General features: G+C 50.3%; 2 protein-coding genes across 3 annotated transcripts; one reads left to right on the top strand and one right to left on the bottom strand.

Annotated features, from left to right (window-relative positions):
* Positions 1-15,886: 15,886 nt before the first annotated feature.
* On the top strand, positions 15,887-42,298 carry VASH1 (vasohibin 1). 2 transcript variants are annotated; one of them, XR_013959432.1, is made up of 8 exons: positions 15,887-17,524; positions 23,529-23,617; positions 24,779-24,835; positions 26,335-26,409; positions 29,050-29,431; positions 31,144-31,256; positions 32,161-32,332; positions 42,193-42,298. XR_013959432.1 is itself a non-coding variant. In XM_080648240.1 (8 exons), exons 2-8 carry the CDS (start codon positions 17,228-17,230, stop codon positions 32,231-32,233), a joined length of 1,086 nt encoding a protein of 361 aa, XP_080504366.1. In that variant the 5' UTR covers positions 16,594-16,711; positions 17,219-17,227; the 3' UTR covers positions 32,234-33,981. The 2 variants fall into 2 exon arrangements, 1 of the variants encoding a protein (XP_080504366.1); XM_080648240.1 differs by lacking the exon at positions 42,193-42,298 and having other exon boundaries at positions 16,594-16,711; positions 17,219-17,524; positions 32,161-33,981.
* ANGEL1 (angel homolog 1) lies at positions 39,556-61,850 on the bottom strand. The gene is made up of 10 exons (XM_080648229.1): positions 61,702-61,850; positions 57,863-58,438; positions 56,715-56,941; positions 56,217-56,286; positions 54,626-55,059; positions 52,301-52,427; positions 51,891-52,001; positions 43,097-43,172; positions 42,434-42,597; positions 39,556-41,682 (listed from the first exon to the last, which is right to left on the bottom strand). Exons 1-10 carry the CDS (start codon positions 61,775-61,777, stop codon positions 41,522-41,524), a joined length of 2,022 nt encoding a protein of 673 aa, XP_080504355.1. The 5' UTR covers positions 61,778-61,850; the 3' UTR covers positions 39,556-41,521.
* Between the last annotated feature and the right edge of the window lie 8,587 nt (positions 61,851-70,437).

The following is a 70,437-nucleotide window of genomic DNA, read 5'->3' as shown; positions in this document are numbered from 1 at the left end:
CACCAGATGCCCAGCCCAGGGTCCCAGAGCTGGGAAAAGAAGTCCCTGCAGGCAGTGAGAACTACAGGCTGTAAAAACCAGTGTGGATTGGGACTCAGTAACACAGAGGCTGCTGGAGACCCAGCTGTTCCTCTTAAGAGGCTGGCACCACAAAATGAACTTACAAGGCCCCACTTCCTCTGAGCTCCAGCACCAGGGCGAGGCTCTGGGGAGCACAGACACATACGATGAGGAACTGGATTGTTTGGCATCAGAGCAGGAACTCGGGGTCAGCTTTCTCCCAGATGGAGGTGCTTGCAGAGATCATTGTTCCTATGCTGGGACTTCCCTGGCCACAGGGCTGACTGGCAGCATTTCTGTTTGCTCCACCTTGTGATTTATTAAGACCCCACCTCCTCCAATTTACAACTCCACGCAAGCTGTGTGCAGCAGCTTTTACATATGAATGGCCTGTCCTTGCTCAGGCTAAAATCTCTCAAACGAGCTGCAGCTGGGTCAGGGATCCCCAAACCTATCAATAAAAGGCCAAGACCTGGCACCAGCACCAGCCTGCCTTCCTTCACAGCTGGGCCTTGTCTGGGCACTTCCAAACCCAATACAAAGAGGAGGAATCTTCAGATCTCTCTGTAGCTCCTGCTCAGTGGCCCCAGGCAGTGGTTGACTTTGTACCCCCCTGGAGACCCAAGAGCCAGTGTACCCAATGGTCAGTGTCAGACCATACCAGATTACAAGTCTATACATCCATAAGCGGCACACTCAAGGGGCAGACTCAGTGAGCACCAAAGCCCCACTGAAGCAAGTCCTGCTCCACAGGTGGTCCTCACAGCAGCTCTCCCACAGTAGTCACAGCTGGTCCTCACAGCCAATTGGCCTGGAGGACAATTCCTCCCAGTGACACCAATAGCAATCAAGTCTCAACTATAACAAGGCTGTGCTCACTGCCCACAAAGGGGTGCACCTAGAGCTCCCAGCTCAGGTGACTGAGGAGGCTGAGCCACTGGCCCTGTAGAACACCTACTACACAAGGCTATTCTACCAACTCAAGGAGACATAGCAGCTCTACCCTATACATAGAAACAAACACAGGGAAGCAGCCAAAATGCAGAAACAAGGAAACATGTCATAAATGAAAGAAATGGAAGAAAGCAAACTACTGGATATAGAGTTCAAAACCATGGTTATAAGGTTACTCAAGAATCTTCTAGAAACTTTAAAAAAAAAAATGAAAAAGGACCAGTCAGAAATTAAGCATACACTGACTGAAATAAAGAATAATATACAGGGATTCAAAAGTAGAGTAGAGGATTCTGAGAATCAAATCAACCATTTGAAATATGAAGAAGTGAAAAACACCCAACCAGAAGAGCAAAAAGAAAAAAGAATTAAAAAATATGAAGATAGTGTAAGGAGCGTCTGGGACAACTTCAAGCGTACCAACCTTCACATTATGGGGGTGCTAAAAGAACAGAGAGAGCAAGATACTGAAAACCTGCCCTAACTGGTTTGGCTCAGTGGAAAGAGTGTCGGCCTGTGGACTGAAGAGTCCCAGGTTCGATTCCAGTCAAGGGCACATGCCTGGGTTTCGGGCTTGATCTCCAGTAGGGGACGTGCAGAAGGCAGCCAATCAATGATTCTCTCTCATCATTGATGTTTCTATCTCTCTTTCCCTCTTCCTTCCTCTCTGAAATCAATAAAGATATATATTTTTTAAAAAAAGATACTGAAAACCTATTTGAAGAAATAATGACAGAAAACTTCCCCTAACTGGTGAAAGAAATAGACTTACAAATCCAGGAAGCATAGAGAGTCCTAAACAAGAGGAACCCAAAGAGGACCACTCCAAGACATGTCATAATTAAAATGCCAAGGGTTAAAGACAAAGAGAGAATCTTAAAAGCAGCAAGAGAAAAGCAGTTAGTTACCTATAAGGGAATGCCCATACGACTATCAGCTGATTTCTCAACAAAAACTATGCAGGCCAGAAGGGAGTGGCAAGAAATATTCGAAGTGATGAGTAGCAAAGACCTACAACCAAGATTACTCTACCCAGCAAAGCTATCATTTAGAATTGAAGGTCAGATAAAGAGCTTCTTTACCTGACAAGAAAAGCTAAAGGAGTTCATCACCACCAAACCAGTATTATATAAAATGTTGAAGGGTGTTCTTTAAGAAGAGGAAGAAGAAGAAAAAGAAAAAGATAAAAAATATGAACAACAAAATGGCAACAAATACATACCTATCAACAATTGAATCTAAAAATCAAAATAAAGGAATAAGAAATATAATAAACAGAATAAGTTGGTGAATAAAATAGAATCAGAGGCATGGAAATGGAACAGATTGATGATTCTCAAAGGGAAGGGGGTGGGGGGCGGGAAGAGATTAAACAAATGGATATGCATATATCCATTACCTATGGACACAGACAATATGGTGGCGAAGGCCTGGGCTGGACGGGAACCAGGTGGAGGGGGCAATGGGAGGAAAAAAGAGGGACATCTGTAATAATCTCAATAATAAAGATTAAAAAAGAAAGAAACCTTTTACTATCAAAGAAGAAAATCCACCCACACACAAAAAAAAATTATAAAACTCTGAGCAAAGCCCTGGATGGCGTGGCTCAGTGCTTAGAGCATCAGTCTGAACACCGGAGGGTCTAGGGTTCAATTCCTGGTCAAGGGCACCTACCTGGGTTGCAGGTTTGATCCCTGCCCCCAGTTGGGGCACTTGTGGGAGGCAACAGATTGATGTGTCTCTCATATCAATGTTTCTCTCTCCTCTCTCTCTCTCTCTCTCTCCTGCCCCTCCCTTCTCTTCCACTCTCTCTAAAATTCAATGGAAAATAATATCCTTTCTCCGCAGTTGAGTAATTAAAAAAAAAAAAAACACCTCTGAGAAAATACGATCCTATATAATAAAGAGGTAATATGCAAACTGACCATCACTCCAACACACAAGATGGCCGCCCCCATGTGGACACAAGATAGCCACCACAAGATGGCTGGCAGGGGAGGGCAGTTGTGGGCAATCAGGCCAGCAAGGGAGGGCATTGGGGGCTATCAGGCCTGCAGGGGAGGGCAGTTAGGGGTGACAGAGCCAGCAGAGGAGGGCAGTTGGGGGGGACCCAGGACTGCAGGGGAGGGCAGTTGGGGGCGACCAGGCCAGCAGGGGAGGACAGTTAGGGGTGACCAGGCCAGCAGGGGAGGACAGTTAGGGGTGACCAGGTCGGCAGGGGAGGGCAGTTAGAGGCAATCAGGCCAGCAGGGGAGCAGTTAGGCGTTGATCAGGCTGGCAGTGGAGTGGTTAGGGGGTGATCAGGCTGGCAGGCAGAAGCGGTTAGGGGCAATCAGGCAGGCAGGCAGGCAGGCAGGCAGGCGAGTGGTTGGGAGCCAGCAGTCCTGGATTGTGAGGGGGATGTCTGCCCGTTTAGGCCCAATTCCACAGGGATCCCTCAAGGGGTCCCAGATTGGAGAGGGTGCAGGCTGGGCTGAGGGACACACACCCACCCCCATGCATGAATTTCATGCACCGGGCATCTAGTATTTTTATAAAAACTACATATATGCATGTGTGTTGTGTACACGGGATACAGGGGGAACAGGACGATTCACAACAAAATGTTAAAAGTGGTTATTTCTGCCAGGGTTGCATTATGACTTTTTGTAGGCAATAGGCACTTTGCCTTCATGGATCCTTTCCTCCATGAAAAAGAAAAATAGTTGAAAACTATATTTTATGATGGCATTGGTATAAAGATGGATACAAGGGAGGCTAGGTGCACTGTTATATGTTCATTACTATGATAGTCATTTTCCCTTCTTATTTTAAGATGAATTAAAATTAAAACATTGTGGGCCCTAGGCTCAGTACCTCCTGGGCCTATTCGGAAAGTCGGCCCTGGTTTCTAAATAATGAGATTATTTATGTTTATTTCCTTCTTTTGGCCCATCTGCATTTTCTACATTTTCGATACCAAAGATTTATGTTTTTATCATAATGAAAAACTATTTGAACAAATAAAATGGTGAACATAAATTAACAGCCCGTTTTATGCAATGCCAACACACACAACTGACAGCCAAGGCAGACTCTGGGGCAACACCCTCCGGGGACTTTAAAGCACCCCATTGGGTACAGCTTGGCACCCACATGGTGCTGATCTGGCCCATCAGATGACTCCGTGCTTTAACCAACCAACCAGACAAAACCTCTGGTTTTCAGAACCAAGAAGCTCTCCGGCTGACCAAAGAGAATGGTCCCACGCCCTGTCCCTCACCTACAAACATGTACACCATCCACCCACAATGGCCTTATTTCTCCAGGAGTGAAGATGGTTTGCCAGATGCCAACACACTCTTGGACCCAGTCCAACAGGCATTTAGACAGGAAGGACGGATTCTTAATTATGGAGCGGCACTAACCAGCCCTTCCAGGGTCACTCATGGCACCTATGCACCGTAGCTGGTCATCTTTGCCTCCCTGTGAAGTTTGTCAACACTTAATAGGTTTGATTTCACAAAGTCAGCCTTTCCAGTACGGATTTGTAACGTGTACCTTCCCTTATTTATCGCGTGTTCCATAAATATCGGTAAGTATCTACTCTGTGCCAGGCACTGTTCTACGAGCAGGAGACACAGTGGTGAACAAGACAGACACAGCCCCCGTTCCCATGTCGCCGGAAGGAGAGACACAGAACAGGTGCAGCATGCTCTGAAAAGGGAGAAGCAATGGGTGCACTGAGTGTGTGGGGCAAGGGGACTGCACCCAGTCAAAGAACTCAAGGACCCGGTCTCCCCAAGCAATGAAAGTTTAAACCCAGACTGGAAGGTAAGTAGGAGTGGGCCAAGCAGGAAGGGGAGGAAGAAGAACGCACCAGGCAGAAGAATGTGCCAATGCCCAGAATCTGTGCCTAGAGTCTGTGAATCGCTAAGAACTGAAGATGTCCCAGAGGGCTGGGGAGTAAGGTACGGCTGGAAAGGCAGAGAGGAGCCAGAATGTGAAGGGCTGTGCGTCCAGTTAAGGAGCTGGGACTACTGCCCTGCCTCCCAGGGGAAGCCATCACAGAGTCTTAAGCACAGGGCTGCTTTGCTCCTGGGTGAATGGAATGCCTTGAACTCCACTCGTGGCCCTTCAGTCACTGGTGATGGTTGTTGTGCAGCATAAACCCCCTGGGAAGGCTTACTGCAGCCTGGTGTAGACAACTGAAAAAAAGATGCACAGCAGAGATGTGCAGGGGATCTCTCTGCTTCCTAGACCCTCCGTCCCAGCCTTCAGAACCATACAAACAAGTAAAACTTAGACTCAAATGGGGCGAAGGAGAGTACCGCGCTGTCCTCCGTGCTGCAGATTTATAACACGTCTTGATTCTTCTGGCATACATCTCCCAGCTTTCTTTTTCTTCTTCCACGTTATCCTCACTCTTCCTGGCTCTTTGAACTTCCACATGAAGTTTAGAATCAGCTTGTCAATTTCCACAAAATAAAATCTGCTAGTATTTTGACTTGGATGGCATTAAATCCAAAGATTAATGTGAAGAAAAATGACACCTTTGCAGTATTGAATCTTCAACTCTATGAATGTCGGCTAGCCCTCCATTTATTTAGGTTTTCTTTCATTTCTTTCAATAATGATATGCTATTTTCAGTAAAGAGGTCTTGCATGTGTTTTGTTAAATGTGTTCCAAGATATGTGATGTTTTTGGTGATTATAATAGGCAAATACTAAAGATATTAATTAAATGGAATAACACCTTGGGAAAGTACTTTAAAACATGTAAAACTTGGCACAAATTTGAGATATTCTTTCCAACACCACTGAACACATCATTTTGGAAAGCCAGTCTGATATTCTTAAGGCATTTTTCCCAGTAGCTATTAAAGAACCAAGATGCTGAAGCTATACAACCAGGACGGCCAAAAAGTGACATCAGAGGTCGAGAAGAGAATTACTGACCTGGAATAAACCCTAAGGAAAAGCAAGTTCTCACTCTGAGTTTGAATTTTACCCAGCAGCACCAGATGGCCTGGGGGGTGGAGGGGGGGAGGATGGATCCCAAAAAGGACACCATGTAATCAAAACTCAGGGATTTGCTATACTTGATACAAGGTCTCATTCAACCCATAAGTTCCTGAATCTGTTGCTAAAAATTAGCCTAGACCCATGGTCCACAAACTGCAGCTTGCGAGCCACATGCGGCTCTTTGGCCCCTTGAGTGTGGCTCTTCCACAAAATACCACAGCCTGGGCGAGTCTATTTTGAAGAAATGGCATTAGAAGAAGTTTAAGTTTAAAAAATTTGGCTCTCAAAAGAAATTTCAATCGTTGTACTGTTGATATTTGGCTCTGTTGACTAATGAGTTTGCCGACCACTGGCCTAGACCAGCCCTCAGGGGGAGCTGAGGCCTCCCCTCCGTTCTCTGCCCTCCTCCCACCTTCACAGGAATTCTCATCTGCAGAACAGGCCAAGTAAGGCCAGACCTGGCTTCCTCCTGGGAACAGTCCCCGGCAATACTGAGGCGAGTCTGACCCAGTGTCTCACACCACCTTCTCTGAGCCCAGCCTCCCAGGCAGCCTCCTCCACCTGCCAAGCCCTGCCAGCCACAGACCCAGCCCTGGGTCTCACCTCCTTCCTCTTCCCCTCAGGCTGGATGAGAAAATGGCCAAGAATGATCATTATTCATTGAATCAACAAATGTTTTAGGCACCTGAGATACAGCAATGAACTGCACAGGAAAAGTCCCTTCCTTCCTGTAGCTACACTGTTGGGAGGAGGGGTGAGCATGCCCCTGGGGAAAGCCAACAGGACCATCAGTTACAAACCAAAATGATTTCAGGGCCTGGCCGGCGTGGCTCCATGGTTGAGCATTGACCTATGAACCAGAAGGTCATGGTTCAATTCTCAGTCAGGGCCCATGCCCAGATTGTGGGCTTGATCCCCAGTAGGGGGTGTGCAGGAGGTAGCCAATCAATGATTCTCCCTCATCATTGATGTTTCTTTCTCTCTCTCCCTCTCCCTTCCTCTCTGAAATCAATAAAAATGTATTTTAAAAAGCCCGGGGTCTTAGTTTGGTCCTCCACCCCAAAAGTGGATGCTAGGAGGATTTGAGAGTCAGGTGCCTATTGAAGAAGTGATCCCAGGAAGCCGAGGTGAGCAAGCGGGGAAGTGACAGGAGGAGGAAAGCCAGCTTGTTAGTGAGAGGGTTACCACGATGGGCAACTGAGGTTCAGTCCTTGGGGGACGCTCAAGCGATGGCACCCAAGGTGCCTCAACAGTTTCCCACTGAAGGGCAAGGAAGCTCAGGGGTTCCCCCACCAAGCCCCACCCTCACTAGTGGAGGGTCGCTCCTCGAGTCTGCACTCCCTGGCACCTCAGGCAGAGAGTGGCAGTAACCTATGAGCATGTACGGGAACTGTCTGCAGGAGCCCTCAGGGATGGATTATGGGGATGTGGGTGCCACTGGCAGCATCTGCTACTCCCAACCATCTTGTCCCTGTTATAGGCCCAGCACTAATGGGGTTTCAGGTGCATAGCAGGCACTCGATAATACTGGTTGAGTGATTGGATGTTTTCTCACCTGGAGAGGTCTTTACAGCTATTTCAGAGACAGCAGAAGACTTAGAAATAGAGGGTTCAAAGCACACCAGGCTGTGTGACTAGAGAAAGTCCCTTCTCCTTCCCCATCTCTGTCTGCACAGTCACAGAACAGGGACTGGCACACCTGCCTTGCCAGCCTCACGGACTGTGATGGGGAGTCAGTGGGAGACACGTCGGGAAAGTGCTTCGAGACACCAGGACATGCCAGACTATTTTCTTGTGGAAAGAGCCGGGGATATGAAATGAGATCTGAAAAAGCCGATTCTTGGTCAAGTAAATTCCCCGAGTCCGTTTCCTCACTTGTAGAACAAACACGTGACTCACGTGTGACAATCAGGCCACAGCATGTCTCCGGATGCTGTTCCGGGGCTCCAGAGGCCAGATGATGCACGTCGTGTGTGCTGGTCCTTCCCGAACTCTATCAAAACGACAGCGAAGGGATGTGCGTTTTTAAAGGGGGATCGTAAACCCACGATGACAAAGCAACAGGAGAGGAAATGAGAGCAGCAACATGCTGGAAGCCAGCAAATAGAGGGCCGATGGACACATGGCTTAGTTAGAAGAGAAAGTTAAATATGAAAACAGCCAAGAAGAAATGCAGCTTGCCCCAAACATTAGCCACCAGACAGACACCTCTAGAAGTGAGGGTGAAGGTGGGGCAAAGAACAGGAAAGTCCTTTTAAGAGATTAGAGTCCTAAATCCCCCCGACCCCGCCCCTGCCCCCAACTCCCTGGCAGAAACTCTGGGGGCGGGGCCCAGGAATCTGGGTTTTACAAGCCCTCCCCATGACCGAGGGACTCTCTGCGACTTATCTGATTCCATTGGCTTGCACACTATGGTTGTCTTTCTATGGACTCGGCTATTTTACATCCTTGTAAGGTTACAAGTTTACTTGTAGAAAAACTGACGATAATGCTATTTTTTATTGTCCATAAAAATGCAAGTGAATTTTGCCCAGTAGAGATGCATTGGTTTTCAGGAAAGACAACCTCATTCCAGTTCGTTATCCTATAACCGTGGTCAGCAAACTGCAGCTCGCGAGCCACGTGCGGCTCTTTGGCCCCTTGAGTGTGGCTCTTCCACAAAATACCACGGCCTGGGCGAGTCTATTTTGAAGAAGTGGCGTTAGAAGAAGTTTAAGTTTAAAAAATTTGGCTCTCAAAAGAAATTTCAATCGTTGTAGTGTTGATATTTGGCTCTGTTGACTAATGAGTTTGCCGACCACTGTCCTATAGGCTATTTACATCCACTGGCAAATTCATTCCAGGATGGCCAATGATATATGTCTATTCAGATTTTCCCCTTAACTGGTTTTAACAACTCCCTGTTCCCCTCAGTAATTAAGAAGCTAAACAAATGCAATCTTTAATATAAATTCATTTATCTATATGAATGGAAGCCATACTTTACCTTTTTGAAAAGTATACTTTAGCACAGTGATTCTCACAATCAAGTCCTCCACCAGCGGCAGCATCACCTGGGGACGGGTTAGAGATGCAAATCCTCAGACCCCACCCAGACCAGCAGAATCAGCATCTCTGGGGGCGGGGCCCAGCCCGGGGCCCAGCCCGGGGCCCAGCCCTTCGCCCTTCGCGCTGTGGGGAACCCCCAGGTTCCGCTGCACACTCAGGTTTGAGAAGCACGCGTTAGCACATCCATCACAGGTGATCACCGATGCTGCCTTATTCCTGGCTTGGGTTGAAACTTGGAACCTGACCATCGATGTGGTCTCTGTCACAGCCTGTCTGTGACAGATGAGAACAAGCCAGGCCACCCTCTCTCGTTGCCAGAGACAGCCTGGCTGTCCCATCACCCACTCCCCGTCTCTCCCTGCAGCGTGAAAGGATGGAACAAGGGTCCTTTGTGAGCCAGACAGAACATGAATGTCAAGACACCCTTGAGGGGGTTCATCTAGGGCCTGTTGGCACCTGCTGGCCTGGCTCCGTGGCAACCAGAACCCCCAAGCTTCAGAACTACTGGTCCCAAAGGGGCCATGACCCCAGAGAGAAGTGAGGACAGAGAAAAGCCGATCTCAGCACCCAGCCCCAAATGCTGTGTTTAGTTATTCTCTGCCTCCTGCAATCATAGAGTGTTATTCCATTGCAGGCAGATGCAAACTAACAAGCCCATCGTGGGCTGATCTGGAGCACACATGGCACCCATTTGCCCTGCAGCCTGACTGGAAGCTCTGCCCTGTTCACAGGAAGCCCTCCCTGACAGCGAAACAGCTTCATACCTGCCCTTCACCGGGGAGGATCCAGCAGAAAGGCTCCCCTCCCTCCGCACCACTGATAGGATGGGCAGGGCATGGTAGCCGCTCCTCACTCCCACAGCCTAACACCCCTGCCAACCGGCGGCCCGTCGCTCTCCTGGGCCTCATCACAGGGATACCTAACGCCCAGTGGGCAGCACAATGGGGGAGGGCGCCCTTGGGAGACAGCAGAGCACGGTGATTAAGAGAGGAGATTCAGCAAATCTTGCCTCTACCACTTAGCAGAGGAGTGAACTCGGGTGTGTTGCCTCCCTTCTTCCAGCCCCCATCTCCCCAGTAGAATGGGGGTGACAACACCTTCCTCTGGGAGTGCTGTGAGGACCAAATGAGTTGATGATTATAACTATAGCCCTAAACACAGAGCCATCCCCCAGTAAGTACTGGGTGGGCGTTGGTGGCTTGGTGGTGGTGGCTGATGATGAAGCAGATCCCCCAAAAGCCCCTGGAAGGATGAAAACAGGTATCAAGTGCAGGCTGAGCTGAGAGGCCAGGAAGGAGCTGGTCACAGAGGAACTGTGCAACCCACGAGAAGCACCCCCCAGGCACCGCAGTCCCGTGGCAACTTCCCGGGCTGTCATTGACCTTGTACGGGGACACAGCAAGCCTCTGTGCCAGTGGAAAGCCCGGATTGGAAAAATCTAAGTGGAAGCTCTTTGTCAAGTGGAAAAACACTAAACAAATGAATTCCTTCCTCCTTTCTTTAGTTACCAAAATCCTTGTCTTGTCTCTAAGATCCTCAGAGGCCCAGGTGGAAGACTGCTTCTCACCTAAAACCAGTGGTTCCCAATTAAGAGTGATTGGCCCAGAGGGGGACTTACTACTGGCGGCTAGTGGGTAGAGGCCCTGGATGCTGCTGAACATCCTACAGTGCACAGGACAGCCCCCCTCAACAAAGCATTGTACAACCCCGAATATCAACCGTGCTCAAAGCCAAACATTGTTGCCTGGATTACAACAATCTCTACCTCCTGTATGCACTTCAGACACCTTGTCTGAGCCTGTGTTGGGGCACTGGCCTGACCCTGCCAGGTGTTGTAGTTAGCTGGTGGCCTCCTGGCACAGCAGAAAGGGCACGGGCTCTGAATCCTGGTTCAGCCCCTCACTGTCTAGGACCCAGAAACAGTCATTTAGCTTCTCTGAGATATTTCCCGCATCTGAAAAGGGGAAATTAGAATCCCTATTTACAAGGTTATGGTAAGGATTGCATAAAATAATCTATACAGAACACCTGGCACATGGTGAGTGCTCAATAAGTTATAGAGGCCTATCACTAGAGGCAGCCCAGAAGGCCATAATGCCTTGCATATCTTTGCATCTCATCTGCAGCATCCTAGGCTATGCCATGCACATAGTAGCCTCTCAGAAGTTGTTGTTGAACTACAGTGAAGTCTTCTCTGGAAGCCACGGCTTGGGAAATAAGCCCAGCCCACCGCATGATCTATCGTCCTGCAATTTTAAATGGTTTTGACCTCGTCCTCAGGATGAACCGATATCTCAGAACAGCCTCAGTCTCTCCCTATCTCCACGTCTCGGGCCCTTCTGGTGAGTAGGGAGGTTGAGACTTGCCTTTTGGTTATTTCTGGGCCTGCCAGAGCCTTGGCCACTGCCTGAGAGCCACTAAAGCAGCCTGGCCATTTCTTGCTGACCGACTTGATAATCCACCACTAGCCAAACACCTGCTACTGTGCATGGAGCAAATAGTCAATGGAAAAGCCAGCTTCCTAATAGGAGGGACATAGACCTGCTGAATGTCGCACAGACAAGCTGATCCGATCCAACTCCATTGCTGCTCTCCGAGGCTGGGTCTCCTATTTCTGTGCGAGGTGGCCCCCTGAGAATGGCAGGCGAAAGATAGCTCCCTGCCTGTTAAAGTCCTCTGGCATGGACACAATGAGTCCTGCCCTTTCTCAGCCCGCCCAGGCCAGGCCAGGCTTCCCAGGAAGTATCAGGTGGGAGCTCAGATTGCAAAGATACATGGCGACACAGACATCCTGCCAGCCCACAGGAGTCCAGCCAAGAAGAGATAATGCTTATACTGAGCATGCACCATAATTGCTAGGTGTCTAAGAGCTAACTTCTCCAGGCACAAGGCTGCTCTGAGCTGCTTCCTCCAAATCCTTGATAAAAGGAATCCAGGCACAGCCATTAACAAAAAGGAGAACTCTGCTCCAAAACCCCTCCCCTGTCGGACCCCTGAGGCCCCCTTCCCTCTTGGCCCCCAGCACTTTCACTCAGCACAGTGTCCAGGTCATATCCGCTCGGGGCTTCCCCTGGCACTTACCTTCACAGAGCTTTCTTTCCTGTGCCATCCAGAGCACAACACCGCTGCCTGGCAGCTGCCCTGCACGCCCTGCTAAGGGCTAGGCACAGGGTGGTGGGGAGGAAAGGACACAGACGCTGCAGTTGGAACCCCAGCTGTGCCAACTTGGGCGATTAGAGTCCCTAACCCCTCTGCATGTCGGTGTGTTCATCTGTAAAGTGGTGTCAGCCAAACTTGTCTTCTAAGAGTGTTGTGGCACTTAAACAAAACTGTATGTGAAGTGCCTGGCCTGCTCAGAAAGGGCTCTATTTTTATAGGCATTTCACCCACTTGGCTGAAGAGTGGGGTTTCAGGCCTGAAACACACAGTTTGAGAAAGAAGCAATTTAAACCAGCAGTTCTTTTGGCACTTTATTCTTAGTGGATTGGATTCCCTTTGGATTCAGGAAGAATAGACGTGTTCTCCCCTAAGAATTATGCCTCCATTCACACAGGTGCTGAATCCACGGAGAACACTGATTATGTCACAAGAACCCCAAAGCAGAGGTTAGACCCACCTGGATTCAAATTTGAGGTTATCTGAGGCAAATCACTTCACGGGTCCGACCAGATTGTGGTGGTTTTCAAGCCTGGCTACATAGTAGCATTACCTGGGAGCTTTCCAACCCATGGGTGTGCAAGCCCCACCCCAAACCAATTTCACAGGAATCTCTCCTGGGTGGGGCCTGGGTGTCAGTACTTTTAAGATGATTCTACTGTGAGATGCACTGGACAGAAGTTCTCCAACATCCCTCCCAGGCACCCTGGTGCCTACAACAGTGTATGATTCAGAGTATATACTTATTATATGAGTTAAATAAATGAATAAAGATTCTGACTCACCTCTTTTGCTATTTCCACCTTCACAGTGTCTGAAGCAAGAGAAGAAAGAATTGAATTCTAAGTAAGAGTCCCAGAGCAGTGCCGACCAATAGAAATTCCTGCAATGGTTGAAATGCTCTATAATCTATGCTGTCAATACAGTAGCCACAGCCGTGTGTGGCTCTTGAGTACTTGAAATGTGGATAGTGTGATTGGGGAACTGAATTTTTAATTTTATTTCGTGTTGATTCCAGTTAAGTAGCCACATATAACTCTGGCTGCCCCATTGGACAGTGCCAACACAGTGTCTACCTTTTACAAACGCATCTCTATCTGTATACCCCCATGCCCCTCTTTTACTAACTGTGCCCATTTGCATTTAAAAAAGCCCCCTGCCCCCACTGGAGAGTAGTCTTTGGAGGGCAGCTTATGAAGTTGCTTTGCCCTTCTCCAGCCAAGGGGTGGGCCCAGGACCCAAGCTAAGTCAACCAGACTCTCCTCTCTGGGAACCTGATTCTAGCTTCAGTCTTGTAAGACTAGAAAATGAGTTGGAGCAGATTAATACCAATGTTGATACCCTGAGACACTGTGTTAGCTTCCAGAACATTAGTCTTAGTCCAGACTTGAAGATAACAACCGTGACAGATGCTGAGCTAGGCATCATTAGCATCACCATCCCTGTCATCGTCAAAGTCACTTGTACCTAGCAGCTCTGATGTGCTAGCTCCTGAACTAGGTGCTTAAGTTGCCAAGCTTCCTGTGCATCATTTCTTCACCTGTAAAATGGGAATTAACTTCTCCTAATTTCTTCCAGGGTTCTTGTGAAGACAGGCAATGATCCTAAGAGCTTTGAGCCAACAAGGAGTTACCCAAGTATCTGTTAGAGGTGTTGTTCTGGGTATAAGGGTGGGAGAATCATGGAAGAGTATGATGCAGGACCTAGTATCTGGACTCAGTTCACAAGCTGTATGACACCAGGCAAGACTCTAGTCTTCTCTGGGCTTTCGGCATAAATGAGATTGAGTTAGACACACCCCTTCCCAGTTTCACCTTGTCTGACACTTATCCACTCCCTTTCTATGCAGACAGCTTTCTAGCTTAGACCATGCTAGCCTTGTATGCAACTCATTTCTTCTTTCACCAGTAAACCACCTGACCAGGGAGTTGCCCTGGGCAAGTACTCCCATAGCTTCGTGTACTAAGTCTCTGTCAAAGCACTTTACTGGAATCATGTTTAACCATCTCCTCCACTAGCAGACCATAAGCCCTCGTAGGACAAAGACCATATCCCTCTTGTTCACGGCTGTGTTCCCGGGGCTAGTACAGAGCCAGTGTCTGAAGAAGTGAAGACTTCCGTTCAAATTATTAGTTGTGTGATCTAAGGAAAATCACTCTGAGACTCAGTTTCCCCATCTATACAATTAGCATGTTGCAGTCAGTGGTCCCTAGTGGTTTTTACATGCATGGAGTCTTCTTGCCTCAATGAGCTGAAGAGGACCCCCTGCCTTGCCTGGCTGGTGGGGCCCAGGCGTTGAGTATGGACCTATGAACCAGGGGGTCACAGTTTGGTTCCATATGTGCAGGTTGTGGGCTCCATCCCCAGTAGGGAGCGGTCAGGAATTCTCTCTCATCGTTGTTGTTTCTATCTCTCCTTCTCCATTCCTCTCTAAAATCAATTATAAAAAAAAAAAATTAAAATCCCCCCTTAAGTAGCTTTCTTGAAGTCCTGTGACCCTTCACTGATCACCCTTGATTTCTGACCCTGGAGGCAGCAAGAGGTTGCTTTGGGAGCTTCCCAGACCTATGAAGTTCAAACACCACGAACAACTTTAAGAAACAGATGGGGAACCACTGAGGACCTCAGATTCTCCAAGGCCTTGTCTGTCCCAGCCCAAGCGTGGAAACTTCTGCTTATCAGAGAAGAGGATGGTGAGATGTGCCACCACCGCAGACCCAGGAAGCCGAATCTGCCTGCAGGAGCCCAGGAGTCCACATTTACCCCATGAGCCTGTTCTACACATTTACTCCTGGTGGGAGAGCAGGGAGGAGTTTTGAAGCAGTCTGGCTGCTTCAATTTAGTGAAGTTCCTGTGCCTTTTCCGAGTTACAGCTGTGAGGAGGGAGTGGGGGTATTGGGGCTCTGCATTCCTGAGCCCAATCAACAAATGGGCGCTACTACACCTTCTTCTGGGACGGCTGACCATCCTCAACCCTTCCCATGGGTTGCGGTCCCAGGATCCTAGGGCGCAGCTTGCTTCCTGCGGGGGGAGGGGGAGCGGGTACCCAGAGCCCTGTCCAGGGAGGTGGGCTAAAAGAGAAAGAACCCTGGGCACCACGTTCCCGCGTGTGCAGGTTTTGGGGTGGAACAGTGATTTTAACCCTTTCGCTTCCAGGGAGTGACCCTATCCCCCAGATATCCACCTTTTAGGAACGCGCGCTCCATTAGGGCTTCACGCTCACCCAGTGTGACGGCCTCGGCTGACTGAGAAACTGAGGCCCCCAGAGGGAAGTGACCTGTTAGATGTCCCGCAGGAAAACAGACGCTGAGTCCGGTCTAGAACCCCGGTCTTCCAGGCCATGCTCTGGCTTCTACCCCAGGACTGAGGGTCCCTGCGAGGTGCCCCCCTTAGGAAATTCCCGACCGCGGACCTTCCAAGCCCGGAATCGCCCGGGAGTCTGCATAGTTTGGCATATTGTAAACTTCTTCCACAGCTCCGCACCAGCTTCGCGGCGCCGGGAGAGAGGGGTGCCGGGGGAGACAACGCTCACCCCCGTCCTAGAGGCAACTTGGAGCGGGAGGCACAGGACCCGCGGAACGCACTGGCCCTTTAAGGGGGGGACAGAGCGCATGCGCGGCGCGGTCCGGAGCCCAGCCGGGTGGGCGGTGGGAGGGTTGGGGATGAGGCGGGCGACAGCTGGGCCCCGGGGCGGTGGGGACCACAGCGGGCCCGGCTTTGCCTTGCTGCCGAGCCGCGACCTGTGCATGCACCCCGCGCTCTGCGGACTGCTCTCCGGGGACTAGCGCAGCTCGCGCTCGCCCAAGCTTTACCACTCGCATCCAGCTCCACTCGCCGGCCGGGGCTGCGCGAGCCTGCGGACTTGCCCTCCCCGCCCCGCTGATCCTTTCTCCACCTCCTTAGCCGGGGCCGCAGGAGCCCGAGCGAGCGACCCGCCCCGAAGCATCCTTGGCCCGCCCTGGCCGCGCCACCGCCCATGCTGCAGCCAGTCCGGGGCGGCGACCCAGCAGCCGGAGCCTGCAGCGCGGTGACTTCAGCTTGGCCCCTGCGCGCCGCACGGGGCAAAGCCGCTGAACCCCGGGCCCCGGAAAGGGATCCGCGCCCCGCGATGGCTGGGCTGGCGCCGCGCCGCGCAAGGTGCCCGCTTTCCTCCTGCTGAGACGTGCCCGGCTGCGGATCCGCCGAGCCTCGGCTTGCCCCGCCCCGCCCTTCCCCCTTCTGGGGGCTCCGTTGCAGCGTCCAGGGAGTGAGGGGACAGGGCAGAGACAAAGCCCACTTTGTGCGGGGAGTTGGCTGCGGGCGTGGAATGTGCGCGTCGGCGCGTGCCCCCTCCCCGCACCCCGCCAGCTGCGAGTCTTGGCTCCCGGACTGGTCACGGTGAAGAAATCGCGCCCCCTCGCCGCCCCCGGCCGGGGGCTTGGGGGTCTGGGCTCAGAGCTGATGCGGCCTGAAGTCGCCTCGGTACCCCTCAGCACAGGAGCGCGCGCAGGTGTGAGCGTGCGATATTTTGCGGAGGACTTTGTTCTCTCCAAAACTAGAACCTGGGGGGCCCAGTCAGCGTGGGCATCCGTGCCTTGACCCTCTCAGTGGCCGCAGGTGTGAGCTGTCGGGCCTCAGTTTCCCCCCGACTGTTCTTTCTGCAAGCCCAGACTGATGCCAGTCATTGTTCTCCCTGTCAAATGGGGGTGCTTTCTGAAGGCTGCCAAGTTGGGGTGTTCCCTCTTTATCCCGTTTTCTCAAAGAGTACAAGGCCTCTAAGGATGACCCCGGACCACTAACCCCTTCTGTCCCCCACTGCACGTTGAGGCACTGATTTTTTTATTATTTTCTTATTGAGTAGTATTTTATTGTACCGGAGCCACGCCCTGGTTTCTTAAAGGCGCCTGTACTCTGTTTGGCCATGTGTTATCTCTGCAGCTGGTGTGTGGGAGGCCTCCTGTGAGCCACCAATTTTTCCTTGCTTTCTGAAACGTCCTTCCTTCCCGCCCCTGTCAAGGATTTGGGGATGCCAGGAGGAAAGAAGGTGATCGGGGGCGGTGCTGCCCCTGTCACTGCCTCTGCTGCCTCCCCTGGGGCCAGGCGTTTGGAAACCAGCGAAGGGGCATCAGCCCAGAGAGATGATGAGCCAGAGGAGGAAGGGGAAGAGGACCTGCGAGATGGAGGTGTCCCCTTCTATGTCAACCGGGGTGGACTGCCTGTGGACGAGGCCACCTGGGAAAGGATGTGGAAGCACGTGGCCAAGATCCATCCCGATGGAGAAAAGGTGGCCCAGCGGATCCGTGGGGCCATGGACCTGCCCAAGGTGAGGGGTTTGTGTGTGTTGGGGGCAGGGTGGGGGATCTGGGTTTTCGTGACCTTGAGGTTGAGAGAGCAAAGCCACACTTTGCTTGGTGGGGTAGGGGGCTGTCATGGTAAGATTAAAAATACAGGCAGGTTGTGCCTTCCAGAACTTTCTCCCAGCTGCAATTGAGGTGGTTCTGTGAGGCCCACAGCCCCATTTCCTGGAGGCCCTCCTCTGTCTTTTTTTAAATGCCCATGCTTTATGGGCAGGGCAGCAGATTAACAGGTACACTAATGTGGATTGATATCTTATTTGCTAAACCAGAGAACTGTGGGCAGAGAGAGAATGAATGACTAAGGAGGATACAGGGCTTTACATATTGAAAAAATGTTTTCATGTGTTATCTCACTGAATTCCCCAATAGTCTCGTGAAGTAAGTGCAGGTTGAGGCCCATTTTCCAGATGGGAAATATGAAAACTCAAGTCGGAACTCCGGGTCCCATAGGCAGTAAGTGGTAGAACTGGGTCTTCGGGTGCCAGGTCATCTACTCTGCTGGACACTAGATGGGGACAGTTAGTTGTGCCCTGGCTGCTGTGGCTTGGTTGGGTGTCATCCCATCCACCAATAGGTTGCCAGTTCGATTCCAAGTCAGGGCACATGCTGGGGTTGTGGGCTTGATCCCTGGTGGGGGTCTTGCAGGAGGCATCCGATCGATGTTTCACTCTCAAATCAATGTTTTTCTCTCCTTCTCCTTCTTCTCTCTATACAAAGCAATAATTTAAAAAAAAAAAAAAAACTTGAAAAAAAGAAAAAAAGAACCAGCTGGAGTGGCTCAGTGGTTGAGTGTTGACCTATGAACCAGGAGGTCACAGTTCAATTCCCAGTCAGGGCACATGCCCAGTTGCTGGCTCAGTTGCCAGTAGGGGCCTAGCAGGAGGCAGCCAATCAATGATTCTCTCATTATTGATGTTTCTATCTCTCTCTCCCTCTCCCTTCCTCTCTGAAAGAAATAAAAATACATATTTTTTTAAAAAAGAGGGCCTATGGAGAGGCGTAAAGTTAAATAAATTTTCTGTGCACGGCTGGAAGTCCTCCATGACGGCTGTCTTCACTTGTGTCACCCACAAAGGCTGAGGCTGTGTCTCATTCCTCTTTGTTTTTCCAAGGTTTCCTGTGTGCCTGGCACAGAACAGGCCTTTATATGTGTTTGCTCAATGAAAGGGTGCTTGAGACTTTGCGTGCTGTACAGTGGAAACACATGCCTGATTTTTCTCTCTAACATCTATGGTCAAGTTAACTAAAGAAGCAGAGGCTTGAAATCCCCAAAGAAAAGCTCTTGGGACAGAGGTCAGAACCCAGAGGTTAGCCCTGATGGCTCAGGTGAGAAGGAAGGGGCTGGGCAGAGTGGCAGTTCAAGTGGATGAGAGACAAGTGTCCTGTTTTGTTTTTACCATGTTACGGGTAGAACCATGAGAAGTTGCCTTCTGGGAAAAGGGAATTCAGAGGTTGGAGTTTGAGCAACTGCCTGATGTTTCCTGAGTAAATAAAATGTGGATTGATTTTGAAGGGCTACACAGTTGCCCTCTTACTAACTTAGCATTTATTTAGCTAATCCACTGTGAGTAGACATTTTGTCCTATAATGTATTCTTAAAATCAACACTGTGGCAAACATTTTAAAATGTAAACGTGGGGGTCCGTCTCTGGTTATCTCCTTGAGAAAAATTCCTAGAAGAGAAAGTATTGAGTCAAAGGATATGACCATTGGGTCCAGGTTGCTCACCTATCTATCTGACCTTAAACAGGTCCCTTGAGCCTATCTGAGCCACAGTTTTCTCATCTGTCACCTGGGGTTGATTGTGGTGAAGATTAAATGAGAGGCTGTACTAAAACATCTGCCAAACTAAAGCCTCAAACCAATACTGGTTATTGGGTGTTCATTTCCTTTTCCATGTCCTTCATCACTCAGAACATATGAGCTAATGAGGCCAGAGCCACATGCTTCTCCCACATGAACAAGTTGGTGTTTAGCCAACAGCTCTCCAGCCATCTTGTTTATGTCTAAGCCGTGTTATAGAAGAATGTGAATGGTTCTGGAGACTAAAAAAGAAAAAAATCAATGAGTGCATTAGAAACTGGTCTATCATCCTCAACCGTCATGTATAGGAAAGATATCAATGAAGGACTGAAGCTGTTGTTGGTGGAGGAGTGTGTGTCCTGGCCAATAGGAGTATGGTAGTGTCACGGGGATTTTATGAGAAGATTGGGAAAATCCAAAACTTCCCCTCCTCAAACCACAGGAAAAAGTGTTGCAGATAGAAAACCCACCCAAGTCTGTGTGGGGTTCCTCCTTGGCCTTGGCCCAGAGTAGAAAGCAGCCCTGGAGTCTGGGAGGCATCCATGGTTGGGTCCCACCGTGCCAGCAGAGTGGACTGACCACTGGACTGGCCCCTCCTGACTGGTCACGTCCTTGGAGCTGGCATTCTCTGCAGAGGTCACACCGTGGTGGGCCCAAGAGATGTTTTGTTGGGACAGCACAATGTTTTAGAATACCCTTGAGCTAAAATTTAAAATTGGGAGATTTCACATGAAGATCCAGATTTGGGGCATCTTTTCAGAAGATCTGGGCACAGAGAATCTGCAGTCACACATGGCAGTGGCAGCTGGAGCTGAGGGGTGGTCCCCCTACCCCCATTGGCCACAGTCTCCACCACTCACTCCCAGCCTGCCTTCCCCATTTGTTACCCGCATGGTCCCTGCAGGTTGTTGAGTCTGAGATTTCTGCCATCCCTGCCGTGTAGTGTGACAAAGAGAGAGAGCTCTGCTCTCAGAGGCAGGACATGTTAAAATCCTGGCTCTCCCACTATGCCTTTTGTGAGGAAGGTCTGCAGGCTCCTGTGCCTCCGTTTTCTCAGCTATAAAATGGGGATAATAGCAATATCCATTTCCGGGAGGAACTGATGACGTAAAGGCATGTGAAACAGGTGAACACATCATTCATACCCAGCAAATGGAGCAAGGACTGAGGGTGCAGACACCCTACAGGCGCTGTAGAGAAACACCCTTTAAAAGGATGGTACCAGTATGTTAAAAGGCAGCCGTTTCTAAAAGGATCCCAGAGCCAGGGACAGTTTGTGCTCCTTCATATGAATCTCACCTTGATGTTCTAGGCTGCCACCACCTCTAAAAGCTCAGTGGCCACTCATCCCAGAGCCAGCTGCTGAAGGCCTTCTGACTGTGGCTCTGGCCACGGGGATCCTACAGAATACAAGTCTGGACGTCGAGCCAGCATGTGCTGACCAGTGGTTGGCACACACACTGGAGTAACAGTGACAGTCAGCAGGGACTGAGCTTTGCCGTGTGCCTGAGCCTGTTCTAAGGCCTTGACATGAGCATCCTGGTTAGGTATCATGGTTCTATTATGGTGCCCCTTTTACAGATGAGGCATCTGAGGCACAGACTCATTAGGGAGCTTGATGCCAGACAGTGAATGGCAGGGCTGGGATTAGACGGCAATAGTCCCATTCTGGAACCACTCTGCAACCTCTAGGCTTCTCCTGCTTCTTGCCCACACACTCAGCTGCCCTCCCTCCCCGAGCCTCCCTATTGTGCTGTACTGAAATGGACTTCACTGGGGGAATGACTGAACAGAGCTCAGGATTTAGGGGTTCCTGCAGCAAGGCTAACCCTTGGCCTTGGTAGTGGAGGAGGAGTTGTATGGGAAGCCAAGCTCACTCACCCCCACTGCACCCCAATCCTCAACAGTGAGAAGCATTTCATGGCTCCTGGTTTGGGAGGTGGGGAGGGGTGTCAGGGAAGATCCCGGCTACCAGTCCTAAAGTGGGCCTGGTCGATGGGACGTACAGAAACTTGCTCATTTGTTTCTGAGCGGGTGAGTACATGCTTGGGTGACCATTCAGAAGAAAGGTGTTGCACTGTCTGCGGTGATTGCCTGCGTCAGCCTGGGTCCCGGAGCTGGCCCAGCGCCTTCCCGCCGAGCCTCAGGGGGGTGGCCTCCGAGGCCCTGCTGGGAGCCCAGGTCCTTCGCTCTTTCAGAGTCATTTCCTTCTCCCGGAGCAGCCAGGGCCTGGGTGCTCTGTCCGGATGGCCCGGGATGTCTTCCTGGGTGCTGCTGCCCTGGCCCAGGGCTGGGTGAGCTTGGGCACAGGACCCTTGGGCTGCAGCTCCCTCCTTGGTTGGAGCGTCTCAGGGGGGTGCGCTTATAGTCTGTAGCCACGGCTTCTGGAAATCATGGGGTGCCCTCACTGGAGACATGCAGGTGGCCTCTCAGGGACCTTCCACCTGAGGAGGCTGGGTGCTATGCGGTATAGTAAAGTGTGAAGTGATTCCTCTCCCACCCCATCCCCTATCCTGACCCAGGGGAACATTGGCACAGGGTGGTCAGGCAGGAAGAGGGAACCCCTCACTCCCCTGGCAACTGTAAGTGGGGGCGCAGGTTCAGGCAGCTGAGTGATGTGAAAGGGGAAATAGCTTCTTCCAGACAGAGGTGTCAGCCTGGGGGCTGCCCAGCCTGGGAGGAAGGGCCCAGCGAGCTGGGGAGAGGAAGTTCATGCAGGGCTGTCACTACCCGGCCTTCCCTCCTGCATCCGGGCCCTTTGGAGTGAGCAGGTGTCTGCCACAGGCTGTCCTGGGACCCCTGGCCACCAGGGGTGCAGTGACCATTGCGTGTCACTCCCCTCTGTGTCAGAGACCCAGCGACGACGTTATTTAAAAGGCTGTGCCTTGTGGGCTCAGCACCTTCCTACAGGGAGAGCCTCCCCACCCAGCCCCGTTTTACCCCTCCCCTTCACACACCCATGCCCGCCAGACTGGCTCTCAACAGTCCCAGCCGCTGGCTCTATGAAGAGAAGCTTGGTGGGGACCTGGGACATGAGGGTGGGGCCTCTCTATGTGAGGAAACCTCAGGCCACCCCACAGCTGGCAGTAGCCAAGGGGGAGCCCAGAGGAGTGGGACTTGCTCCTAGAAATCTGGTTCTTCTGCCCAAAGAAGCCTGTTCTGCGGCCCCAGAGGACCCAGCTGGTGCTCCTCAGCCCCCTCGGCCTCGCTAACTTGTTGCAGCCAAACTGCCAGGATTTGGGCTCCGAGGACCCACACCCGCATGGTGGCCCTTTCCCTGGAGACAGTCTGGTTGCTGAGGGGACGGCCTCAGGGGTCTGCAGCTCTGCCCTAACTCCTCGCAGCCCAAGCCTTGCAGTGTCCAGCCATCAGGAGGCGCCTGCTGACGCCCCGTCTCTCCCCTTCTGGGCTGAGCACTGGAAAGTCCCTCCTGGTGGGAGGACTACCTGGTGGCCTGGTCACCGGGCTGCTTCCGGGTGTGGCGCCGGCAGGAAGGGAGGTTTTGAAGGGAAACCAGGGCTCCTTGGCCTCCATGAAACCCCTCCAAAGTGGTTAGACCGTGGCAAGTAGAGCCCCAGCAAGACCTGTCGCAACGTGTCCCTCTGCCTGCCACCACTGACTCGGTCCAGCCCGGGTAGGAGCTGGAGGCCTGGTCAATGTGCCATGACAGGGGTGGGTAGCACCTTCTGCCAGGGGTTGGGGGTGTTCATCCCTCGCTGGAGTGCTCCCCCAGCCCAGGGCAGGCCCTGAGAGGATGGGACACCTGGTAAACCGGCTTTGATCCAGCACTTGAACCAGAACGAGTCCCACATCCAAATGAACTTAACCGCAAAACTGACATTCTTGTTTAGAGTCGATGACTATTTAAAATTCAAAACAATCGGTGAGTCAACCTGTGTTTTTCTAAAATGATTAGAGAAAACAAAATTGGAACGTCAACAGAAGCTCCAAATTAGGAATGCTATTAAGCGCCGGGAGGGAGAGGAGTGGCCATGGGGGAGGTCTGGCTGGAGCCTCCATAAAGGGTTGCCAAGGAGAGAGGCTCAGGGTAGGAGGGAAGCGGGGAGGCCCCCTTGGCATTGGCTTTTCTGGGGGGCAATCTGGGTTTCCGGGGGCTGGAAGCTTTGGGGAGCCTTCCTCTGTGACCAGGGCTCTTTCTGTCTCCAGATTCCCATACCGACTGTGCCTACGTTCCCACCCTCCACGCCGGTCCCGGAGCGCCTGGAAGCCGTGCAGCGCTACATCAGGGAGCTGCAGTATCCTCCCAGTCCAGGGCCGGCTGCTGGTCCAGAGGCTGAGCAGGGCTTGTTTTCAGACTAGGCTGGAGAGGTATCCGCAGAGCAGCGTCGGGCCACGGCCCAGGCCGCAGCTCACAGGGCATCTCGCGCCCCTGGAGTTGGGCAAGCCCAGCCTGTGCAAGCAACCCAGGGACCAGATGAGGGCCAGACCCACTCTCGCTACCCGCTTCCTTCTCCGTGTGATGGGGCAAATGTCTCCTGGGCTACCTGCTGGCCATGGCCCCGTCTAGGTCCACTAGCCCAGACCTCCTCTGCTGTCCATCCAGCCCAGCAGAAGGAGGGAGGGGAACTTTAAACGCTAGTAGTTTTAAAGGCAGTGGGGGTCGGGGTGTGGGGACAGGTGGAAGAGGAAAAGGATTTTATGCTCCAGGAGGTGACATCCACATCTTGGCATGTTCTCCCAGTTCTGTGCCTGTTTCTTCCCTGGCAGGGGGCCAGCTGCCCAGCAATGAAGAGCTGGACCCCCTGAGCCCAGACCCCACGGGTCCCCTGCTCTGGGCCCCTCTTGCTCTCTGCCTTGTATGTCCTGGGTCCTCTCCCCCAGCCCCTCTGGCTGCAGGGAAGGCAGAAATGGAAGGACCAGGCCCCAAGCAGGAGAAAGCCAGGCTGGTTACTGAGAATCAGATCCAGCTCTTCCTTTGTCAATGGGGAAATTTCATCCTTGACCGGGAGGATGGCCCAGGAGCAGCACCCAGCAATTTAGCCATGCTGAACCCCCCCCCCCCGCCCCCGCCACACACACACACACACACACACCAGTCTTTTCCTGTTGGTTCATGCTGCTTCAGGCTGTCTGAGCCCAGCCACTTTCCCAGCCCTGGCTGGCCTGGCTGCCTGCTCCTCGGCTCCCTTCCCGGGAGGAGAAGCCAGAGGAGAGCGAGGTGGAAACCACCGAGAATAGAGAGGACAGAGGGGGCCGTGAGGAGAAGGAGGAGCACATGTGCTGTGCTCTTCCAGATGATTAGCATCCCCCCACGTTCCTCTCAAGAAATACTTTATGGGGTCCTGACACAGCCTGCACCCCTGGGAATGCTGGGCCCCAGGGTCTGACGGATGGGTGGGGGAGGTGGGACATGCCTCTGCCAGACCAGGCCGGAAAGCCCTTAACCAGCACCACAGGTACAATCACACAGGGACCCAGTTCTTTGAAATCAAGAAGAGCAGACCCCTCACAGGGTAAGTGTGGGCGCACGCTGTCCCTCCGCCTTGGCGGACAGTGCTCCTCGGCGGGTTGGAGCGCCTCGGGGCCTTTGGGTGGAAGCTTGTGAGGCAGGCAGGGCCTCTCCCAGGGAGCAGGCCACAGAGGCATGGCCCCCTGCACCCCATCTCCTTCACCGCACACCGCAGGGGCCCCAGGATTCCATGAAGAGGAACTGGGGCCGAGATGAACACCAGGCTCCCATGCTGAGCTGGGGGTGATGGGCAGCCCCCCTGCTTGCCTTGGGAATGACAGGGTGGTCCCAGGTAGAAGCCTTATTGTTTTCTTTTTAATGAGGTGAGCCTAGTAGGAGAGAGCTCCCCCCATCGCAGGGAACCTGTGGTCACCCCATTTGCCTCATTGGACTCTTCTGGTCATTTAGTACAAGGCCCTGTGTCTGAGCAACAGGGGCCCCTCCTCATCTCTCACTTCCTAACCCACCACCCAGCGTGTAGACCCCTGGTTGGCGTGGCCCTGTGGGAGCCCCAGGACAGAGGAAAGAGAGGAGTGAGTGCCACCTTCTCACTGGGCCTGGGGGGCTGTCCATGGGCTTAAAACCCTGTGTTTTAAAAATTGATGTGGATTTTACATCTCGTTCCACCCATAGCCTGTCCATGTCCGCTTTCCAGTGAAAAATGCTTTAAGTGGGTTATTAGCTAAATTCCTTAATGACCCCCTGGTGGAATGTAGCCTCCCTCACCCTAAAATCTTTGCTCTTGTCCTGTGACTGCGGAGTGACAGGCCTAACTCCAGCCTCGTAGGTGGAGGAGTCCAGCACCATCCTGGGCGAAAAAGCCAGCGGCCAGGCTGCATTCTTAGACCTGGAGGCAGCATTCAGGGCGGAAGGAGGAACCAGGCCTCAGGAACAGGCTGTCTTAAAGTGGCCTGAATTCCAAGTTCAGGACGGGCTGGGGAGTCACCAGGCTAACCGCCTGAGATGCCATGTCCAGGACTCGGGCAGCTGGCCAGCTGTGTGGGAGCAGTTGCAATCAATTACAAGCTCTTTAGAGACACCAGGGTTGGGTCAGGAGCGTCCACTGTGCTCCAGAAGGGACAGGATCAATGCCAAGGTTTCCAGCATCCATGGCACGCTTTCCCACGGGCCCCACACCACGACTGCAGAGGGCCTCCCACCCCCAACCCCTCCAGTGGCTGTCAAAGAGCTGTCTGTGACTGCGTGCTCTCCATTCATGCTCCCGCCTCCAGAGGTCAGGAGCCTGTGGTGGGAGGAGGAAGTGAAAGGAGGGAAGGGAAGGGACCTCCTTCCTTATCTTTAGCTGGCTGCCTCTTCTTTTACCCTCTCTGGCTCAGGATGGACCTGGGGGAGGGAAGGGAGGTGCTGGGCCTGAGCTGAGGCAGCTTGGATGGGAGAAGGGTCTCTGTTCTAGCATTTCTAATCCCCCTGCCCCCTCCGGACACTCCCCCACTGGAAAGGGCTAGAGGCTCTGTCCTCATGGCTCTGCCTCCCTGCCCCCAGGCTGATGGACCTGGCCAAGGAAATGACCAAAGAGGCTCTGCCAATCAAATGCCTGGAAGCCGTGATCCTGGGAATGTATCCTTCCTCAGCCCTGGGAGGGGGCAGGCACACTCTGGGCCCCAGCTTCCTCCTCTGGAAGGGGAGGGCTAATGGGCCCCAGGGCCCTCACAACTCGCTGTCCCAGCACTTGAACTTGGCTCCAAAGGGAAGGGGCTTGAGGGGGTCTCGGTCCCCCATGCCTCAGTGGCTAACTTCCCAGGCTTACTGGGAAGCTCTCTTTTGAGTCACGTGGATACTGTGACCCTGTTCTCTGACCCCTAGATGAGGGCACATTGTCTCACAAAGGCTACTGTGCCATTTCCAAGGACCAAACAGTCTGGGAAAAGCAGGCTGAATGCCAACAGGTTGGCATTTCCAGGGCATGGTGATTTGTGAAGATGATGGGTGGGATCTTTGGAACAGAACTTCCTGCCTTTAAAAAAGAAAGCAAGTAGGGTTTCTCAGTCATTCCTCCCAAAGGGCAGAGATGGGACCTATAGCTTGGCCCCAAGGTGGGCAGATAAGCCTCCAGTTAGGGCAGGGTGGGGAGGCAGGTGCATAGGGCCAGTTCTCTGACCTGATTGGTTCATACAGGAGCCTTGCCCTTTTCTGTCGTTTTCTTTTATTATAGAAAAATTTAAGCCAGTATGAACATAGAACAATATTATAAATGCCATGTGCCCAGCACTCAGTTTTACCAATTCAGGGCCAATCTCGATTCATCTCTGTGTATCCCTCACATCCCCCCCTTTCCCATAGTACCACAGGCTTTTAAATATTCTGCCTGCCCCTCTGGTGCAGGCCCCTGGCTCCGTGTGCAAAGAGGATGAGGGGAGGGTGCCTACAGAATAAGGAGTCCACTCGCTGGAATAGGTCAGGGAGAAGATGGTCCGAGGGCAGGAGCACAGCCTCTCCGAGCAGGACTGCAGCCAAGGGGCCCACCCTCCCCCATAGCATAGCTGCCTTAGGTTATACAGAGACCGTGGGTCCTTCTGGGCGATCGGTCCCCACTCCCAGAGCCTGACGTGCATTGCCCTGTCTGAAGGGTCCTTTGCAGGGACGAGGGTGAGGCCACTACCAGTGCCTCCTTCCTGACCCCATATTGCTTCTCCTTCAGGGGTCACACACTAAAGTGGGGCTCCCACCCACATTGAGGGTGTCTCCCTCCCCTCCCCCGACACATAGAAGCAGGTCCACGCAGGGTCACGCCATCTCAGAGGCCTTTCCTGGGTTACCTAGTGGCTCCTGGGCAGGAAGAAAACAGGACAGCCCCCATCTGGGGGGAGGGCCTCCCTACACTGGCCCCACAGCCACTTCCTTGGTCGCTGCACACATGCTGGCCACGGGACTGAGTCTGTCCCTGCGCCTCACCCTCTGCACTGAGCCTGTGCCTTGCTCATCTCCGTGTCCTCAGTCACTTGCAAGGAGCCGCTCAGAAGTATGGTAATGACTGAGGACACTGACTTCGGGGTCCTGAATCCTAGTTCTCACCTACTTCTGTGTGACCCCGAGCAAGTTCCTTAACATGCGCAGCTTCTGTGCAGTGGGGGACCATGGCCGTGCCTGTCTCACAGGTTGCTAGGACAACTGAATGAGTGGGTACATGTAGGACACTTGGCACAGGGTCTGTACGCAGTATCTACCCTAAGTTTTTATCTCACTCATCTTCTACCCGTTCGTTCAAGAAGAGTTTTATTGAGTGACTATTAACATGCCTGCCTCCACGCTGAGTCCCAGAGATACAGCAAAGAACCTGACAGCAGGTCCCCGTTCTCAGAAGTTTATAACCCAGAAAAAAGCAAGTAAACAAATAAAATAGTTACAGATTGTGGTGAGTGTGCCGTGGGGAAAGGGAAGAGTCGAGCAGGCTTGCTTAGAAAGGGAGGTCAGTGATGATGGCCAGGCCTAAGGCGTGAGAAGGAGCCAGCCCAGGGCGGGCCGGAGCAGCCCTCCGGCAAAAGCTAGTGCAGAAGGTCCTCTGGTGGAAAACCCAGGTGGACGGGGAGGCTGAGCAAGTGGGGTGAGCGAGGAGGAGGTTGGAGTGGGCCGCGGGGCCAGGCAGCATGGGCCTCCGCCTCCTGGGCTGTGGGAACAGGCTTGGTTTTATTTGCAGGGCGATGGGCGGTAAGTGTGTATGGGGAGGAGCAGTGGGAGCGAAAGAGAACAGGATTGTCTGCATCTGTGAGGAAATGTATGCATGAGAGAGAAAAACCACGTGAGAACGCATCTGGGAGAAAATGCAGGGGTGAGGGGAAGTGTGTGTGTGACTGATGGAAGGAAGGAGAGAGGGCGAAGGGGGGGGGGGCAGTGGGTGCAGCCAGCAGGCCTCTCTCATGCCTCCTTAAGCCGCAAGGACTTTGGAGAGCCCTGCGGTTTGGAGCGAAGGACTCACTATTAGCTGTTATTTTGTGAATGGTGCTTGACATCGTAGCAGCAGCCGCTAGTCACTGAGAGCCCTGCCCCTTAGAGATTCCATTTAGTGAGCACCTACTGTATGCCTGGCACAAGGCTAGACAAGAAGATATGGAGGTGAGCAAGGCATGGTGTCAGGAACGGGGGGCGGGGGACCTCACCCAGACTGTCCCTGGGGGCGGAGCGTGCAGCCCCAGTCCTGCCCCCCCGTGTTGGCCCTGTGCCTCACCCGGACTGGTTCCTTAGCTGAGCTGACATGGCCAGTTACCTCACCAACAGCATGCCCACCCTGGAACGCTTCCCCATCAGCTTCAAGAGCTACTTCTCAGGGAACTACTTCCGCCACATTGTGCTGGGGGTGAACTTCGGGGGCCGCTACGGGGCCCTGGGCATGAGCCGGCGCGAGGACCTGATGTACAAGCCCCCCGCCTTCCGCACGCTCAGCGACCTAGTGCTGGACTACGAGGCTGCCTACGGCCGCTGCTGGCACGTGCTGAAGAAGGTGAAGCTGGGCCACTGCGTGTCCCACGACCCGCACAGCGTGGAGCAGATCGAGTGGAAGCACTCGGTCCTGGACGTGGACAGGCTGGGCCGCGAGGACTTCCGCAAGGAGCTGGAGCGGCACGCCCGCGACATGCGGCTCAAGGTCAGTGTGGGCGCCCGCCCTGCCCCCGCCAAAGGCCCTCTTTCCCCGGGGTGGAGATAAAGGGGCTGCAGCTTCCTGGAGGGACACTCCTACAGGGAATGCCATCACCCCCTCACCCACCCCACTGCCACCCCAATGGAGGTGGGAGGAGCTGGTGGGTGGGAAGTTTCAAGAGTGTCTTTGCTCAGAGGTCACTATTGTTGAGACAATCCCTAAGGCGGGCAGGCCAGGGAAGGCTCCGGAAGGAGGCAGCCAGTGAGCTGGGTTTGGGGAGAGGGAAGGCCTTGACACTTTTGGGCGGGGGGAGGGGGGTACACTCCAGGAGGAGGATAAAGATCTCTGAGTAAAGATCCACTGGTGGGAAGTCAGGGCCTGTCTGGAGGGACTGGTGGGTTGGGTACAAGTGGCCTCCATCACCCCCATGCATCCTACCTCTTTTTTTTTCTTTTTAAAAAAAATATATTTTTATTAATTTCAGAGAGGAATGAAGAGGGAGAGAGAAGCATCAATGATGAGAGAGAATCATTGATCAGCTGCCTCCTGCATGCTTCCTATTGGAAATTGAGCCCTCAACCCGGGCATGTGCCCTGACTGGGAATCGAACCATGACCTCCTAGTTCATAGGTCGACACTCAACCACTGAGCCGTCCTGACTCTTGACCCCTCACACACACCCGCCCTCCAGTAAAGGACTAGGAGGAAGTCAGAAAAAGAAGGAAGTCAGACCATGGGAAGACAGTGAGACAGTAGTTCCTTCTGCTCTCCCACCCCAATGAGCAGGAGGGGGAGGGGCTGCTGCCCCGAGCAGGGGGGCTGAGCTGTTGAGGAGTTTGCACCCGAGCTTGACAGTGGACAGAATCTTGGCCTCTCCCTCAGTCCCCCTGGACTGAGGGTGCCTCCCCTGGGGCCTGCCAGGCCTTCCTGGGGTTCAGCCCCTCCCCATTGCTGTGCTGTGATCTGCCCCTCCCGGCAGCCTGGTGCCAAAACCATGACCTCAGTACTTTCACATCCACTGATGCTCCCCACAGCCTGCCCTGCCAGCCCGAGGCCATGACCTTCTGGGTGACAGCACCTTCCCCAAGGGAGCAGTTTGGACTTGAGTTGAAACCAATGGTTACCTAGTCTTTAGTGCTGTGATTGTCAATCTGTTCGGTGCTGAGGAGTCCCCATAGTGTTTGCCTCTCTCCAGCACCCCCACAGTGCACCCCATGTTTTCAGAATTCAGATCAAGCTGATTGTACTGCATAAAGGATAATTCATTTGCTTTCCTCAATTGTTTCTTAATAGCTACCAGTCTGAGCTTCTGATTGGCTAGAGATAACCAGTGTCACCCTTGGGGCTGGTAGGATCCCAGCCCAAAACTCAGACATGGGCCGCTTCCCCAGCTGGCACGTCTGCCTTGCATGGGTAAATGGCCCTTTTCTCGTTGGTATCTTATCACGAAAGCTCAGTGACATCCCCGCACATCCACACTATCTTAGGGGTAACTGGGATTGAACAGCCCTGCTGAGGACCCCCTGCCCTGGCAGCTTTAGTGCCCGGATCAGGTTTGGAAAGACCGAGAGGCTGGGCAAAGTGGTGACTTGAGCTTCCTGGGCCCACCCAGTGCAGCCTTGGGGCATGTGGCTCCCACAGAGCAGGCCAGGCCAGGCTCTGCGGCAGTCCTGGAGGGCAGCCCTGGAACGAGTCTCTGTTTCTTCCTCCCCACCAAGATTGGCAAAGGGACCGGCCCTCCGTCCCCGACCAAGGACCGGAAGAAGGACGTGTCCTCCCCACAGCGGGGCCAGTCCAGCCCCCACCGCAGGAACAGCCGCAGCGAAAGGCGGTGAGTGACAGGGGCCGGAAAAAGGCTCTCTCCTTCCCTCTCATCTTCTGGATCCCACTTTTTTTCACCCCACTTTTCTCATTCCCACTGTTCTCTTTTGCCCCCTCTGAAGAGAGGTGATTTGGGTGGTGGGTTTGTGTGTTTATGTGTTGACACCACCCAGCAGCGATGTAGTCCCATTTCCCCAGAGAAAGCAGCACTCACTGGCCCACTGGTTACCCTGGCCCCTGGCGAGAGGTCTGAGGCCAGCGTCTGTGGGAGGGAGAAGAGGAGGCCTGGGCCCTGCCAGACAGAGGTTCTCCCAGAATACTGCTGGGAAAGGTGTGAACATCAGATAGCAGCGGCTTTGGACAGAACTTTTGCCCCTGGGAGTCTGTGGTTTTTGCCTCTATCTAGATGGCAGAAATATCCCATTAAAATGCCAGGTACCACCTCTGATTTGTCTCCTACCTGTCAGTCTGGCTCTTGCTTTCAATACCCTTGTCATTCAGGAGCCACCTGTCTGGTATGATTTAGGGGCACCAAGCAGGCTTCCAATATCCAGCATCTTTCGCTTCCATCTAGAGAACTGGGTCCCCTCACAGAGGTTTACACATGAGGCAGTGTCTGAGAACTGGGTCCCCTCACAGAGGTTTACACATGAAGCTTTTACAGCCAACTGTGGCTGGATTAGCTGACCTCTGGCAAAGGGCAGGAGCCTGTAAGGGACCGCAGGGTCCACACTCTGGACAGCAGCGGCCGGGATTCCAGAAGCACACTCCCACGTGGACTCTACTGCTGCATTTGAGCACCGTGAAGAATGGAGCGGGGAGGTCCCAGGGGCAGCCTCCACTTGCTCCCTCCTCCCCCATGTCCCTGATGGACCACTCACCCTTCTCCTCCCTCTGCTCTCTCCTCCCTGCAGGCCTTCGGGTGAGAAGAAGCCTTCCGAGCCCAAAGCCATGCCAGACCTCAATGGGTACCAGATCCGGGTGTGAAGTGGGTGGCAGCACCCAGCCTCGCCCACTGCGGGGGGCCAGGATCGCCTGCCAGAACCAGCCTGGCTCCTGGGGCAGGCAGGGCTGGTGATGGGGCAGGTGAGCCTCGGCAGGAAGAGTGTGTTCCAGCTCAGACACCCAGGCTGCTGCCCCTCCCATGGGGCCAAGCTCCCAACTTTGGGCCGAGAGGCAGTTAGTGTTGTACTTGGAGTTTTTAACTTGACACTACAGTTTACGGTATTTGGGAAAAACTAAAAATGTGATGGACCTGCCGACGGCTGGCAGGCCTGTGCTTGGGAGAACTAATTGCCATGCGGCTGAGTGAGGGGGCGTTGCTGGCTCTGCTGGTTCCCCTGCCCCTGGCGACTCTGGGATGTGGGTCCATCCCACATACGGGAAATCTCCCAGCCCACAAGGCCTGTGGCAGGACGGCAGAGGGTGGAGGTATTTCTCCACGTCCGCCTGCCCTGGCGGCATCTTGACACAGGGAAAAGGAAGCAGGGTAGGAAACATCCTGGGAGAGGTCTGTGCCCATCTCAGGAGCTTGACCCAGGTGACATCTCCCCAAGGGCGCGAGTCCACAGCCCAGGAGAGCCTTCGTGACCTTGCAGCCCTGCAGACAGACGGTGCTCTGAGGACTGACACTGACCACTGGCACGCCCCCTGCTGGGGGGCTGAGGGAGAGCCCACGAGAGAACCACTGGGGGAAGAGTTCCCGAGCCCCTACCCCCTCTTGCTCAGCCCAGATCTGCCTCTTTCTGAAGCTGGGCTCCCTGCAGAGGTCTGGGCAGTGCCGGGGGCCCAGATTTGCACTGGGCTCAGCATGACTGTGGGGACTGAACAGAGCTGGCGGGCCCAGGAGCTGTGGCTGGGGACATACACTCAGGCCTGGGTCTGTCCCCTTTCCTCCCCCCTCCCATTACCTCAGCCCTTGTGGGGAAATGAAGACCTGGTCCGAATGCTTGTGCCCCAGGTCCACCTCCCCTCATCTAGCAGCCTATTTAGGTTTGGGGGGTCCCAGTGATGATCAGGCCTGTTGTCAGGGAAGAACCTGAACAGCCAGAGTTTGCACAGCCCTCCCATCTGGCATGAGAGAACTGGTGGGCAGGTGAGAGGTAGTAGAAAGAGGTTGGTAGGGTTGGGGGAAGGTTCTAGAGTTTCAAGCAACAAGGAGGTGGAGGGCAAGGGTGCAGTGTGGCCCCAGAGGAGGGGCAGAGTCTGAGAACTGGGGGGAGTGTACGTGAGAAAAGGATATGGGGGAGAATTTAGTCAGGCTGCCTTGGGGAGCAGTGAGTTCCCTATCGCTGGAGGGGTTTAGGCAATGACTAGATGGCTACTAGTACTTGTCAGAAAGCGGTTGAGAGGACTCAGGTTATGGAAGGCTAGCTGGATGGGAGGACCATTAAGGTCAATTTTAACTGAGAGGCTCTGATTCAGCCAGGGGCAGCTGTCATGAGGCTGCAGAGGGGCTGGAAGCTTGGAAAAGGGAGGATCAGAACTAGATTTGTAAACTCAGATAACCTCGCAGGGCCAGGCAGGTGATGAAAAGGAGGACTGCAGGGCTGGGTGGGGACCGTGGCAAACTAAAGAGGGCATAGGCCCCATTAAAGCAGCCACTGCTGCTCGGTTGTTCTCAGAGTGCAGGCCCTGCATTGCCTGATTTTCTGAGATTTTCAGAGGCCAGAACTCTGAATTTTTATGTGAAATATTCTGATTTTTGAATGTTGGCAATCAGTTCAGGAAATTTTAAAAACCAACATGAAAGAGAATGCCTATTTGTAATCTCTGAAGCGGAGAGCTTGTGCTGGGAGGAAGTGCACGGACATGCTTTGAGGAGGGAAATGGAAAGTGCTAGGCTTCCCAGGGCTGGCCAGGCCAGGGCAGGGGCCTCGCTGCTGAGGCTCCCGGAGTGGGCAGCGTCCCGTGTCCCTCACTCTCCCTGCAGACCAGACACACCAGAGACTCCATGGTTGCTGCGTCACCAGAGGAGGTGGAGTGGAGTGGAGTGAGTAGCAAGAGTGCAGTTCTCAACTGCTCCAGAGATGGATGGGACTCGGGAAGCAAAGAAAGAAGGGAGGGAGACAGGGTTTCTTTGCTAATGGGAGTGTGCATCAGGAGTGGCACTAGGGGCTGGCAGCTCTTCAAACCAGCAGCTCTTAGCCCAGAGCCAGGCCCAGCAGGGAGGCCGGCTGGTCAGTCCCTGGGGACGTACTTAACCTGCCCCCTGGGCTACACCTCAGCCAGAGCAAGCAAGGGCCACTGTGACCTGGCTCACCGTCCCACCCAACTTTCAGGGAGTGGGGTGGTGGTCCTCATGTTGACACATTCACCTGAGACGGGGATGGCTCTCTTGGGAGGCATGAGGCTGAAAACGAGGCCATTTCCGGGTCTGTATGTGAATGCCTCGTGCAGGCCGCTCAGCAGAGAAGTGGCCCCACCTGCCCCAGTGGACCACAGGGTTTGAGACACACAAGAGGCAGCTGGGAGCTGGAAGCTGGAAGCTTGGGTCAGGAAAACGGGGAAGCTGCTTCCAGAACAGAAGCCTGGAAGGATGTTCCACTACAGAGCCCTCTGGGAAGAAGGAAGCAGAATGAAGGCCCTACCCCGATTGCTGTCTGTGAGGGAGCAAGCTGATCATTCTAGTTAATAATCCCCAGCACTCCCCCTCCTGGCTGAGACCTGGGGCCTGTGGAGACCACCACGGATACAGGGGATGTGGATGCAGTGGTGCTTTTTAATTTATTTTTAACTCCTCTTTCTCATATGTAGCAATCCCTCCTCCCTCCGGGCGTGTTTACACAGGCTCTGCTTCCTGGGGCTGGCCTGGCTGCAGTTTCTGGGGAGGCAGAGGCAGGGACTTTGAGGCCTTAGTCACCATCCTCAGTATCACCTCATCTCACTTCCTGTGAGGACCAGCAGCCTGGCTCCCCCTGACTCAGGACTGCCTTCCAGCTCTCAGTATGGGCTCCTCTGCCCCTGGGGTGTGGGCTGCTGGATGAAGGTGGGTCAGGTGGGGTGGGGGGTTATTGCTCCCCAAGCCTGGCTCCTTGTGCTTGGTGCCAGGAAACGGGGTTTAGAGAGCCTGCCCACCCCCCTGCCAGCCCTCTCCCTCCCATGGCCTCAACACATAGTCACCCTCACCCATCACACCGGCCACCCCATCCTTCGCAGGCCTGGCTAAGTGGGGAGTGCAGTAGCCCCAGCCCCGGTACAATGGTGAAGCCGAGGGCCAGGGGTCTGAGGAGCAGAGCCCAGAGGAGCCGTGTCCGCTTCTGGCCCTGTCATCTCACACCCACCCCTCCCAGCTGGGCCTGACTTCCTGGCTCTGGGATGGGTCTGATTCTGGTCAGTCGCCTTCCCAGAGGCCTGTGTGCGCCTGGGCCTCTTGTCTGGGCTGTTTTCTGGCTTAGCCACAGCATCCCCAGCCCACCCTCTGGCCTCAGAGCGCAGGGAGGCGAGAGCTGGGCTGGCCTGTTGATTGCATTGTGAGCTCCACGGTGTTCACATCCCCACTTCCCTTGTTCCCACCAGTGAAACAGGGAGGTCCTCTGAGGAGTGTGGGGAGGAGTGTGGGATTGGAGCGGGGAGGGCTGCCCAGGCCAGGCAGGGCTGCCGTGGTGCTAGCTGCAGGTCCATCAGTATTGACCCTCTCACCCCATCTTGGTGCTTCAGTGTCCCAAGTTCCACTTTTTCTTCAAATCTGACGAGAGAGGGAACCGGGTATGCATGGCCCCAGGCCTGGAGATGGCGGCCGACCTTTTCCCTGGAGTTTGTGTTGGGCTGTGTGCTGTACTAGTTTTGTCCTTCCTCTTCTCATATCAGTATTGCGCCTCCCCTTCCACTTTTACACTTTGTCTCATTCCTCTTCTCACCCTCCCCAAATGAATAAAGTCTCCCCAGCTCCGGCTGCATGGGCTGGCTGGGAACCAGGGCCTGCAAGCCTTGTCTCCTTTCCCCTGGGAGCCGGGGCCGGAGCCCACTGGGCCACCGTCAGCCTCGGTGTCTCCGGGAAGAACCTGACCGGAGGTGAGGGGAGCCCCAAACCAGCCAACAGGAAGCCCCACAGCCCCTGCCGCCAGGATGAAACTTCAGGGTTCCTAGTCTGCCCCCCTCAGCCTGCTGAAGCCACAGGGCTCTTGTAAATCCTAACTGGGGAGACCTTTCCTGCTGGCTGTAAGTGCACCCCTTGTCCTTCGCACAGCCAGCCTGGTCCCCGCAGGGAGGCTGGAGTCTGCTCCCAGGATACGCTACATTCCAGAGCCCTGCTCTTCCTCTCCTCATCCCCAGCAGTCAGTCCCTCCAGAAGAGAGGAAGGGTGAATGTCCTCCTGGAAGATGAGGTTATTTCAGGAAACCATAGCAACAGGGACCTGAAGTCCCTTCTCATCAGTTACTAGTGCAGAATCTATGGCGGTTAAAGCCACAGCTTTGGAAAACACGTCTGGGTCCATCCGTCACCCGTTCCGCTGCATCATCCCTCCAGCTCTGGGCCTCTTCCCACACTTTAAGATAAGCCCAAACAGTTGCAAGCAGCTTGTGCAGAAATGTATTTCAGACCCGGAAGCATTTTTCACCTTTAACGCTTCCTCCTCTCTTCCTGCTCTCCTTTCATTCAGCTTGAGAGTAAAACCTAGACTTATAAGAGGTGGAATGCTTCCTACTTCTTATCCCAGCAAATCCCCGCGAAGTCCTAACTGGAAGTGTAGTTGAGCACAGCAAGCTCCCTCACTTGCAGCGTGTGCTGGTGAGGCATGGCAGCTGGGAAGAGGAGAGGCCGTCCATTGGAAGCCACAAGTGTCTCAGACGCCACACCATTAAATAGGCGCAGTTTTGTTACTTTCAGGCTCATATAAATCAGGTTAATACCAAAAAGCACCTTTCAATAAAGGTAACAGAACTTGGGACTAACTAGGACCAACACCTTTACCCAAAGGCAATGTTGTCATTTACACATTCAATCCAGCTAAAATACCTTTAAGTAAGGGTCTCTGGATGGGCTCCAACGAGATGGACTCACAGCGGGCCCGGGGTGCTCTCCTGCAAATGAAAGCTGGGTAGGGGCTGGGGCAAGCATCTCGAGTCGAGAGGCTTGTGCTAGACACGCTTGGCTGCTTAGAGCTGATGCAGAGGTAAATGTCGTGGCTCCAGGAGGGTCAGAACCCAACCTGCCGGGGTTCCGCATGGCCTGCCGCCCTGCTGCTGTCAGGCTCCCAGCAGGTGCCTGCTGACTTTCAGCACATGATTGGGGTGGGCCTTTGGATGGAGGTAGCACTTCTCAGAGCCCTGAACATGAGGCTGAAGCTCTGCCACCCTATCTGCCAGGACCTGACATCTTGACCAATGTGTCGAGGGCAGGGATGATGATAGGCAGTGGTAGTCAGACCAAAGAGTGGCCCAGGTGCAGGCTGCCTGACAATCCTTAGTGTTTGCCAAGAGGGTGAGGGGACGTGCTGCTGGGCCTGGCAGGTGGTAGAGATGGGCCACCTCAGGTCAGCGGGAGGGACAGCTCTCTGAGGCCAGCCCACTTAGGAATGTGTCCTCTCAAACCTGCAGCCAGAAAGGACTTAGTCGTAGGAAAGACAGCACCTCCAAGAATTTAAGTGTAGGCTCCCTTCCTCCCCACAGTGGGGTGAGGCCTCAGGCCTGAGGAGGACAGAAACTGATTAGGGTTGGGGCAGAGGCAGAGTTCCCTTCAAAACACCAAGTTTACCTTCTGCCAACCCAGGTGAGATTGGCACCTCATCAGGCTGACCTCGCCTGGAGCAGTTTTGTTCTGCACATTTGCTCAGGAGGGGAAAGAGACAGGAGGTGCACCAGGATGAGCCTAGAAGTGCAGGGCTATAGGTCTGCTCTCTGCCCCTGGGTCCCTCCTACACCTGGAGGAGAGAAGCCCCACATTGCATTATGTAACCAATCAAAAACCAATCCTTTAGTAGCTACACCGGGGCAAGAACTGGAGAGAAAAACAAAACTGAGTTTAAAAATAAAAGCACACCAGTTGCAGCCTGGTGGGTGGTCCCCCCCCCCGCCCCCCCCCCCCCCCCCCCCCCGCCAGCACGTCTGCCCTGAAAGATAGCCTCTCTCCTACTCCTGGAAAGGCTGTGTGCTGAGGAGCATGGGGTGGCAAGAAATAAAGCAAAGGAGACTTGCAATTTACCTCTTTGGGATTTCTATTTCCTCGGGTGTAAAGGTAATACATGAACACCTGAACTGCCCATCACAGTGCTGTGATCTATACATAGTGGGCATGGAGTCCTGGTTGACAAGGTGCTGTAGGGAACCCTCTAGGCCAGGAAAGGGGTCTCTGGGGATACACCTCAAAGCTTAGGAGGTATGAAATAATCCCAGCCCATGGGCCAATCGTCCAACCTGGCTGGGGAGAACTACCCACCCGCACCTCCCACCAATACTCGGGAATCCTTAGCAGCCCTTGCTGGTCAACGCCCAAACAATACAATTTCAGAGCTGAAAATTCCTCACAAGTGGAAAAGATTATTGCTTTAATTTCCATTTCACCAAGATGCGTGAACTGAAACGCGAGAGTTAACTTACCCACAGTCACCAGGCCAAGATGACAAGTGGTGTTCCTCCTCCCAGGCGGTGCTCTCTCCACTGACTCCCAACCCAGGTGGTTGAAGAGAATCACCCTGGTAGCTTTAAGTAACTCGGATTCTCAGAGGCTGACTCACAGGTGTGGGGTCTGGGAAGCTGGTCCAGTAAGGCAGGAAACCACCCCCCATTTCAGAGCTTCCCATGCCCATGTGGGCTTGGTGGACTTGCGCCTTAAGGGGGCTGGAGGAGGAGGACAAAAGTACCAGCAGAGTGAGGCCCAGGGAGAAGAGAAACCTTTCCAGCAACAGATGGCCCACAGCTCAGCTCTGGCTCCAGAACGCGAAAGAGATTATCAAAAATAGCAGCTCAGCAAGAGGCATCTGCCACAAGCACCAGGCCCCATGCAGCTGCCAGAGGAAAACACTCTCGTCCCACTTTCCACACAGACCCTCCTGAAATGCAGTCTGGACGGCGGGGGGGAGGGGGGCAGCAAATGGAACAAGAACAACGGTGGCTGAAAGAGCTATTCTCCTCTAGCTTGGCAAGGATGGAGACGAGAGCTGCCCCACAAGAAGTCAGGGCAGAGGCTTTGCCCAAGCCCTGCTCCCCCAATGCCTCCGTGATCAGAGGGAGATTCCCTCACTTTTCTCCGGTGTAGATTTAGGACTTGAGACCCCACCACAAGGCCAGTCTCCTCCTCTCGGCCCACCTCATTCTCCAGGCCTTCTCTCCCCCATGCCCTGCAAGTTCCTAATAAAATGACCAACAGGATAGGGGGAAAGTAAACCTTTATTTGGAAAAGAGAATTTAAAGCCCCATTTTGTTTCCAAAACAGAAACAAATAAGAAAACAAAACAAAAATGATTAGCAGGCTACCTGCCCTCTGCCATCTTCAGCCATTTTTAAACTGCATTTCCTGGCAGAGAACAGGGAAGGGCAATCGTCTTAGAAAACAACAGGGCACTGTCATCTCCGGAGGTGCCCAGAGAGAGACAAACGGAGTGTACGGTGGGGATGGACAGACAGGCCTGGGGCTCAGACAGGCACACGCCCAGTACCCAGGAAACACTGTTTAAGAATACACGCATATTTAAATTTCCAAGAACCTAGATGTGGAAAATCTATAACCATGAACACAGCAGAAGAATTCAAGCTGGGTCTTGGGCTTTCAGAAGAAGGAGAGGTCATTAAATTCACCTCTGGCTAACTGCCTGTCTCCGGCTTCTCAGCCATCCCTTCAGTCCTGTGCTGGAGGGCAAGTGGGCAACAGCAAGTCACATCCACCAGGGCCAGCAGCTGCTCTGCGTTCAGGGAACCCCCGGGGCCACCCCCAGCAACAGAAGATTAAGGCAGGCAGGTGACGTGTGTGGGCACGGAAGCCCCCTGAATGGGCCAGGTACCCTGCTCGAGGAGAGGGGAAGCAGAGGCAATGAGCAGCAAGGCATTGCTGGCCTGAACAACTCCTCAAGCACTTGTGCCCAAGGCCACCTTTTCACTGAGAAGGTTTGGCCTGAGCTAAATAGCAGGCTTTTCTAGGGAGAAAACGGAAGGGAATGAGGGAGGTAGCAAACAGTAAAAGTGGTGGAGGGGAGAGAACAGGTCCCTGAGGTCCCGAGTCCCAGCTGAGGCAGCTGCAGAGCCTGCCTGCTCTTTCCCTACTGGACACTCCCACCTTCGCCCTAGTACAGCATCAGTCGCCAACCGGTGGCCAGTGAGGTCCAAAGGGTTGGTGACCGCTGGTTTAAGGAAACCTTTGGAGCAACAGTCGCCAACCAATGGTCTACAGACCACTAGTGGTCCGTGAGGTCCGAAAGGTTGGCGACTGCTGGGCTACAGAGTCCAGTGAGCCCATTGTTTCTTGAAGGTTCTTTCTCCTCACCCTCAAGGAGTTTTAAATCTCAAATCGCTATCCCAGCCCACTGACCCCACACAAACTTCACCCTCCTCAGGGACAAGCCTAGTGAAAGCGTACCAGGCCTGTGGGGAGCTCGGGGGTGGAGGCTCAGAGGCCTCTGGGACAGGTACTGCATCCCCAATTGTGCTGCTCCAGGCTGGGGACCCATTTGTTCCCAGAGCTCAGATGATGAGCATGCCCTGGCTGGCATGATGAACGCCTAAAGAAACAGGATAAAAGGAGAAAGGCCGATGCCCCTGCTGCCGCCTGGCAGCACACAGGCACCAGGTCGTGCTCTCAACCTGCCCCTAGGCTGACAGCCCCATGTGGACAGCAGGCTGATCGAGGCAGGTACGGCCGCACAGAGCAGTCCCACCTTGAGAGGATGCACACACACTATACACATTTCACACATGTGCGCCTGGCAAGAGGGCTGGGCACAGAGGTTGTGAGGACGGGGAGGAGGTCGGATCAGAAAGTACCACCAAGAAACGGCCTGAAAGCAAATAACAAATGAGATCAATAGCTCCCACAACCCTGGTAATTAAAAATCAAGAGGAGCGCTGGATACATGGAAGGAAGGGGGAACCCCCCCCTTCCGCCTCTCCCAGGGCCACCAAGGATGTGGCACAAGAGGATTAGGAAGAGGTTGGGGCAGGGAAGGGACCACAGGCAGAGAGCCTGGACAGGCCCACAGAAAATCTAACCATGGGAAGAGGGAACAGGAGGGGAGGGGAGGGGCTGTAAGTTTCTTGGACCTAAGTTTCCAGAAGCATGGGATATTTCCAGTCTCTGACCCAGTGGGCTCTTCTAGAAGAGCGGCTCTCTTCCCCTGGGAGCCCATCATGGGGCGGTCACTTCCATCCCGAAGCTGGCCAGCAGGCAGAGGTGGTCTGAAGAGCAGAAGGGGTTGGGTAAGCCATTGGCAGCCCAGAGAATCTCTTCAGAGAGGAGGGAGAGGCGGCCCAGGAGCTTGAGAGTTCCGTCTTGATATAGCCTGTGATCTGGGGCACAAAGCGGGAGCCAGAGGGTAAGAGAGTCAGTCACATTGCATGCAGAGTGCGGGGCCTATGGAAGCTATGCCTTACGGAGGCTGCATCCCCTTGGCTGCCCACCCTCCTTCACCTCCTGCTGCCTCTAGGAGAGGCCTCGTTTTTCTCAGATTCTCCATGATATATCAATGAATGAACAGGGTGGGTTCTGGGGGACTGTGGCAAAATGGAGAGTGTATGCCCAGGCCCAACATTACAATATCTGATTTTCCAAGAGAAACTGGAAATCCAGGTTTTCTATTAAAAAAAAATCTGATTTTTAAACATAGGCAATCAATTTAAACATTTTGAAAGACATGCTTTAAACAAACAGACAGGGCTTATAGACTGCTACCCTGTGACCACCAGTGTGGGGTGAGGAGACAGGACACAGGGTCTCTAACCTAACGAAGTTCCTCACTAACCAGACACCACTGAACACACACAGTAATCGCGTGGTGCTCTATTTCCCCTCCAAAACAGGGATGGAGAGTGCTTGTTCTGCCCACCTCTCTCCAATGCTACAAGGATCGAAAGAGGAGTCAGACAAGTGGCCTAAGAGAAGGATGATGACGATGACCAGTGCTAGGTAGGTATGAAACCTGCTCTTTTGGTGGTCAAATCCCAGCAGCCCAAGCCATGCCACCAAATGCCTGACCTACCATCAGCTGTCCCAGGGACTCATGTGGATGGCTCCTAGGAACCCAGGACCCACCAGGCTTACCAGTCCTGTTCCTGTTCTCGCAGGACTCAGCTGAGAAGAAGATGTAATCCACCGTCGTTCCAATACCCAAGGGCATTGTGGTGACCTCTGGGCGGCAATGCTGGGGCAGGAAGTGAGTATATACCGAGGTCAGGTGGAGGCAGTGCTGGATGGTGCCTACGGTCCTACAGGGATGGAGAGGATAATTTCAGTCAGCAAACATTGAGTTTTTCTCAAGGTTACTTTCTCTGTGGGTTTTATGAAGTATTTTTAATGAATGCTCCCAAGTAACAGTCTCAACAAAAATTCCTCCCCATGCTAATAAGAGGCTGACAGTCTTAGTTAAAATTAGCCTAGAAATAGCACATGCAACTCATTCCCCCTGACGTTCCTCACCCCCATTCTCCCCTTGCCCCCTGATGAAGCATACCCTGTCATGGTCAGCAAGCTCTTCTGTGAGGCCTCTCTCCACTGAGGAAAAGTGTGTGGGCTTTTCCTCTGCAGGCACCTGGGTGGGTCACCTCTGGCCTCTGTTCACTTGTATGTCCCTCCATAAGCTTAGCAGGTATTGGGGGAAGGGAGAGCTCAACAAAAAATGCTCCCCCAAATTAGCCTTAGGAAGGCCAACAGGAATCTCTCTCCTATACTGGAATGCAAGCTGAAGGGAACTAGGAGGAGGATTACCTGGGGGAGACGGGCTCAGGCTCAGGCTCAGACGTGTCTTCCTCAAGAACGGACTCGGCCCAGCCAGCAGGTCGTTCTGTAGAAGACCGGAAAGATGTTTTGTCATTCGCAGACAGTGAAGCAGGGTCAGAACCTTGCACCCTGAAATCCTTCTCAGATCCATGACTGGATTGCTCCCAAAAGGAAAAAGGAAAAATAGTGAAGGGTGGAAAAAACAATGGATCAAAGTCAGGAACCGCAGGAAGACAGACAGAGGCCTCTAACGTAGACATTTATCTTCCTTGACTCAGCACCTTCTCTTAAAATTTAAATTTATTTTTAAAAGGTGATGTAGTCAGCTCAGGCTGGCGTTGCTCAATGGTTAGAGCGCTGGCCCACACACCAAAGGGTATTGGGTTTGATTCCCAGTCAAGGGCACGTACCTCACTGCAGGTTCCATTCCCAGCCCATTGGAGCAGGTGGGGGAAGCAACCAGGCAATGTGTCTCTCTCACATTGATGTCTCTCTCTCTTTTCCCCCTCACCCCTTCTACTCTCTCTAAAAAAAAATCAATGGAAAAATATCCTTGGATGAGGATTAACAACAAAAAATAAATTTAAGAAGGTAATATAGTCACATAGTAAAAAAACCAAAATGTTGAGGAAAAAATCAATGAAAAATCTTCCTTCCATTCCAGGTCCCTTGCCACACAATTCTCCTCTCCAGAGGCAACCAATGGTACCAAATTTCTGGTATATTCCTCCAGAGATTTTCTATCACACACCATCTATTGTGTGTGTGTGTGTGTGTATATATCTTATATATATCTTACATTATATCCTTTATATATCTTACATTTCCATGTTTTCCATTTATTTTTGTTGCTATTATAGTTTTTTCATTATACCTCTTTTGTTCTTGTTAATCCTCACCTGAAAATATTTTTTTCCACTGATTTTTAGAGAGAGTAAAAGGAGAAAGGAGAAGGGAGAGAGAGGGGGAGAGAGAGAGAGGGAGAGAGAGGGAGAGAGAGAGAGAAACATTGATGTGAGAGATACACATTGCCTGGTTGCCTCCTATATGTGCCCCAACAGGGCCCGGATATGGAACCTGCAACCCCGGTGCCTGTCCTTGACCAGGAATCAAACCTCGACCCTTGGAGAGATCCAAGATGGCGGCATAGGTAAACACCTAAACTGCTGCCTCGCACAACAATTTCAAAACTACAATTAAAGACAAAACGTCTATCACCCAGAACCACGGGAAAGCTGGCTGAGTGGAAGTTCTACAACTAGAAGGAAAGAGCAAACAGCATTGAGGGGTGCACAAGCGCTGAAAAGCTGAGGTACGGGGACGTGCGAATCGGGCTGGCGAAGGGCATCTGGGAGCACTGCTGTTTTCAACCCGAAGGGAGATAAGCTCCCGATTACTCCGAACTCGTTTCTGGGGAGACGCGGGGGACCCAAACTCCTACAGGGAGAAGCTGGACTGTCTGCCGTGGGGTCGGAAAGTGAGGGAGGCTTGCTTGCAGGGCTGCACGCAGGAACAATTGTTTATTGTGCTGGGGCGCAGGGCGCAGGGACACCGTCGGAGATGCAGAGCCGCAGAGCCGGCTTACTGGCAGCCATCGCTGTTTGCCACGCCCTAGCCTAGTCACGCCCTGAGACCTCGCCCTGCACAATCTACGAACCCACCCAAGCTCCAAACAGCGGCTTTAGCATATGAATGGCCTGCCCTATCACAGCTTAACCTAGCAAACTTGCAGCCCAGGTCAGACAGCTCCAAAACCTCCAAACCCCAAGGAAAGAAGAGAAAACTGTAGTTCTTGCTGTAGCTCCTGCTGGGTGGCCTCAGACAGTAGCTGACCTGCACCCCATTGGAGATCCAGAAGCCAGTGCACCTAGTGGTCAGTGTGAGACACCAGATTTCAACTCCTCACATCCATAAGTGATACATTCAAGAGGCAGACTCAGTGAGCACCAAAGCCCCACTGAAACAAGTCCTGTACCATAAGCGTGTCTCCAGCGTAGCAGTTCTTCCATTATAGACACAGCGGGTCCTCACAGCCAATTGGCCTGGAGGTCAATTCCTCCCAGTGTAGCAACAGCAATCAAGGCTTAACTACACCAAGACTGTGCACTCAGCCCACAAAGGGGTGTACCAAGAGCGTCCACCTCAGGTGATTGGGGAGGCTGAGCTACTGGCCCCTATAGGTCACCTACCACACAAAGCCACTCCATCAACACAAGGAAGCAGCAAAATGCGGAGACAAAGAAACATGTCACGAATGAGAGAAATGGAGGAAAGCAAACTAATGGACGACATAGTGTTCAGAACTACATTTATAAGGTTACTCAAGAATCTTCTAAAAACTGCCGAGAAACTTGATGAGACCTCCGAGGAGCTTAGTGAGACCTTCAAGGACCTTAATGAGAATGCCAAAAAAATGGAAAAGGACCAGTCAGAAATTAAGCATACACTGTCTGAAATAAAGAATATACAGAAACTCAACTGTAGATCAACGTACCCCAAGAATCAAACCAAAGATCTGAAATATGAGGAAACAAAAAACACCCAACCAGAAAAACAAAAAGAAAAAATCCAAAAATATGAAGATAGTGTAAGGAGCCTCTGGGACAACTTTAAGCGTACCAACATCCGAATTTTTGGGGTGCCAGAAGAAGAGAAAGAGCAAAATATTGAAAACATATTAGAAGAAATAATGACAGAAAACTTTCCCTACCTGATGAAAGAAATAGACTTACAAGTTCAGGAAGCACACAGAACCCCATACAAGAGGAATCCAAAGAGGACCACACCGAGACACATCATAATTAAAATGCCAAGGGCAAAAGACAAAGAGAGAATCTTGAAAGCAGCAAGAGAAAAACGGTTAGTTACCTACAAGGGAGCACCCATACGACTGTCAGCTGATTTCTCGGCAGAAACTATGCAGGCCAGAAGGGAGTGGCAAGAAATATTCCAAGTGATGAACAGCAAGAACCTACAACCAAGATTACTCTACCCAGCAAAGCTATCATTCAGAGTTGAAGGTCAGATAAAGAGCTTCACAGACAAGAAAGGGCTAAAGGAGTTCATCACCACCAAACCAGGATTACATGAAATGCTGAAGGGTGTTCTTTAAGAAGAGGACGAAGAAGAAAAAGGTAAAGATAAAAATTATGAACAACAAAATGACATCAAATACATACCTACCAACAAGTGAATCTAAAAATCAAGTGAATAAAAAAATCTGAAGAACAGAATGGACTGGTGAATATAATAGTATCAGGGACATAGAAAGGGAGTGGACTGACAATTCTCAGGGGGGAGGGGGTGTGAGGGGTGCAGGAAGAGACTGGACAAAAAGCTTACACCTATGGATGAAGACAGTGGCGGGGGGTAAGGGCATGGTGTGGGGTGGGGTATCAGGTGGAGGGGAGCTAGGGGGGAAAAAAGAGGTACACCTGTAATAATCTGAACAATAAAGATTTAAAAAAAAACAACAAACCTCGACCCTTTGGTGCATGAGCAAGTACTCTAACCACTAAGCAACACCAGCCAGGGCTTCATTATATCTCATTATATATAAAAATATGTCATTATTTTTATATGTGACTACTATGGCTTTCTGTATATTAATATTGTACCCAGCATGCAGGATCGGGCCAAAAACCAGCTCTCCGACATCTCCCGAGGGGTCCCGGATTGCAAGAGGGTGCAGGCCAGACCGAGGGACCCCACCAGTGCGTGTTCAGGGCCAGGGAGAGACATGGGAGGTTGGCCAGCAGGGGGAGACTGCGGGAGGGCTCCAGGGTGTGTCCGGCGGATCTAGATCAGTCCCAATTTGCCAGACCCCAGCAGCAAGCTAAACTACTGGTTGGAGCATCTGCTCCCTGGTAGTCAGTGCACATCATAGCAAGCAGTTGAGCGGCCTTACCATGTCATTAGCATATTATGCTTTGATTGGTTGAACGGATGAACACTGGACACTTAGCATATTAGGCTTTTATTATATAGGATTAATTCTTGTGCATCTGGACACTTTTGCCTACTCCTTAAATAGGTCAGCAAATGGGCTTATCTAATTGACAGCTGTTTTTCGCCCAAACCATCAACTCTTAGAGTTTACTAGTTCTATTTTTCTGTTTTCTAAATTATTTTCATTTTTACCTTCTATCCTTCTGCTTTCTTTCAGTTTGTTCTTTTTTCTAACTTCTTAAGTTGGATGCCTAATGTACTTACTTCCATCTTTTTTTATTAATATAATTCTGTGTGATTCTAAATATTCTATATTGTTCTATGATTTTTTTCATTGAAGAGTTCCAGCTATAATCCCAAAAATATATGGTATTTTCATTATTATTTTTAGATATTCTGCAGTTTCAGTTTAAATTTTACCTTTGACTTAAAAGTTTTAAAAAAATTTTTAAATGTTCAAGAGGTAGTATTTTGTTTTTAATTTCTATTTTTATTGCATGTGTGATCAGAGAAAGTTGACAATACTACTTTACTGTTCAAAATTTATTAATGTTTTTTAGGTGGTCTAATACAGCAGTCGCCAACCTTTCAGACCTCATGGACCACCATTGGTCCTCGGACCACCGGTTGGCAACCACTGGTCTAATATATGGTTAACTCTTAAGAATCTCCTATGGATACTCAAAAAGATGTCTTTGCTCTGCTTTCAGTGTTCAGAGTTTGATATGTACCAACCAGATTTACCTTATGTTACTTAAGTCTTCTATATTCTTAGCTATCTTTTATCTACTTGATCTGTTTCAGAGTAAGAAAGATGAATTAAAACCTTTTCCATTAGTTATTTTCTGACTATTATTCCTTGTTAAATCCTGAAGTTTCACGTTGTGATTGTGGGTGTAATGTTATTTGGAGCATAAATATTCACAACACTAATATCTTCATTTTGAGTCACAACCTTTACCATTATGATATGCTAGAACCATCACTGACCAGCAGGACATTGAAAATGGCTTCCCTCAACCCCAGGCTCTGTCCATGCAGTACTGTGTACAGGCAGCACTGTGCATAGGCAGCACTAGCACACGGGCCACCGCCACCTCCACCTGCGCTGCAACATCTTCTGGGTTCATTCAGCACCAAAAAAGCAAGTGGGAGCCAAGCAAGTAAGTTCTTCTGCAAGTACTAGGGAAGGCGATAATAAATTGTGCCATGCATGGGCTAGAGGAGAAGCTGGATTCAGAACTTTCCTGGTTAGAAACTGATCAGACAGCTTTTGCTCTATGGCCATCTTGTCAGTTTGTAAATAGTGGTTTACGAATATCACCTATTAATAATTGTTTTTCATATAATGCACTTACTTGGGCACATGGTTTGTGGTTAAGTGTTAAAAGACCTGAAGGGTTCAATGTAAGTTCAAAGCTCCAGCGTTTATGTAAACATGCACTCATTAGAAAGAAAACATAGTAACCCCTTTCAGTGTCTTTATGAACCACACTGGAAAGATAAATAATAATTCAAAAAATAAATAAGAGGGGGACCTAAAATTTAGATTCCCTTCTTATTAACTATTCCCTCACAAAGGGAATCACAATGTTTTTTTGTTTTGTTTTAAATATGTTTTTATTTATCTTAGAGAGAGAGGGAGAGAAAAACATTGATGTGAGAAATATGAATCCCAGGGATGGAGCCCGCAACCCAGGCATGTGCCCTGACCGGAAATCGAACCCTTCAGGGCACGGATTGACGTTCAACCAACCGAGCCACTCGGCCAAGGCACAATGTTTATTACACAACTTGGGTGATGTAGAATGCTCCAGTGCGACGCAATGTCACCTTGTGGGTAAGTTAGAGCATCACTACCTAGCACTGCAGTTCCTTTTGCAACTCAGATGCTTCTCATTAAAGTCAGCGTCAGAGTCAAGTTGACAAGTTTTGATGTGCACAGTGGGTTGGATGATTCTGGTATGGGACTGGAAATATTATTCAGTAGGACATTTAAAGCAGCAGTCGCCAACCTTTTGGACCTCAAGACCACCAGTGGTCCACGGACCATTGGTTGGCAACCGCTGATTTAAACATATCCTCTAAAAAAAAGATCCCACACTATGATCTCATGTACTGCACTTCTGTCTTTCTATTCATGGTCTAAAAATGGTGGTAGCTTTTCAGATTTGGAATCTTTAAAAGAGATTCACCAGAAGCCTGTTCAGCCCTTGGTGGGGGCATGTTCACAGTATGTGGTGAATGGGTGTGTTTACCCAAATTTGATCTCAACTTTTTTTTTAATCCTCACCTGAGGATATTTTTCCATTGACATTTAGAGAGAGTGAAAGGGAGGGAGGAGGGCGAAGAGAAAAACATTGATGTGAGCGAGATACATCAATTAGTTGCCTCCTGTACATGCCCAACCAGGGGTGGGGTAGAATCATAACCCAGGGAATCAAACCCACAACCCCTCACAGACGCATGTTCTAACCACTGAACACACCAGCCATGGCTAATCTCAATTTTGAAAATACTGCTATTATTTTGCATTGTTAGTGAACTGGGTATTTTCCCCCTATGTAATGATTCTACTTACAAAGTGATTGTCAGTATGTATTTTAAAAGATTCTTCGTTTTAATTTTGTTAAAAATGAAATGTTTATTTTATGTTTCAAGTATAGCATGGATTTTTTTTTTTTAAATTGCCTATCAGGGATCCTACTACTGTTTAACCTTAGTATTTTATAATCTTAAAACACTCAGCCCCTGCTTCCCTGCCTGAGCCCAACTGATACAAGCGCTATCCCAGTTCCAACACATGCCATTATCATTATTATTATATGTTGCTACAGTTGTAATAATACATTTACCTTTGCAATTTAAAAAACTGAGCCATTGAAGTGTTTGCTGCTCTGTGCAAAATGCCAATTTAAATTAAGTTCCAACAAAAAATAAATTCATTGCTTACCACCAGTCCTTTTACTAGTTTTTTTCCTATCACTGCTTGGTTGTCGTAAGTTAGTCTTCTGGCATCTCTTCAAGAAAGGCTTTTGGTGGAGTATGAAATTCATGAGCCATACCTTCCTTCCTGGAAGCCTTGCTCCCGTCTTGTAGAGTTGAATGTTAATGTCAAGAAGTCAGACGCCAACCTCATTATTTTTACTCTTAGAAGTAGCCTGATCTTTTTGGTTCAACTGTCCAAAGGATTCTTTTATCTTTGACTTCTGGAAACTTCACTAGGAAATTAGTGTTGCTTCTCCTATATCATTTTTTTACTGAGATATGGCATATCCTTTCAATCTGAAGATTCAGATCTTTTCATCTTTGGAAAATCTTCCCTGAATCACACCTTTATATATTCCTTTTGTGCCATTATATTGGTTTTCTTCTTTGTTAATCCCAATTATATGTTGCCTTGCCTTATCTTTCACTACTGCCATTTTCTCTCTAGTCCTTTTTATCCTTTTACTTCCTTTTATTTTGCTTCCCCCCAATCCTCTTTGCCTGTCTCGTCTTGTTTTCAGCAATACCTATTCTTTCTTATGCTGCATCCAATTTTGTCTTCATTTCATGTGATTTTTAAATCTTTTATTCCATCATCTTCTGATGTCTTGCCATGTGCCTGAACTTATGTTTAAAAGGCAATGGTTTTATTTTTGTGCTCTTATTTTATAAAGGCAATTGCTTCATATTTTTATTCATGGAAAAATAATTACAATTTTCATATGCTCCATGGCAAGAAGTTTTATCTTTGAAGTAAGGATTCTTTATCTGCCTTTCATTTTTCCTGTTCCTTCCACCTTTTTTTCTTTTAGTATTTTAGTGCAGATCTCATGCTGGTTTCTTTTGGGCAGCCCAGCTTTGAATTAGCTGAGGTTTCGCTACCAGTTATTTATACAAAGTTTATATAAGAGAATTAAAAATGCATCCCAAGTAACAGAATTTTCCTTGTGACACAGGGTGTGTATGAGTCCTTTTAATCTTTGCTTCTCCCTAGGCAAAAGATATGTAGCCCTGAATATCCCCCCTGCCATTTAGACTGCTCGATGCAAATATGCTTGATTCCTTAATCAGTCTTCCATCCACTGCCTCTTAGGACTAAAACAGGTTGAGATAATGTCCTATCACCACCTAGGCATCCTTTCCTTATTGATGAAACAAGGATTTTGGTTTGGTGCCTCAGGTACACTACTCACTTTGGAGGAAGGCACACTGCTGATTCTTTTTGGAATCCATACGCCTCACAGATAAATCTCTCCACACTTCTTCCAACACCCCTGCATGATCTCTAGTGCTTCTCACAGCCATTCCACTGTGTTGTGGTTTATGGTTTCAGATACCTTAGATCTTGTATTCTTAAAGATGGAGTTTACGTTTCTTTATTCCATTTTCCTTGTTGCTTCAAAGTGGTTTCAGAGTGAAGAAGAGTAGAATGTCAAGTATGCTCTGCTATGTTCAGTCTGGAAGTTCTCAGTAGGACTAACTATTTATTACAACCAAGGCTACTGTCATCTTTTGATTCTCAAAGCCCTAGCACGTGAATCTTCTCTCCCATATATGCTGTCTACGTGCTAGTTAGTAGCAACTTTGGCCTAAAAAGGTTAAGAGGTTTCCTTAAGGTCTCAGAGCTGGTTAGAACCCAGGTCTTGATTCCTGGTCCACGTTCTCATGACACTACACATCAATGCATGTGTCTGGCCACTAAACTCCACTGACCTTCCTTCTAAGCCTACTTGTAACCAGAAGCTGACCTCTAAGAATTAGGCCAAGGAAAGACTGAGAAATCATATAATTGACAAATATCAGGGGTAAAGAGGTTTTAAAAATAAAACAACTTAGTTGCCATTACCTGGCTTAGTATCTGTCACTCCTTCCATAAGAACCAGTCCTACTGGTCGCTGACAGGCAATACTGCAGAAGCGGAAACGTAGCAGGAAGTCTCGGCTATATTTACGTCTCTCTGTAAACCAGGAAAAGCCACACAGTAAAAGAAAGGAAGAGGAGCCACTTGCTGATCCCTCCTTAATATCAAGAAGCTTCCAGCATAGGGACAAGGGAAATCTGGCTCAGAAGACAAGGAGGTGTTCCTACGGCTATGACTTAAAGTTGTAGAATCATTGGGTGACCATGAGGACAGTAAGAAAAACAAAGACCTCGCTAAGGGAACTGAGGGGATTCTACTTTCTCGTCATGGAGGTGCCAGCTTTCTCTCAAAATGGGCATGAAGGCACAGCCTCCAAGAATATGGCGCATGCTCACCTGGTCTCTTGGGATGACGGGAGGTGACATACTGACAGCCATCAGTGATGCCCAGGGCACTGGGCCATAGTGGGGCCTGCAGCTTCCTCTGGTAAAGCTGATGGGAGAAGTCTTCCTGTCCAGACACCTACAAGGAAAGAGCAGGTGGGAATGAGGAAACCAAGATGAAAAAAGGAAACAGCCCATTTTGGGGGACATGCAGACAAACATACACACACATACAGTCATATACTACATACACAATATAAGCAAAACATAAGTCTTAGGGGAAGGTTAAAAATAAGGAACTAATTAAAACCTTTGTTTTTTGTTTTTTTGTTTTTTTACTAAAAACACTGATATGTCCATGAAACAGGAATGAGGGATAAGAGAATGAGGTGTGTGAGTGACAGAGAATAGAACTGTATGAACATGTGATCCCCTAACTTTTACCTCAGAAAAATCTTCACAATTCTCCACAGAGAATATCAACTTTCGGTGGCTTTAATGTGCAAGGGGAAAAGGTTTATCCTGATCTTTGGATCTTCTGGATCAAGGTCTAGCATTGTAAGCCTATTATTGGGAAACCACAGGGTTGAGCCAAATGATACATGCACCAAAGCACTTTACTTACATCACCATCCTCAGTCAAAGCCTGGGAACGGACAGAAGGCAGTAGGGGAAACATTCGGCAACATCAGCCTTTAGCATATCTCCAACGTGTGTAGCAAAATTCCCTTTATTTCATTTAACAACAAATATGTGAATGCCAACTATGTATAGGACACGAGCTAAGTGCCAGGAAGAAAGCAGTGATAGGCACAATCTCTTTGCCCTTGAAGGACATTAATTTCCGATATGCCATCTGAAGTAAAACAGACCTGGAATTTAATGGCTGTGTGACTTTGGGCAAGTTAGTTAACTCTCTTGGGTTCAATATCCTGTACTATAAAATGGGATAATGATACCACATGTAATTAAGGGTTGATAATAATAATCATTACCAAAGTATGATTGCTTCCTTTGAAGTAGGAACTGGAAAACACTTCATGTGCATTATTTTATTTAACCCATCAAACAAACAAGCAAACAAACACCTCTGAAGTAGGTCCCATTATATCCCCAATGTCTGGATCAGGTAAATGGGGCTTTCAGAAGTTAAGTAACTTGACCAAGGTGGGAGAGCGGGGATTCAAAATAAGTGCTCTTAATCACCACACCTAATGGTGCCACACAAGGTAGGCACTTAGTAGATTCTCTGCCTATTTCCTGAGCTCCTTGATTACAGCAACCTTCGGGCAGGATAATGCCTTTCACATGTGGCAACCAAGACATTGCTGGCACCTGAGTAACCTCATTAAAATAAAAGCCCACAATGCTCAATAATAATAATTCAGTCATTTTGTGTCCTTTCTCCACTGTGCCTTGCCAAAAGCTAAGCAATAAGTTGGATGGATCAGTCAAAGCAAAACAGAGGAACAGGGAGATTAAGTGACATCAAAAATTAGCTAAAAAATTAGCACAAGCTGAATGCCCATGAGCACAGCTAAATAAACTATGATAAACTATGAGATATCTGTGCTATCAACATTCAGCCATTAAAAAGAATAAGACAGATCCATATATACATTGTTAAGTGAAAAAAAAGCTACAAAATAAAATATATCATGTTTATAAACACACGCACGATAGATTATATACCAGCTGTTAGAAGCACAGATGGTGCTGGAGGGTGAGAGCTCTGGGGCCAGACCACCCAGCTACAAATCCTGGCTCCGTCACGAATGACCTGCATAATCTAGAGTAAGCAAATTACTAATTTCTCTGTGCCTTAAATTTCCTTATTTGTAAAATGGAGGCAATGATAGAAATTATGAAAATTAATGAATACATATAATGTGCTTAAAATAGCACCTGGCATGTAGTAATCGCTTAATAAATGTAAATTAAGATTATATTATCACGGGAACATCAATATCACTATAAATGCATAAAAACGATCTGGAAAAATGCCACCAAACTTCAGCTATTACTTGACTCTAAGGGGAGAGGCAGGGATTGTAGGTAATAAAAGGGGCTTTGGCCTGATTTTATGGTATTTGAATTCTTTCAAGGATGTACTTATGTATTACTTATAGACTCAAAATAAATTAATGATAAAGACTGAAAGGATTCCAATATGCCAAAGGCACTCAAGAGTTCCTAACTTCCAGGTTTCGGGTACAAGAAAGCAGGAGGGAGCCAGAACCGGGATAACTAAAGTCCCTGCCACAGAAGTAGCGCTGGTGACACACCCGAGCCTCTCTCTAGGCCGTGTTCCCACCCGCAGTGGTCTGCCCATTTCACCTTCCAGGCTGGCATCCCATCGTATTGGAGCTCTCCGTCCCTGATGAAGTTGTAGAGAGGTGAATCAGGGACGGAATTCAGGTCCCCACACAAGATGATGGGGCAGTGGCTGCCATCTGACAACCTAGCCACCTTGTCCACTTCAGCCAAGAGAATGGCCATCTGGGCCAACTTGACATCACCCCGGCGTGGGTTGTACAGGATGTGGGTATTAGCCACACATAATGGGTCCACCGACACTTGCCCCAGGCCTTCTGGGACTAGTGGCTGCAGCAGCAACACTAAGCCCACGTTATCCCGATTGAGGAGCTCCAAGCCAGGCCGGAAGTACTCCACAGGGCTGGCGCAAAGCAGACGGAATCTCGTGGGCTTGTAGCAGACAGCACAGCCATCCGTCTTACACCCGGTCCTCCTCTTGTAGAAACAGGTAAAGCCTGCAGGAACACCCACCAAGAAGATGGATCAGAGTCCTTGAACCCTGAATCCCTCCAACCAGTGGCAGTAACCCAGGCGGGTGTGCATAAGGCATTGCTCCTGCTGCTCAATAATGGGAGTCCTTGCCCTTGCCAATTCCCTGGCTCTGCAGAGGTTCCCTGACAGTTTCAACCAGGCTCTAAAGGGAAAGAAGGAAAGAAGGGTTGAGGCAATATAAGTTGACAGGGAAAGCATGGAATCTAAAGTCAAACAAGTTGGCCCTGGCCAGTGTGACTCAGTGGATAGCATCGGTCTGTGCACCAAAGGGTCTTGGGTTCCATTCTGAGTCAAGGGCACATACCTGGATTGCAGGCTCAATCCCCAGGAAATGTGTGGGAGGCAACCAATTGATGTGTCTCTCTCATTCTCACACTAATGTTTCTCTCTCCCCCCTCTCTCTCTCACTCACTTTCTTTCTGTCTCTATCTCCCTATCCGACTCTTCCCTCCCCTTCCACTCTCTAAAAATCAATGGAGCCCTAGCTGGTTTTGCTCAGTGGATAGAGCGTCAGCCTACGGACTGAAGGGTCCCGGGTTGGATACTGGTCAAGGGCCCATGCTCGGATTGCAGGCTCGGTCCCCTGTAGGGGGAGTGCAGGAAGCAGCCAATCAATGATTCTCTCTCATCACTTATGTTTCTATCTCTCTCTCCCTCACCCTTCCTCTCTGAAATCAATAAAAATATATATATTTTTTTAAAAGAATGGAAACATGTCAAAAAATAAAAATAAATGGAAAAAATATCCTCGGGTAAGGATTAACAACAAAAAAAATAATAATAAAATAAAGTCACACAGCTGGAGTTCTAGCTCCACAACCTACTAGCTTTGTAGTTTTGTGACCCTGAGCAAGTCACAGAAATTTTGAGAAACTCAGTTTCCTCAATGTAAACTGGGAATAATACTACTCAGGTTTGGTTACTTCAAGAATTAAAGGGCAACATGTCACAGTTACTTTAAAATTTCGAACTCTACTTTCTTTTTCACCCCACATAAAGGAGCTAGCTCGCAGGTGAGACTGAAGGTTTACTGAGACAAAGGAAAAACATGGCATCTTTGGAGAGAGCAGACAGGGCTACAGGAACAAAGACTGGCACACATGCCAGGGAGTTGCATTACCCATCATTCGCAGCGAGGGCTCCAGCTGCTCCCAGTAATGATCTTCCTGGACTTCCTGAAGACACAGGATCTGGGGAATTTACAAGGAAACCAATCACTCTAGAATGCCCAGAGTGCTGAATGGGACTCCCACCCCAGGAGCAGGCAGTGGCCAGGTGGGAAGCTGCTGTGGGTCTCAGGCACTGAACCTTCCCACAGGACTGAGAGCCAGCCCCAGCAAGAACAGGCCAGAGTGCAGCTGAGGAGACCAGACACATACACTGGATTTTTTTCCCTCAAGTCTCCCTCCCTGAACAAAGGTGCCGGAAAGTGCACCTAGGGAAAGTCTTCTCAGCATCTGCCAAAACTCACTGACTTCAGGCAGGCGAGCTCCAGCCCCAGGAAGGACTCCAATCATGTGGACAACTATGGGAATGAGCTCATTTTCTGAGAGCATTGGGAAACAGCCCAGGGCCAAAGCAAATGCAAGATGCACTGCCCTCCCCGCTCTTCACTCACATCAGGGTCCCAGTGCTGGAATTCCTGCATGAGATTTGCAAAGCGATAGTTCCAATTGAGGATGTCTGGCTGGCAATGCAGATAGAGCTCGGAGCTCTGCTGCATCAGGTCCTGGGCCAGGATGTTATAGGACATCAGAGTGAATTGGAACTGAGGTCCATCCCCTGCCTCCAGGCCCTGCGCATCTAGCTGAGTGGAGAAATCCTCCCATTCTCGCCACAGGATTTCTGCAAAGGGGTTGGGAAGGAGAGGTCATGACAAGTACATGTTACCCACAGGCCCCACCATCTCCACCCGTCTCAGTGATACTGTGTCTCAAATTTTTTTCACCTTCCATGTCACCCCTCCCTCTCTGTGGCCATCTGAGCAGGACTCTAAGGACATTCTCACATTAGACAGTAAGCTCCATAAAGCCAGAGACAAACTTGGGCTGTTCACTACTGTATTCCCAGTACCTAGCATAATGCCTGGCACCTAGTGCATGCTCAATAAATACAGGCTCACACTTTTGACAAACCCATTGGTCTCTGGGGATTCACTCAGATGAATGTGCTTAATGGTCACCTGAGGTTAAAGACTCTTCTCAAGTAATCTCAGCCTTGGGTATTTTCTAACCTCTAAATCTGGAAAAGTTTGTAGGGCTAGAAACCACTTGTCCCCCATCTCCCTTAAAGCATGGAGCTGCATAGTGGATTTTAAACCTATCTGAGCCACAGAACTCATTCTTCAAATTTTAATGGAAGCCCAATATGTGCCACAGATAAAACTGGAGTCATTCTGTTGAAGCACAGAGCGGAGGCCCCGAGGGCTCTCCACCTCCTCCCAAGAAGCCCTTGGATCGCCTCCAGAGAAACAGTCGCATGGAGAATCAGAACTAGGATCTGCTTTGTTCTGCCATTACCGAGCTATGCAACTTTAGGCATGTCCCGCTACCTCTCTGCACTGGCATTATTTCCTCTGAGATACCGGGGGCTAGATGAGATGATTTCTAAAACCCATCTAGATCTGACACGGCAAGAGTCTTAGAAAAAAAGAATGCAGTGGCAAAGTTGGCGGAGCTCCCCACCGAGAATCTTCTTTAGCAATGGCTCTGCCCACACCCACGACAACCTGACAACCTGGCTCTCTCAGCCAGTTGTCAGACTCACCATGATAAGGAATTTCTACTGGGGGAGGCTGCAACTGCCCCAGGCCCTCAAAGGACCAGATGGGAGCCTCTTCCTGGGGCACAGGCTCAGGTGCTAGGCTCCAGGCGACCACTGCGGGGTCCTCTTCCCACTCCTCTGCAGCCAGTGCACCCATTGGGAGGATGGTGCAGTCTGCATACTGAGGGCCTGCCTGCATGGGGACAGCTGCCCACATTGGGCCCTCGCCCTCTGGCAGTGATTCCTCTCCTAGGACCTCAGGGGAAGGCTCCTCTAGGTTTTCCGCCGCCTGCAGGTCACTCAGCTGCCTGCTGCACCACTTGTCCTCGGAAGCAGCATCCTGTTCTCCAGGATAATCCATCAGGAGTGCCAAGCTGCTCTGGGCTAGTCCCTTATCTACTAGGGGACCCTCGCTCACAGTCGAGAACGCCTGGCTCGACCCTTCTTCTCGCCACTGCTGCAGCAGGCCCTCACACTCTTCCTGGTCCAGGCCCTGAGGGGCCATGGCAAAGTCACCCTCTACCTGGGGGGACGAGCTCTTGGCCAGGAGGGCATTTTTTCGACAGGTGAAGAAAGCATCTAGGAAGAAAGCCAAAATACCATGTTATAAGATGACAGCGTCACCCCACCCACACTCTTTTCCCAACTAGAATGTGAATCCCATACAAGTAAGAATCATATTCATGGGGACCCTCCTCCCACCCCCAAGTGGGAGTCCATTCTGGGGGACTCTTTCGCCCTCCCCACATGGAGTCTGTACTTGTTCAATAAATTTCCACCTTTGCTATTTAAAAAAAGAAGAAGAATCATATTCACTTTGCTCGTCATTGTCCCATCACTGAGCCTATCCATCTTAGTGCCTGGAACTTCATCATCATCAGAACCAAGTGCTTACTATGTGGCAGGCACTATTCCAAGTGCTTTGCAAGTACTGACTAAGCTATATAGCAGGGATCTGATAAATATTCAGTGTGGGAATAAAGAATGGCTGACTCACATAATCTAGGACAGAGATGGTCACATATAAACACACCTCTTTATCTCGAGGTTAAGACTCCTATGAAACATCAACTCTCTGGTTCTAAGAGCCACGTGCATTGGAACCAGAACTTGACCATGAATTAGAACGGTGGGTTATGGTCTAGCACTGAAGTTAATAAAATTATGTGACCTTGGACAATGCCCCTAGTGAGATGGACTTGCTCTTGACTGTGAAATGGGGACAGGGGACGTGTGAACTACATAATCTCCAAGAGCTTTTCTAGTTCTATATACCCCCTGGTCTATGAATGCATTCCAAAAGAAAAAGCCCTAAAGTAGACAAGAAAGGTTTCTCAAAATCTATACAATTTACTTCTTTTTTATTGTTGTGAATCCTCACCAGAGGACATTCTTTCCATTGATTTTTGGAGCGAGTGGGAGGGAGGGAGGGGAAGAGGGAGTGAAGGGGAGCGGGAGTGAAGGGGAGAGAGAGACTTCGATGTGAGAGACACATCGATTGGTTGCCTCCCGAACACGCCCCAATCAGAACCTGAAACCCAGGTAGCTGACCTTGACTGGGGGGAATCAAATCCGAGACCCTTCGATACATGGGCCAACTCTCTAACCACTGAGCAACACCAGGGGGGCTATAATTTACTTCTTAACGAAGACCCTTGGTCCTCTTGTCAAAGTTAATTATTCTACTCACAAATTTTCACAAACGTCATTAGCTTTCCCGTTCCGTAACACAACAGAGGCTATAAATCAGGTGCCAACAAGTGACAGCAAGAGACAGCTGTCACCTTTCTGCTACAGCAGCCACAAATGACAGCCAACAGGCAAGAAAGCAAGTGGGGAAAACTCTAAAATTAGGGCTCCCAAACTCCAGGCACAGTGCTTTGGTCCGAACAAACACTCCTTACACACTAAGTCCCTTACTTGTGGCACACGACAAGTGGCATGCATGATGCTGACGCTCAATCACTAGATTCATTTTATCAGCTCTATTTTTTTTTTTTTTTAAGGCAAGAAAAACATCAGAATGGTTCAAACGTTGACACTATCTTATGGCCTATGTGACTATAACAGTGGTTTTCAACCAGTGATGATTTTGCTCTTGGGGGACATCTGGCCTTGTCTGGAGACACTGTGGTTGTCACAGCTGTGGGGATGCTACGGGTATCTAGTGGTTAGAGATGAAGGATACTGCTAAACATCATACAGCGCAAAGGACAGCCCTACAACAAATTATCCAGGCCCAAACGTCAATAGCGCTGAGATGGGAAAACTCTGCTTCAAACCCATGGGCTGGGTCACTGGCTTTAGTCTCTTGAAACAGCCCCGGTGTGTAACAGATGGCAGAGGTTCTTTGATTTACCTGTGTGCTGTTACTAGTTTCCAAATTTAGCAGGTTTTTGTTGATGGTGGTGGTTTGTGTTTCAGCAGCAGAATCCTTTTAAAATTTTAAAAAATATGTAGAAACCATATAATAAAGTTAAAACCATTGGGACTACTTCAATGGGGGTGGGAGGGGTGGACCCTCCTCTGAGATCCCTTAAAACTGTGGTCAGCAAACTGCGGCTCGTGAGCCATATGCGGCTCTTTGGGCCCTTGAGTTTTTAGCAAAGGCCAGCTTAGGAGTACCCTAATTAAGTTAATAACAATGTACCTACCTATATAGTTTAAGTTTAAAAAATTTGGCTCTCAAAAGAAATTTCAATCGTTGTACTGTTGATATTTGGCTCTGTTGACTAATGAGTTTGCCGACCACTGCCTTAAAACTTCTGTCTAGAATTACAGAACATGGTTGAAGGAATATTCTTTAGCTCCCTGAAAACAATTACTTCTGTGGCGTTTCTCATTCCTCAGAAGTGCCTACACCTGAGCCATTCCTAAATTGCGTGCCCACTATATTCTGAGTGTACAAGGCACTAGAGACACAGCAAGCAAGACAGGTATGATCCCACCCTCCTTCCTGGAGCTTGCATTTTAAAAGCAGACAGAAACAAACATCTTATACGAAATACACATATATTATGTAATATAAATCACACACACACACACACACTGCAGAAAGTTCCAGAAAGGGAAAGCACAGAATGCACAGTCGGACCCTTATTTCTAAGAGCATGCTTGTTAGCCTGTCCTGGCCCCTGATTGCCAGAGAAATCTGGGAGTTCTGTAGGATTTCCGAGTGCCTCTGGAATTTAAAGACCAGGAATGACAATGGGGAGGCAGATCATAGAAAGTGAGAGACTCTCTCCTCAGTATCAACGGGGCATTGCCTCCATCCATCCCACTACATCCCTAAGCCTACGGAGACTGCTTCAGAGCTGAGGTGGAAATGCAGCTCTAGGTTCTGAGCATGTTTTTCAACCAGAGCCTCCACGGAGAGCAGAGCTGAGAGGTGCTGGGAAAAGTGAGGAGTGAACCTGGGAACACAGGTGCGTCTAGGTCTCCAGCCCACTGACCCAGGGCCGACAGGCTCCTACCCAGCGAACTCGGGCACTCGCCTAGGCCCGGAGTTGCCAACCCCTTCCGAGCCCCCACAGCAGTGATCGGCGGGCCCCAGAACTTCTCTGCACCCCGGGGCCTGGGCGGGGCGGCTTCTGCCCTTCCCCAGTCCGCCTCCGGGTTAACTGCGGCCCAACGCAACCAGCGTGAGTAGGGGCCGCCCACGAGGGTCGCTGGCCGGGCCTGCGCCTCCAGGAGTCCAGGACTGGCTCTGGGGGGAGAGCCGCCCCCCACACCTGGGCACTGCCAGGGAAGGTGGTCGTGAGGCCCGACTCGCCGCAAGCCGCCTCGGCCCCGCGGGGCCTGCCCGGGCCCGGCTCCCGCCTGCAAGGACGCGGGGCCAGTACCTGAGAGGGCGCGGGAGAGGGCGCGGCAGAGGCGCGCGGCCGGCAGTAGCAGGTAGCACAGGCACGACGCTATCATGGCCGGCCGCCCCGCCGGCGTCCGCCTCCCTCCTCGCTGCAGCCGCCGGTCGCCCTCAGCTCGGCCCCGCCCCCGACTCGCCCCGCCTCAGGCTCCGCCCCCAGACGGCTCACGTGGTCTCGCTGAGCTTCAACAACAACTTTATTGGGGCTGTGGAACCCGCGTAGGTGGGGGCGGGGCCTGTTCCCATGGCAATGGACCCGCCCTGACTCCGGGAAGCCCTCGAAGCGCCGGAGTTTCAATTTAAGCGCCGCGCTGGAGGCTCCATAGTATTACCCAGAGGACACGATTTTATTCTCACTTCTGCCCCCTAACTTGGGGTCCACCCTGTAACCTCTCCGCCCTTCAGTTTTCTCATCTGTAAACTGAGGGGTTGGGCTTCCCTAAGGCCTCACCCAGCCCTGGCTTCTATCATTTCACCCTTCTCAGCCCAGAGAGGAAGAGCGAGTTCTCCATCTTTCTTTTTCCTGACCCTACCGTCCTCGCCAGCTCAGATTCTAGGTCACAAGCTGAGTCCACACCTTTGTCTCCTTCCTCATCCTGTTTCAAATGGATCCTCTTTATACCTGATCTAGGTAAAAGCGGACGTCCCATTGGTAAGGGAGTCAAGAAAGGGGAAGGGGGGGGTTCCACAAGGGCAGGCAGGGACCAAGTCTGGTCGGTTGGTTGGCTGGTTTTCATTGAGGTATTTTTCTAGTGTGTACAACAGTGTCAGGCACATAGTAGGGCTAAATACATCTTTGTTGACTGAACAAAGCACATGTCATGAAAGGAAGGCCAGGTCCCCTAGCAATTCTATGCTACCCAAAGACCTCTGTGCGTCTCTCTTCTCCATTCTGCAACCGCAGTCTTCTGCCCCAACCACACTGAAGAAGGAAGGACTGTACATACTACCAATTTCAGTACCCAGTGTCTGAGCTGTGCGGTTTCCAATTTGTGGCTGGAGCCTCGGTTGTTCTGGGAAGCCCTCTGGGGAGTCACCAGATCCAGGACCAGCTGGATACATCATAACACTGAAAGGCTAAAAGGAGGAAGCAGGAAAGAGTCAGTATTGTGGCTTTCTGGCTGTTTTCCCTTAGCTCCAGAGAAGTGTGTGCCTTCAGGCAACAGCAGCCTGCCTTGGCCTCCCAGGAAGCAGAAGCCCCAGGAGCAATCTGAAGGTTTGGAAACTAGTACACAAATGTTACCTAAGGGTCCCCCAAAGTCAGGCCCACTCCTCTGATGTGGCTTAAATAGCCCTTCCTTGTACCTTCCTGCCATTTTGCCCCAATAGTTACCCAGAAATCCAAGTTCCAAACCAGACCCTAAATCAAAGTATTTATCTAGAGGCTATTTTTATCATTTTGTGACATTAGGGTTTCCTTATCCACTTGGAAAATGTCTTAAAAATAAAAATTCCTAGGTCCTACTCCTGGGGTTCTGATTTATCAGGTCTGAGGTGGAGCCCTGAAAAACTGACCAAGTTATTCTGATTACATTTTGGGAACCTCTGCAGAAGGACCTAGCCTCCACTGGGCTATTCATTGCCTGTATGGGTAAGTGGGTGTCAGGCTAATGGATGCCATGTTCTTTCAAAGGCTTTTCCTGATGCCAATGAAGAACGGCTGGCCTCCTTTTGTTTCCTGATCCATAATCCGATCTGTTGGAAAGAGTAGGATGATGTAAGGATCACAAGCTTTGGAGTTAGACCATCTGCGCCCAGATCCTGGCTCTGCCACTTTCTACCCTTAGAACTTCTCAGGTCACCCTAACCTCTTGGAGCCTTACCTCGCCGTGCTCAGCCCAGGGTAAGCTCTCAATGTTTACTATTATATTTTTTAAATTTAAGCCAAAAACACCTCTGGCTACTGATAATGGAGGGCCATCTTCTACAATCCCTGGCAGAAATAAGGGCCCTTCAGACTGCAGTATGGCATTGCTAAGCAAGCCATGACTACAGATTCCAAGGAGACTTGGCCTAGAGAAGTGCAGACACAGGCTTCCCCAGTCAAAGGAAAATTACAAGTATAACCTACACCATCTGCAGCCTCATGATGTCAGTTATATTCTAAGAGAGACCGGATGAGCCCCTCAGTTCACCCCCACTGAGATAACAGTGGAAGCAATGATAAACATCTGTGTCCACCACTGAGTGGTTTCAAGGGTGCAGACCTATTTAATGGGGCAAGTGAAAGGTTTTGCAATTCTTTGAGGAATTTAAAATGTCTTTTAGAGGCAAATTTCCTGTATATAGGAAATTTAAGCTTTGAGCTTTCAAATTTTACTCTGCCAACAGGTATGTGTGGAAATTCGATATGAGAGCTGCCTTTATTAATTCATTGGTTGACTACACAAGGTGGCATAATGCTTCCCTTGGGAATTCAGAGGCTACTGACCAAGGCCTAGAGTAGTGTTGTCCAAGAGAAATATAATGTGAAGCAGATATGTAATTTAAAATTTTCTAGTAGCCTCACATAAAAAGAAAAAAGTAGGTGACATAATTTTAATATATGTAACCCCATATATCAAAAAAATTTAACTTGAAGCTCATGTCATCAACATTTTTAAATGAGATATTTTATGTTCTGAAAACATTTTTTTGGCACAACTGGTGTCGCTCAGTGGTTGAGAGTCAACCTATGAACCAGGAGGCCATGTTTCAATTCCCGGTCAGGACACATGCCCAGGTTGCAGGCTTGATCCCCAGTGGGGAGGCATGCAGGAGACAGGCAATCAATGGTTCTCTCTCATCTTTGATGTTTCTATCTCTCCCTCTCCCTTCCTCTCTCTGAAATCAATCCTATATAATAAAACCCTAATATGCAAATCGACCAAACAGTGGAATGACCGGTCGCTATGACACACACTGGCCACCAGGGGGCAGACGCTCAACGCAGGAGCTGCCCTCTGGTGGTCAGTTCGCTCCCACATGGGAAGTGCCGCTCAGCCAGAAGCTGGGCTCATGGCTGGTGAGCGCAGTGGCAGTGGCGGGAGCCTCTCCTGCCTCCGCGGCAGCGTTAAGGATGTCCGACTGCCAGCGGGGAGTGGGCCTAAGCCATCAGTTAGACATCCCCCGAGGGATCCTGGACTGTGAGAAGGACCCCCCCAGGTCTCCCACCACCCCCTGAGTACACAAATTTCGTGCACTGGGCCTCTAGTAAAACATATTGAAAGTAGTTTTTTTTAAAAAATTTTGTGCTAAGTTTTTGAAATCCAACATGGGTTTTAGGTGAACAGCACATCTTAATTCAGACTACCCATATTTCAAGTAGCTACACTAAGTGACTATCATATTGAACCTGTGCAGGTCTAGAGGGCCCAAATAGCCTCTTAAATAGGATACGTAGAAAGTAATTGTCTATGTTTAACTCTCAAGATAATTTGGACCCATACACTCCCAGTAACTTGCCTTCTCTGAGCCCAGTGTTTCCTCTGGCATCTCAGGATTTATGTCTAGATATTCCCAGAATACACCAGATTGGTCTGAGTTGATGCATTCATTCAGTTCCTTACTTCACTGATTCATGTATTCATGTGTTCATTAGCGATTTCTCAAGTACTCATCAATGTTTACCTCACCCTTATCTTTTCTTGACCTCATTCCTCCTCTCTCATCAAGACACTACTACTAGACTCACAGTATTCCCTACCTCCAGTCCTCCCTCCATTACTAATGTGGATGAGCCATCTCAAATCCTAGAAGCTCATTGTCACCACCTCCTCACTGACCTCATTCCCACTGTACTTTAGACACCCATGATATGTCATTACTGGCTACTGCTCCACCTCTGAGATCATAAATTCGAATACCCGCTCTGATGGGTCACCCCTTGGCTTTCTGCCTTACCCAGTTTCACTTCTGCACACTGTTCTTTAACTCCATCAAACTCTTGAATTCTCTATTCTGCCCTCAATCTTCCCCTTAGTCCTGTGGTCGGCAAAGTGCGGCTCGCGAGCCACATGCGGCTCTTTGGCCCCTTGAGTGTGGCTCTTCCACAAAATACCATGGCCTGGGCGAGTCTATTTTGAAGAAGTGGCGTTAGAAGAAGTTTAAGTTTAAAAAATTTGGCTCTCAAAAGAAATTTCAATCGTTGTACTGTTGATATTTGGCTCTGTTGACTAATGAGTTTGCCGACCACTGCCTTAGTCACCTTTCAATCCCCCTCAGGCATCCTTTCAATTGCTCTCATCCCAATTATCAATTCTCTTGCCCACCATTCCTTGATTACACCTGCCCAGGTTCAGTAAAGCCATTCTTCTCTTCGGCTCTTACATCTGGGCTGCTGAGCACTGGTGTGTAAAATTACCAACAGATTGGAGCGATTAGTGGGCTGGTCCCCAACCTCACTTCAGCCCTCAACCCTCCCCACCAATCCTGTGTTCTTAGTTTTCTCTCCCATTTCCACAAACTTGCTGTCATATTGCTTCCCTTCTTGCTCTCTGGAGATCATCTCCCTACCAACTTCAGAGAAAAAGTAGAACCACCAAGTGAAGTCCCTCTACTCCCGGTTGCCACACCAACACACTGACTAGCAGACACAACCAACGTTTCTTCCTTCCATCCCAACACAGTGGCTGAAAACCCCACCAGGCTTGGAGTCCCCTCCTTCCTGCCTTCTCAGAAGTTGTGCTCCTTCTGTTTACCCCTCTCCTTTTCTTCGCTGACTTCTTTCCATCAACATTTAAACTTGCTCAAATTGCTCCTACATTATGAAACCCTCCTTCAGCCCCTGTCCCCCTCCAGCCACCCCTCCATCTCCTCACTTCTCCTTCACAGCCAAGCTTCTTCAAAGCATTTTCTGTTCCTGCTGTCTATACTTCCTCACCTCTCACCCACCTTCATTCCACTAAAATATAGCTTCCACTCTCATCACTCCACTAAAACGTCCCAATGCCTTCCTTGTTGCTAAATTCTATGGACATTCTCCAGGTTTTATTATTTCTTGAATATTCTGTAATTTTGCATCTCCCCCTCCCTCCCCCTTTTTGTAAGATTCTCTTTCCTCAGTTTCTGTGACATTGTTTTCCTTCTAATTCTCTGGACATTTTGTCCTAGTGTCTTTTATTTCTGTTCCTCTGACCCCCACTCTCCTCCTTTCAATGATGGCATTCCTAGGATTTTATCCTTGGCCTCTCTCCTCTTATTACTTTAAAGTTCTTCCTTGAGAAATTTTCACCACTCCAATGGCTTCAAGTACCATCCACATACTGACAACTCACACATCTACATTTTTAACCTTTTTCCTGGGCTACTGACACATAAATCCTTTTGCCTATGGACCTCTCCGGTGGACTTCCCAGGGACACATCAAAGATTCAACACCCCAAAGTAGTACTCATGAGCTTCCCCCACCATCCTCCAGAAAACCACTGCCCCGGCTCCTCTGTCCTTTTCTTTAGGAATAACACAGTCATCCATCCTGGCCTCCTGCTTTTACATCTCCCCTTTTACTTCCATATCTGATCTGCCCCCAAGTCCAAGTAGCTTGGCCTTTATATTTATTCAGTCCACTTCATCCCTGCAGCCACTCCTAACTGATGTTGATCCTCTTCCTATCTTCAATCCACTCTCGACCCTGCAGCCAGAGCATTTTTCCTGCTATTCGAGTCCTGTCAGGTCACACTGCTGCTTAAAGTCTCTGTGCATGCCTTCCCCCTTCCCCCCAACCCCCGCCAATTCTCAAATACAGGCCAGACTCTTCAGCATAGCATTAAAGGCCCTTCATTATTGGCCTCTGCTCACCTCCCATCTCATCTCTGTTTTTCTTTCCCACCACCACTTCCCCCAATGAGAATCACACTCCAGCCTCATTAAACAATTTGAGACTCCCTCAACATGCCATAGGGACTTTGTATATATTTTTCTCACCCTCAAATACCTTTCCTTCCCCAGTGAGCCTACCCCATCTCTCTGCCTTCACCTGGTTACTGCCTGATGGACCTTCAGGTCTCAGCCTAGACATTCCTTCCTCAAGGTTAACAGTAGCCTAATGCTAGGTAACCATGCCTATGTTATTCACCTCACTTCATCTAATGTAGGCATTGTATCATCTCACATCATCATGAGAAGGGTAAGTACAGTATAAGAAGACATTTTGAGAGAGAGACCACATTCACATAATTTTTATTATAGTATACTAGTGGTCCGTTCACGAAATTTGTACACATTAAAAGGGGATCCAGAGTCAAGTCCCCACCCATCCACATGCACCTCAAAATTGTGTGAGACCCAGACCTGTCTGCCCGTCCCCCATTGGGCTAGATTCAGACCCGGCCAGTCTCACCCTTGTCAAGCCCCGCCAGGCAGGGGGCTAGCCTCAGGTTCCCTGGCCTGGCACCAGGACAGGGGGCATGGTCTGAGGTCCCCCAGATGGAGCGGGGGGCACGGCCTGAGTTCCCCCGACCCAGCACTGGGGGTGCACCTTGAGGACTCCATCAAGCCCCGCTGGGTGGGGAGCATGACCTGAGGTCCCCTGTCAAGCCCTGCCAGGCAGGGGGCGCAGCCTCAGGTCCCCTGGCCTGGTGCTGGGTGGGGGGAGCAGCCTGAGGTCCCCTAGCCCAGCACCAGGATAGGAAGCACACCTTGAGGTCTCCCATCAAACCCCACCGGGTGGGGGTCATGGCCTGAGGTCCCCCAGCCTGGCGCCAGGGCAGGGGGCAAGGCCTGAGGTCCCCTGTCAAGCCCTGCCAGGTGGGGGGCACAGCCTGAGGTCCCCTGTCAAGCCCCATGGGAGCGGGGGAGGGTGTAGCCTCAGGTCCCTGCTGATTGCTCATTAAGGCTCCTTAAGGGAACTTGGCCTCAGCTGTGGGTACAGTCATCTTTGTGACAGAGTGATGGTCAATTAGTATATTCCCTCTTTATTAGATAGGATTGTTATAAGTGTTCTATTCTATTATTAGTCACTAGAGGCCCATTGCATGAAGATTCGTGCAAGAATAGGCCTTCCTTCCCCTGGCTTCGCTCCCTCGCTCCCGGCCACCCAGGAGCCTGCAAGTCCTCGCTCCCGACTGGAGCGCTGCTCCTGTAGCTCCCTCCACCCCCTGCCCTCCCCCTTATAGCAGGCGTTCTGCCCCACCCAGCCGTTCTGTGCCTGTGTATGCAAATTAACTCTCCATCTTTGTTGGGTTTATTTGCATACTCACTCCTGATTGGCTTATTGTTGTCACGGAGGTATGGTCAATTTGCATATTTCTCTTTATTAGTGTAGATTGCTGTTAATCTCTTACTGTGCCTAATTTACAAATTAAATGTCATCATAGATATGTTTGTAAGTAAGTATGTAAGTATGGGAGAAAACAGTATGTAGGGTTCAGTACCATCCATGATTTCAGGCATCCACTGGGGATCTTGAACATAGCCCTTGTGGATAAGAGGAACCACAATACAACATTTTGATAGATAGTGCATCACATTGCTGGTTATGTGGTTTCTGAAATGCTAGCCCCACAAAAAAAAAAAAAAAAAAAAAAAAAAAAAAACAAAAAAACTGAAAGGATGCCTATAGTCAACTGATTTTTAACAGTGGTGAAAAAAATAATTCAATGAAGAAAGGACAGTCTTTTCAACAAATGGTGCTGGAGCACTTGAACTTCCACATGCAAAATGAATCTCGACCTATGCCTCATACCTTATACAAAAAGTAACTCAAAATGTATCATAGGAAAAGTTCTGCAAATGGATAGTGGTGATGGTTGTACAACATTGTACATATACTTAATGCCACTGAATTGTACACTTTAATGGGGTCAAATTTTAGATTTTATGTTAGTACCCTGATAAAAAAAATTTAATGGATCATAGACCTAATATAAAAGTCTTTCCCTCAGACTCTACTTGTCCAAAAGCCTTTCCCCTGGACTATCCTGTCCAGAGCCCATGAATGCTCCCCAGCATAAAGAGATCTCACCCTCCTTGAACTCCTGGAGCATATCCCTCATGACCTTTATCAATTCCCAGTACTGCTCTTAGGCCCAGGCAAGCAGTGCCTGTGCCCAGTGGCTATTTGGAATGCCTTCCTCCAAATGTTCTAATGTGCCTTTTGTACCTAAGACCACCTGGTCCTGTCCAGAGTTTAGACCAAGACCTACATACTCGCTAGTCCCAATTTCTCTCCTTCCAGGACAATTTCTTATCCTTTCCATCAATGTGGGGTTGACCAGATGATCCGAGGGTCTCCGTGACTGGTGCCTACCAAATTGTGCCAGGAGTTGATCACTCCCTTGGCCCGTTTGATATGTCTTTCAAGAAACCACAACCATGAGATTGGACCACTAGAATGGTATTACCATGCTTATTTAGGGTGACTCGAGTTGTTTATATGAACAGGAGCTCTGCCAGAAATATTTGCCCAGGATCCTCACACTCTAGAGGTAGCCCTGTCGATTTCTATCTTGTTATATAATATACCCTGAAAGGTCCATGTTAATCATGTCTGCATCCCCTCCCCACAATGATGCTTATCTTAATGCCTTGCTCTATATTTTTCAGATTGAATGCCTAAAGAAATGACTAACATCTCAGACTTACATATTCTTTTGATCCAAGGATCTATGTTTTCCCCACACAGATTCCTAGATCTTCATCATTCTTCTGAGTGGCAAAGAGGCATTTTCAAGTCCCCAAGCCCTGTAGTCACTGACCTGAACGTTGATGTGCTGAAAGCTTATCAAGAAGGAACAAA

The sequence above is a fragment of the Plecotus auritus genome (assembly GCF_963455305.1).
Source record: "Plecotus auritus genome assembly, chromosome: 1".
Classification (NCBI taxonomy): Eukaryota; Metazoa; Chordata; class Mammalia; order Chiroptera; family Vespertilionidae; genus Plecotus; species Plecotus auritus.
Note: the sequence above shows the minus strand (reverse complement) of the source record. Positions and strands in the feature narration are given on the sequence as shown.

Bases quoted from the DNA above. Each gene is read 5' to 3' on its own strand.
- VASH1 (XM_080648240.1), top strand. From the start codon at position 17,228: ATGCCAGGAGGAAAGAAGGTGATCGGGGGCGGTGCTGCCCCTGTCACT. The intron at 23,618-24,778 runs GTATCCTCCCAG...CCAGCACCACAG, and splicing joins CGCTACATCAGGGAGCTGCA to GTACAATCACACAGGGACCC. The intron at 26,410-29,049 runs GTATCCTTCCTC...TGACATGGCCAG, and splicing joins GAAGCCGTGATCCTGGGAAT to TTACCTCACCAACAGCATGC.
- ANGEL1 (XM_080648229.1), bottom strand. From the start codon at position 61,777: ATGATAGCGTCGTGCCTGTGCTACCTGCTACTGCCGGCCGCGCGCCTC. The intron at 56,942-57,862 runs GTGAGTCTGACA...ACCCCTTTGCAG, and splicing joins AGTAGAAATTCCTTATCATG to AAATCCTGTGGCGAGAATGG. The intron at 42,598-43,096 runs GTAATCCTCCTC...CCATCCCTGTAG, and splicing joins CCTGAGCCCGTCTCCCCCAG to GACCGTAGGCACCATCCAGC.